The sequence below is a fragment of the Chenopodium album genome, chromosome 17 (genome assembly GCF_948465745.1).
Source record: "Chenopodium album chromosome 17, dcCheAlbu1.1, whole genome shotgun sequence".
In the NCBI taxonomy this organism is placed as follows: Eukaryota; Viridiplantae; Streptophyta; class Magnoliopsida; order Caryophyllales; family Amaranthaceae; genus Chenopodium; species Chenopodium album.
In genome coordinates this window covers 35048645-35119621 of record NC_137850.1, presented here as the reverse complement: position 1 = coordinate 35119621, position 70977 = coordinate 35048645, and the positions used below count along the sequence as shown (strand labels likewise).

At 36.1% G+C, this 70977-nt stretch overlaps 4 protein-coding genes across 5 annotated transcripts; 3 read left to right on the top strand and 1 right to left on the bottom strand.

The window, feature by feature from the left end:
- Positions 1-33207: 33207 nt before the first annotated feature.
- On the top strand, positions 33208-34991 carry LOC145587844 (GDSL esterase/lipase At5g22810-like). The gene is made up of 5 exons (XM_081644520.1): positions 33208-33451; positions 33683-33813; positions 33939-34172; positions 34309-34564; positions 34798-34991. Exons 1-5 carry the CDS (start codon positions 33208-33210, stop codon positions 34989-34991), a joined length of 1059 nt encoding a protein of 352 aa, XP_081500646.1.
- A 786-nt stretch (positions 34992-35777) lies between these two features.
- On the top strand, positions 35778-36891 carry LOC145587843 (uncharacterized). Its single transcript, XM_081644519.1, has 2 exons — positions 35778-36338; positions 36780-36891. Exons 1-2 carry the CDS (start codon positions 35922-35924, stop codon positions 36885-36887), a joined length of 525 nt encoding a protein of 174 aa, XP_081500645.1. The 5' UTR covers positions 35778-35921; the 3' UTR covers positions 36888-36891.
- A 261-nt stretch (positions 36892-37152) lies between these two features.
- LOC145587841 (uncharacterized) lies at positions 37153-50727 on the bottom strand. 2 transcript variants are annotated; one of them, XM_081644517.1, is made up of 11 exons: positions 50503-50727; positions 49378-49761; positions 48572-48637; positions 48320-48459; positions 45176-45302; positions 43243-43391; positions 42012-42147; positions 41267-41351; positions 40663-40934; positions 40391-40543; positions 37153-37486 (listed from the first exon to the last, which is right to left on the bottom strand). In XM_081644517.1, exons 1-10 carry the CDS (start codon positions 50701-50703, stop codon positions 40391-40393), a joined length of 1713 nt encoding a protein of 570 aa, XP_081500643.1. In that variant the 5' UTR covers positions 50704-50727; the 3' UTR covers positions 37153-37486. The 2 variants fall into 2 exon arrangements, with proteins under 2 accessions (XP_081500643.1, XP_081500644.1); XM_081644518.1 differs by lacking the exon at positions 37153-37486 and having other exon boundaries at positions 40289-40543.
- Positions 50728-53483: 2756 nt separating this feature from the next.
- Positions 53484-55187, top strand: LOC145588870 (uncharacterized). The gene is made up of 2 exons (XM_081645466.1): positions 53484-54416; positions 54549-55187. The coding sequence occupies exons 1-2, from the start codon at positions 53484-53486 to the stop codon at positions 55185-55187; spliced, it is 1572 nt and encodes a 523-aa protein (XP_081501592.1).
- The last annotated feature ends 15790 nt before the right edge of the window (positions 55188-70977 follow it).

Genomic DNA, 70977 nt, shown 5'->3' with positions numbered 1-70977 from the left:
GTCATAGGTCTAAAATGGGTGTTCAGAAACAAGCTTGATGAACATGGAATCATAGTAAGAAACAAGGCTAGACTGGTTGTCAAGGGTTACAATCAACAAGAAGGCATAGACTTTGATGAGACATTTGCTCCAGTTGCCAGGTTAGAAGCTATACACATTCTTATTGCTTTTGCAGCTTTTATGGAAATTAAGTTGTTTCAGATGGACGTCAAATGTGCATTTTTAAATGGTCTATTAAAAGAGGACGTCTATGTGGAACAACCTCCTGGATTTGAAGATCCAGAATTCTCAAATCATGTCTATAAACTTGATAAAGCTCTTTATGGGCTGAAACAAGCACCAAGGGCATGGTATGAGAGGTTGTCCAAGTTCCTGTTAGATAATGATTTTAAAAGAGGTAAAATAGACAAAACTTTGTTTTTGAAATCTAAAGGAACTGACATTTTAGTTGTGCAAATATATGTAGATGATATTATTTTTGGTGCAACTAACGAATCTTTTGTGAAGTATTTTGCTAACCTTATGAGTGGTGAGTTCGAGATGAGCATGATGGGTGAGCTAAACTTCTTTCTTGGATTGCAAATTAAGCAAACTGAGAAGGGAATAATGATTCACCAACAAAAGTATGTAAAGGAACTCATAAGGAAATATAAGATGGAAAGTTCCAAAACTATAAGAACACCTATGGGAACTAACATCAGACTGGATGAAGACACAGCTGGAAATTGCATAGATCAGAAGATGTATAGAGGTATGATAGGTTCCTTATTATATCTAACTGCTAGTAGACCTGATATATCGTTCAGTGTAGGCTTATGTGCGAGGTTCCAAGCTAATCCAAAGGAATCTCATCTCAAGGCAGTTAAAAGGATACTTAGGTACCTCAAAGGAACTGATGACTTATGTCTCTACTATCCAAGGAATGAATCAATTGATTTAGTTGGATACACAGATGCTGACTATGCAGGTGATTTAGTAAATAGAAAGAGCACATCAGGTATGACTCAATTTCTTAGACCATGCTTAGTTTCTTGGGGTTCCAAGAAACAGAATACAGTTGCTTTGTCCACAGCAGAAGCTGAATATGTAGCTGCTGCAGCTTGTTGTTCACAAATGCTGTGGATAAAACAACAAATATGTGATTTTGGCTTAAAATTTGAATGCGTTCCAATTTATTGTGACAATACTAGTGCTATCTGTATTTCTAAAGATCCAGTGCAACATTCTAAGGTTAAGCATATCCACATTAGACACCACTTCTTAAAAGATAATGTGGAAAAAGGCTATATTAAGTTGGAATTTTGTCCTACTGATAATCAAATTGCTGATATTCTAACTAAGCCTTTGAGCAGAGAACGCTTTGAGAACATGAGACTGGAACTTGGGATGATCAAGCTTAATTGATTGCAACTGAAGTTCCTAGATATGGCATTGTCAATTAACAAGATCAATTAGAAGAATAAAATATCTATCACAAACTTGGTGTGATAAACATAACGGGAATGTCACCGTTGGTAAACTCTTGGAGGTTAGTGCAATTAATACTTAAGAGACTGTACATAATTTTCAAGTTAATGTAGACATGTATGTGACACGTTCCAGGATGTATTATACAAAAATTCTGTTTCAAAATTTTACCAATTTAAAATTCTTTTGAAAAGATAAATTTTGAATATGATTATCCATCCAGATAAATGTGTTTTGAAATCAAAGTAAATACATAGTTCCTAAAATTTTATCCCTTCACCTCCCACGCACCGCCTCAAGCAAATCATCCTCATTATAAACACTCACCCAACCACAAACGTCAAATCACATTAATTCTCAAACTCTCTCATCCACAAAAACATTTTTTACAGCTAAACCATCTCTAACCATGGAAGACGAAACCCAAAACCCTAAGATCCAAAACGAGAATTCACCCACCAAGTCGCAAAATCTAGAAATTAACCAGCCAATTGTCATGCTACTACCCGAATCCTCTATCCCTCTTACCTCAGAAAACAAAAATACCAAGCCTAAAGAGGTTGAAGAAACTGAAGCTTCTTTAACAGCAAGCCTACCCAATATCTTGGATCGACTCAGTGCATGGAAGAAAAGAAAGTCAGAGAAGTCTCTCGAAGAGCAAATTGCAGAAGTTGAGGCCGTGGCAAAGGTGGAAGAACAAAAGGAGAAGAATGATTCTGAGGGGGAAGAAGATCAGAAAGCAATGGCGAAGCAGGCTGATAGGTATGTCGTAGGTTACAGAATAGATTTTGATTGGTGTAGAAAAGTGAACTTTCTGGAACTTCTAGATCTGATAAAATTTCAGGGGTGGGAAATTTTGTTTTCGGTTAAAGCAAAGAATTATCTGTATCCTTTAGCTATGGATGAATTTTGCAAAGCATGTGAATTTGATGAAGGGATGTGTTTTAGTAAGATTAATGGTGTAGAAATAGAATTTGATGCTGAGAGGTTAGGAACTCTGCTGAAAGTTCCATGTGAGGGGTTTGACACCTACATGAAGGGTGCAGTGTCTGTTAAGGTTGCAGGACACACTAAGACTGAAGTGATAACATACTTAGGTGGGAAAAAGGGTGTGAGTGTTATGAATCACAATGACTTATCTCCTATGCATAAGTTACTGTTCAATCTTGTGAAGAAATCCTTAGTTCCAAGAACTCAAAAGAAAAATGAACTCTGTTATTTGGATATGGCCTTAATTTTCTGCATGTCAAAGAGAATTAAAATAAATTTTCCAGCATTGATGATACAACACCTAGAGCACTGCATTGAAAAGGAAATAAAAGTAGGATATGGTGCTATCCTTGCTTCAGTTTTAGAGGAACTAGGTGTGCAACTTGTGGATTATTATGGCCGAATGAAGGAAAAAGGAGAAAATGTGATCAATGAGAGTACATTGAGGGGGCTGAGTCTTCAAGTGGTGAGGGGGAAGTGTGTCAAGTATGAGGCTCAAAAAGAAAAGATAGAGAGTCCACAGCCGAGAGAGCCTGTCAGGAAAAGCAGAAGACTCTCTGAAGGAACTCAGGCAAAATTAAGTGCAAGTGAGCCATTGGATTTGAGTGATAGGGAGGATGGAACCCAAGAGGAAATTGCTGACCTGTCCAACAGGCTTATGCAGGTGGAAGGACAGCTCTTAGAAGTCACAGGAAAGATGAAGACAATGGAGAGAAGCATTCTGAACCAAGGGAAGGAGTTTCAGAAGTCTGTCTCATCATTGGAGGCAAGGCTGAAGAAAATGGAGGAAGATAACAAAGCAACTCTTGAGCAGATACTCAAGACTCTTGAAGAATGAACAGCCTATGTCCCTTTCCTGACCAAATTCCCTGCCTATTTTGAATCCTATGCTTGAATTAAGGAACAATGTTATGTTTTTTTTAAACGGTCTTTTGAACTTGGTTTGATTTTGGAACTTGGTCTGTAATAACTTTAAATTTTCTGGATGGTTGCTATGCTTTTAAGTTTCAATCCTGGAACTTTGTCTATATATGCATGCATTGCTTGTTGAGAAAACAGGGTATTTTGTGTGAAAGTACTAGCTTAAGGGAGCTAGCCAGCGCTGCTTCCAGCTTACCACATTCGATGAATTGCCTGTGGGGCTGTGAGTAGATGAATAAAACTTTGAACAGTCACGTTTTTGATAATGCCAAAAGGGGGAAAAGCAGGAGCAAACTTGAAAGCTGAAGTTGTTCTAGTTCCAGTTGAGTAAGTAACAAAGGTTGTTCTCTTCTCTTAATTTTTACTTGCTTTCTGTTTGTTTTTCTTTCTTCTGTTTGTTTTTCATTCTTATTCATTCTGTTGGTTGTTTTTGTTAAGTCTTTTTATTTAGCTTAATATGAAGAAGAAAAAAATTGAAAAATGAAAAATTAACCTTCTATTTCTTTACTCATCATCCTCAAAAGTTTGCTCAGTTTGTCATCATCAAAAAGGGGGAAATTGTTGGCCCTTATGAGGTTTTGATGATGATGTTAAGAATTGAGCAAACTTCCTTTTAATAAGGATTCTCTAGTGTTGTGATGTTGGCAGGTTCAGTAAGCGTAGAGGGCTGAAGTAGGAACTGGGACAAAGGAACTTTAGAAGATCCATGAGGACAAGTAAAGGACAGAAGAAGAGTTCCAGCAATGGAACTTCCCGAAGTGTCTCAACAGGAACTTCAAACGGGTTGTAACGACCTGGTTCCGGTGTAATGCTGGGGCAAGCCTCATTAACCAAGGATCAATGCAAAGATCGAGATATCAACCAAAGAAGATGAACTTCATAACTTATAGTTGTGTAAAAGATAAGTTTGTTTTCGTAGGATGATGTAAACATATAAATGATAGATATGCATGGAACTTATTAGAAATCAGATAGAGCTTGGCAAACTAATTAATTCGTAAAAGGTAATTATAAGTTTTATGAAAAAGTACTTAATTGATTTTATTTTATAAAATCTGATTTAACTTGGTTTTATCTTTTTCTTAAAATTCTATCTTTTAACAAAAACGAATTTGATAAAATTTGGTTTTCTGAAAAGCAAAATTAAATCTGTTGCTTCGGTTTTTAAAGAAGATAAGATCAGATTTCTGTTAAATCTATCTTGTTTACGAAAACCCTAGTTTGAGAAGCTGAGAAACTCCTATAAATATAGAAGTATTTCAGCTTAGCAAAATGAGAGTCTAAGCGTGAAAACCACTTAGTGTTAAGAGTAAGTTTGCCAAAGGTTTAAGCTTTATCATTTTGATTTCGGGTTTCATGTGTAGCTTTCCATTTATGTGTTAGAGTGTGTCTTTGAGTTGTAATTGGTTTTGGGGTGAGATTGTGAATTCTCTTAAATTCACGCAAGTGTAAGAGTTTGAATTCTCTAAAATTCGAGTGGTAGCTGTGAGTGCACAGTGAGTGAAAGGAACCTGAGAGGTGTCTTGGGTCACCTAGGAAGTGTCCTGGGTAAAGGGAGAAAAAGGGTCCTGAGAGGTGTCTTAGGTCTGGTAGGAGGTGTCCTATCACAGAGGCAAGTGTCCGTGGTGGAACTTGCGAAGCAAAGGTCTGTGTAATAGGTTGTACTAGGAGAGTTGCCTATTATAGTGGAATTTGTTTATAAGTCCCAATAGGGCCGAGGTTTTACTTCCAGTTAGGCACTGGATGGTTTCCTCGTAAAACTTGCTGTGTGCTTTAAGTTCCTTTACGTTTTTATTGTTTATTTTCGCTTAAGTTCCACGATTGGAACCTACTGCTATTCACCCCCCCTCTCGCAGTAGTTCATCTAAACTAACAATTGGTATCAGAGCAGGTTCTCACGAAATTACAAGCAACCTTGTAGAGTAAAGTTCCTGAAGAGATGAATGCTCACGAGAAACTTGAAGAAGGGTATTCCACCCAAAGACCACCGATGTTCAATGGCAAGTTTTATTCATACTGGAAGAATAGAATGGAGATATTCATTAAAGCTGAAAATTACTAAGTATGGAGAGTCATTGAAAGTGGTGACTTCAAGGTAACAAAAACCAATGCAAACAAAGAGGTAATTCCTAAACCACTAGCTGAATTTGACAAAGAAGATTATGAAAAATATGAGTTGAATGCTCAAGCAGTGAAAATCTTGCATTGTGGACTAGGACCCCATGAGCACAATAGAATCATGGGTTGTAAGTCCGCAAAGCAGATTTGGGATTTACTACAAGTAACACATGAAGGAACGAATGAAGTTAAACGTTCCAAAATTGATTTACTAATGTCAAAATATGAAAGATTTGAAATACTACACAAAGAATCCATTCAGGATTTGTTCACTAGATTTACTAACATTGTCAATGAGTTAGAATCTTTAGGCAGGTCCATACCCATTGATGAACAGGTCAGAAAAGTCCTTAGAAGCCTCCCTCAAGATGAGAGGTGGAGATCCAAGGTTACTGCCCTACAGGAATCCAAGGATTTCACCAAGTTCAATCTGGAACAACTTAATGGATCCCTGCTCACTCATGAACTTCATCTTGGAGCAAATACTGAAAGTTCCAAAAACAAAAGCCTTGCTCTAAAGGCTTATGAATCAAGTGAGTCTGAAGATGATGACATGGAGACAGCCATGCTAGTACGAAGGTTCAGGAGGATGCTGGGAAAGAGAGGAGAGAAGAACAGGAGAGGACATCCAAGTTCCAGGGAGATCAAATGCTTCGGTTGTGGTTCCAAGGACCATCTCATCAGAGACTGTCCTCAACCTAAGGAGGATGAGAAATCGAAGTACAAAGGGAAAGAGCCAAACAAGTATTACAAATCATCGTTCTCCATAGAGGATGTCAGAAAAGCCATGATGGCTGCATGGGGAAATTCTGATTCTGAAGAGGAAGCAGAAAGAGAATCCTTAGAAGAAACAGCCAACTTGTGTCTGATGGCTAAAACTGATGATGAAGCTCGTCTGAAGAAACTTGAATCTGAGGTATGGTATGACCATCGACAACTCAAGCATTTAAATAAAGGAAATCTTATGGACATTATTCTGGAACTTCAAGATGACTGTAAAGAACTAAACAGGTCGAAGTTCCAATCTGATAAAGCACTAAAACTTCACAAAAACATAGTGAATGGGTAGATAATATGAAAACTGACATACAAACTAGATTCTTTGACTTATATGATAAAAATGTCTTTCTAAAAGAACAAGTTGAAAAACTGAAACATGATAATATTCTGTTGAATGTAGAGTTAGCTCAACTGAAACTTGGAATTAACTCTCCTGACTCTGAAGTTCCTATCGCGAGCCAGCTTCCAAATTTTGAGAAATTAAAATCAGATTTGGAAGAAGTTAAAATAAAAAATCAAACCTTGGAGGAGGAACTTGCTAGAGCCAGGAAAGGCAAAGAAGTGATTAATAATGGTATTCCATCTTGGTTAGCTAATACTCATAACAAGAATAAAGAAGGACTAGGTTATAAGAAGAAATCTAGGAGAAACAAGAAATATGTGGATCTACCTAGTCAAAAGCTATGTTACTATTGTGGTAGTACAGGACATCTTCGAGCTGCATGTCCTAAAAGAAATAAAGATACTCTTAAGAACACTAAGCATGCTGAACAGGTTTGGTTGAAGAAATCTGAATCTTCTTCCAAAACAATGGAACCCAAGGAAACCTGGGTTCCAGAAACTAACGCTTAGTTTTCATGCAGGTTCCAGTGAGGGGGAACAACACTTGGTACCTCGACAGTGGTTGTTCTAAGCATATGACTGGAGATAAATCTAAATTTCTCTCACTGGATGCTTACTATGGTGGAACTGTGACCTTTGGTGATATTAAGAAAGGTGAAATCATCGCTATAGGTAAAATAGGAAGGTCAAGTTCCCATGCTATTGAAAATGTCTTTTTAGTCGAGGGTCTTAAACACAACTTGTTAAGTATTTCTCAATTCTGTCATAAAGGTAACTCAGTTAGCTTTACTTCTAATCTTTGCAGAATCATTAACAATGACACTAACAATATTATTCTTGAAGGAACTAGAAAAGGGAACACATATATTGTGGATCTCAACGAAGTTCCAAGTAGTAGTTTGACTTGTCTTAGTGTCATTGAGAATGATCCCTTATTATGGCACAAACATTTTGGCCATGCTAGTTTTTCTTTGCTTGATAAACTTAGATCAAAAGAACTTGTGGAAGGACTTCCATCCATCAAGTTCCTAAAAGATAAAGTCTGCAGTGCATGTGTAAGAGGTAAATAGACACGAATATCTTTCAAATCTAAGAATATGGTAAGCACCACAAAACCATTGGAACTTATCCATATGGATTTGTGTGGTCCTATGAGAATACAAAGCAGGAGTGGAAAAAGGTATGTGATGGTTATTGTAGATGATTTTTCCAGATATACTTGGGTTTTCTTTCTTGTAAGCAAGGATGATACGTTTGATCACTTTGTTGCCTTTGTGAAGAAAGAACAGAGAAGAACAGGTCATCAACTGATTCACCTAAGGTCAGATCATGGAACTGAGTTCGAAAACTCAAAATTTGATGAGTTCTGTGATGAACATGGGATGGACCACAACTTCTCTGCTCCCAGGACTCCACAACAAAATGGAGTAGTTGAACGGAAAAACAGAAGCTTGGAAGACATGGCAAGAACTATGCTGATTTCCAGTGGACTGCCTAGGAACTTCTAGGCAGAAGCAGTGAACACAGCATGTTACATATTGAATAGAGTTTCTATTAGGGCAATAACCAACAAGACGCCTTATGAACTATTTAAAGGAAGAAAACCAAATATTTCTTATTTTAGATCTTTTGGTTGCAGATGCTTTGTACACAATAATGGAAAGAGAAACTTGGGAAAGTTTGATGAAAGAAGTGATGAGGCTATATTCTTAGGATATGCCTCAAATAGTAAAGCTTATAGAGTTTATAATAAAAGAACAATGTGTGTTGAAGAGTCTGTACATATAATTTTTGATGAAACTTATTTTGTGATTGATGTACAGGATGATGATGATTTCGAGATAGGGTTAGTAAGAAGACATGACCCTGATGAGGAATCAACAATATCCATGAAGCAGCAAAACAAGAATCCAGTAGCTGAAAACCAAACTGCAACTGAAACAGAAGTTCCACAAGAGGAACAACCTGAGCTTGAGAATCCAGAACCTAAGAATCAGGAACCACTGAATCAAGAGACAGGAAACAACGATGCCGAACCTGAAAAGTTGTATCCAATAAAAGACTTTACCCCCAAACGATGGAAATATCAAAAGTCTCATCCAGTGGATATGATTATGAGTGACATAACCAAAGGAACTCAGACCAGAACACAGCTAAGGAACTTCTGTGCATTTTTCTCGTTCCTATCAACTTTGGAACCAAAGAACTGTGATGAAGCCTTACAAGAAGCAGATTGGATCATAGCCATGCAAGCTGAACTAGGAGAATTCGAGAGAAACAAGGTTTGGCACCTAGTTCCTAGACCGGAACATCAGAAAGTCATAGGTCTAAAATGGGTGTTCAGAAACAAGCTTGATGAACATGGAATCATAGTAAGAAACAAGGCTAGACTGGTTGTCAAGGGTTACAATCAACAAGAAGGCATAGACTTTGATGAGACATTTGCTCCAGTTGCCAGGTTAGAAGCTATACACATTCTTATTGCTTTTGCAGCTTTTATGGAAATTAAGTTGTTTCAGATGGACGTCAAATGTGCATTTTTAAATGGTCTATTAAAAGAGGACGTCTATGTGGAACAACCTCCTGGATTTGAAGATCCAGAATTCTCAAATCATGTCTATAAACTTGATAAAGCTCTTTATGGGCTGAAACAAGCACCAAGGGCATGGTATGAGAGGTTGTCCAAGTTCCTGTTAGATAATGATTTTAAAAGAGGTAAAATAGACAAAACTTTGTTTTTGAAATCTAAAGGAACTGACATTTTAGTTGTGCAAATATATGTAGATGATATTATTTTTGGTGCAACTAACGAATCTTTTGTGAAGTATTTTGCTAACCTTATGAGTGGTGAGTTCGAGATGAGCATGATGGGTGAGCTAAACTTCTTTCTTGGATTGCAAATTAAGCAAACTGAGAAGGGAATAATGATTCACCAACAAAAGTATGTAAAGGAACTCATAAGGAAATATAAGATGGAAAGTTCCAAAACTATAAGAACACCTATGGGAACTAACATCAGACTGGATGAAGACACAGCTGGAAATTGCATAGATCAGAAGATGTATAGAGGTATGATAGGTTCCTTATTATATCTAACTGCTAGTAGACCTGATATATCGTTCAGTGTAGGCTTATGTGCGAGGTTCCAAGCTAATCCAAAGGAATCTCATCTCAAGGCAGTTAAAAGGATACTTAGGTACCTCAAAGGAACTGATGACTTATGTCTCTACTATCCAAGGAATGAATCAATTGATTTAGTTGGATACACAGATGCTGACTATGCAGGTGATTTAGTAAATAGAAAGAGCACATCAGGTATGACTCAATTTCTTAGACCATGCTTAGTTTCTTGGGGTTCCAAGAAACAGAATACAGTTGCTTTGTCCACAGCAGAAGCTGAATATGTAGCTGCTGCAGCTTGTTGTTCACAAATGCTGTGGATAAAACAACAAATATGTGATTTTGGCTTAAAATTTGAATGCGTTCCAATTTATTGTGACAATACTAGTGCTATCTGTATTTCTAAAGATCCAGTGCAACATTCTAAGGTTAAGCATATCCACATTAGACACCACTTCTTAAAAGATAATGTGGAAAAAGGCTATATTAAGTTGGAATTTTGTCCTACTGATAATCAAATTGCTGATATTCTAACTAAGCCTTTGAGCAGAGAACGCTTTGAGAACATGAGACTGGAACTTGGGATGATCAAGCTTAATTGATTGCAACTGAAGTTCCTAGATATGGCATTGTCAATTAACAAGATCAATTAGAAGAATAAAATATCTATCACAAACTTGGTGTGATAAACATAACGGGAATGTCACCGTTGGTAAACTCTTGGAGGTTAGTGCAATTAATACTTAAGAGACTGTACATAATTTTCAAGTTAATGTAGACATGTATGTGACACGTTCCAGGATGTATTATACAAAAATTCTGTTTCAAAATTTTACCAATTTAAAATTCTTTTGAAAAGATAAATTTTGAATATGATTATCCATCCAGATAAATGTGTTTTGAAATCAAAGTAAATACATAGTTCCTAAAATTTTATCCCTTCACCTCCCACGCACCGCCTCAAGCAAATCATCCTCATTATAAACACTCACCCAACCACAAACGTCAAATCACATTAATTCTCAAACTCTCTCATCCACAAAAACATTTTTTACAGCTAAACCATCTCTAACCATGGAAGACGAAACCCAAAACCCTAAGATCCAAAACGAGAATTCACCCACCAAGTCGCAAAATCTAGAAATTAACCAGCCAATTGTCATGCTACTACCCGAATCCTCTATCCCTCTTACCTCAGAAAACAAAAATACCAAGCCTAAAGAGGTTGAAGAAACTGAAGCTTCTTTAACAGCAAGCCTACCCAATATCTTGGATCGACTCAGTGCATGGAAGAAAAGAAAGTCAGAGAAGTCTCTCGAAGAGCAAATTGCAGAAGTTGAGGCCGTGGCAAAGGTGGAAGAACAAAAGGAGAAGAATGATTCTGAGGGGGAAGAAGATCAGAAAGCAATGGCGAAGCAGGCTGATAGGTATGTCGTAGGTTACAGAATAGATTTTGATTGGTGTAGAAAAGTGAACTTTCTGGAACTTCTAGATCTGATAAAATTTCAGGGGTGGGAAATTTTGTTTTCGGTTAAAGCAAAGAATTATCTGTATCCTTTAGCTATGGATGAATTTTGCAAAGCATGTGAATTTGATGAAGGGATGTGTTTCAGTAAGATTAATGGTGTAGAAATAGAATTTGATGCTGAGAGGTTAGGAACTCTGCTGAAAGTTCCATGTGAGGGGTTTGACACCTACATGAAGGGTGCAGTGTCTGTTAAGGTTGCAGGACACACTAAGACTGAAGTGATAACATACTTAGGTGGGAAAAAGGGTGTGAGTGTTATGAATCACAATGACTTATCTCCTATGCATAAGTTACTGTTCAATCTTGTGAAGAAATCCTTAGTTCCAAGAACTCAAAAGAAAAATGAACTCTGTTATTTGGATATGGCCTTAATTTTCTGCATGTCAAAGAGAATTAAAATAAATTTTCCAGCATTGATGATACAACACCTAGAGCACTGCATTGAAAAGGAAATAAAAGTAGGATATGGTGCTATCCTTGCTTCAGTTTTAGAGGAACTAGGTGTGCAACTTGTGGATTATTATGGCCGAATGAAGGAAAAAGGAGAAAATGTGATCAATGAGAGTACATTGAGGGGGCTGAGTCTTCAAGTGGTGAGGGGGAAGTGTGTCAAGTATGAGGCTCAAAAAGAAAAGATAGAGAGTCCACAGCCGAGAGAGCCTGTCAGGAAAAGCAGAAGACTCTCTGAAGGAACTCAGGCAAAATTAAGTGCAAGTGAGCCATTGGATTTGAGTGATAGGGAGGATGGAACCCAAGAGGAAATTGCTGACCTGTCCAACAGGCTTATGCAGGTGGAAGGACAGCTCTTAGAAGTCACAGGAAAGATGAAGACAATGGAGAGAAGCATTCTGAACCAAGGGAAGGAGTTTCAGAAGTCTGTCTCATCATTGGAGGCAAGGCTGAAGAAAATGGAGGAAGATAACAAAGCAACTCTTGAGCAGATACTCAAGACTCTTGAAGAATGAACAGCCTATGTCCCTTTCCTGACCAAATTCCCTGCCTATTTTGAATCCTATGCTTGAATTAAGGAACAATGTTATGTTTTTTTTAAACGGTCTTTTGAACTTGGTTTGATTTTGGAACTTGGTCTGTAATAACTTTAAATTTTCTGGATGGTTGCTATGCTTTTAAGTTTCAATCCTGGAACTTTGTCTATATATGCATGCATTGCTTGTTGAGAAAACAGGGTATTTTGTGTGAAAGTACTAGCTTAAGGGAGCTAGCCAGCGCTGCTTCCAGCTTACCACATTCGATGAATTGCCTGTGGGGCTGTGAGTAGATGAATAAAACTTTGAACAGTCACGTTTTTGATAATGCCAAAAGGGGGAAAAGCAGGAGCAAACTTGAAAGCTGAAGTTGTTCTAGTTCCAGTTGAGTAAGTAACAAAGGTTGTTCTCTTCTCTTAATTTTTACTTGCTTTCTGTTTGTTTTTCTTTCTTCTGTTTGTTTTTCATTCTTATTCATTCTGTTGGTTGTTTTTGTTAAGTCTTTTTATTTAGCTTAATATGAAAAAGAAAAAAATTGAAAAATGAAAAATTAACCTTCTATTTCTTTACTCATCATCCTCAAAAGTTTGCTCAGTTTGTCATCATCAAAAAGGGGGAAATTGTTGGCCCTTATGAGGTTTTGATGATGATGTTAAGAATTGAGCAAACTTCCTTTTAATAAGGATTCTCTAGTGTTGTGATGTTGGCAGGTTCAGTAAGCGTAGAGGGCTGAAGTAGGAACTGGGACAAAGGAACTTTAGAAGATCCATGAGGACAAGTAAAGGACAGAAGAAGAGTTCCAGCAATGGAACTTCCCGAAGTGTCTCAACAGGAACTTCAAACGGGTTGTAACGACCTGGTTCCGGTGTAATGCTGGGGCAAGCCTCATTAACCAAGGATCAATGCAAAGATCGAGATATCAACCAAAGAAGATGAACTTCATAACTTATAGTTGTGTAAAAGATAAGTTTGTTTTCGTAGGATGATGTAAACATATAAATGATAGATATGCATGGAACTTATTAGAAATCAGATAGAGCTTGGCAAACTAATTAATTCGTAAAAGGTAATTATAAGTTTTATGAAAAAGTACTTAATTGATTTTATTTTATAAAATCTGATTTAACTTGGTTTTATCTTTTTCTTAAAATTCTATCTTTTAACAAAAACGAATTTGATAAAATTTGGTTTTCTGAAAAGCAAAATTAAATCTGTTGCTTCGGTTTTTAAAGAAGATAAGATCAGATTTCTGTTAAATCTATCTTGTTTACGAAAACCCTAGTTTGAGAAGCTGAGAAACTCCTATAAATATAGAAGTATTTCAGCTTAGCAAAATGAGAGTCTAAGCGTGAAAACCACTTAGTGTTAAGAGTAAGTTTGCCAAAGGTTTAAGCTTTATCATTTTGATTTCGGGTTTCATGTGTAGCTTTCCATTTATGTGTTAGAGTGTGTCTTTGAGTTGTAATTGGTTTTGGGGTGAGATTGTGAATTCTCTTAAATTCACGCAAGTGTAAGAGTTTGAATTCTCTAAAATTCGAGTGGTAGCTGTGAGTGCACAGTGAGTGAAAGGAACCTGAGAGGTGTCTTGGGTCACCTAGGAAGTGTCCTGGGTAAAGGGAGAAAAAGGGTCCTGAGAGGTGTCTTAGGTCTGGTAGGAGGTGTCCTATCACAGAGGCAAGTGTCCGTGGTGGAACTTGCGAAGCAAAGGTCTGTGTAATAGGTTGTACTAGGAGAGTTGCCTATTATAGTGGAATTTCTTTATAAGTCCCAATAGGGCCGAGGTTTTACTTCCAGTTAGGCACTGGATGGTTTCCTCGTAAAACTTGCTGTGTGCTTTAAGTTCCTTTACGTTTTTATTGTTTATTTTCGCTTAAGTTCCACGATTGGAACCTACTGCTATTCACCCCCCCTCTCGCAGTAGTTCATCTAAACTAACACATCTCAATACACATATTAGTTAGATAATCATCATTTGTTCACAATCATCAAAACCTTACAACACTCTCCTCCCGATTCTGGGTGATCATAGGTTTGATTCTCATTACTCGTCGTAATTCAGACAAATCAATGGAGTTTCTCTTTTCAATTAAGAGAATTCAAGGGTTATTTGGGAGAACATAGGAGAGAGAAAGGCTAATAATTCGAGGGGGGGGGGGGAAATAAAGGTAGACTGTTTTGTACAAATAACATGTGATAGCACGTGAGGTCAACGCCGGAAAACAAGGTCAATGCTCCAAATCCTGCTTAAGGTGTCGCAAAAAAATTTAAAAAAATTAGATTAAAGTGTGTTCTTTAAGAAAAAAATGGGTTTTTCTACATTATAACCCTCTAACTTTCCGTTTTGTACGATTTGCCCCCCTTTTTAGAAATCCACATTGTAACCCCAAAATACATTTAGTTTCTATACGGTAACCTTGTCGTTATCCCGCCGTAAACAAATTCCGTTAGTGTGACCCACTCTCCACTTAATAATTATTTTTTATCGATTTACGTGTTAAAAATTGTTTTGTTAAAGGTTTTGGGGGCTATTTTGGCATTGAAGGTCCAAATTGAGCTCAGATTTGGCAAAAAAACGACGTAAATGTCTCGTTTTGCGTATTAAATACGTAAGCACGTAAATCGAGATATTTTTTAATACGCAAAACGAGGTAGTTATGTTATTTTTTTGCTAAATATGAGCTCAATTTGATCCTTTAAAAACCAAATAGCCCCAAAACCTTTAACAGAACCATTTTCAACACGCAAATCGATAAAAAATTATTATTAAGTGGTGGGTGGGCCCCACTAACGGAATTTGTTAACGTCATGATAACGATAAGGTTACCGTATAGACACTAAATGTATTTTGGGGTTACAATGTGGATTTCTCAAAAAGAGGGGGGACATCGTAGAAAACGAAAAGTTAGAGGATTATAATGTAGAAAAACCCAAAAAAAATTATAAGGTGATTTTTTTAAAGTGTTATAAAAGGTGATTTCAAAAAAAATTTCTTTGTTTTTGGTTTTCGTAATGTATACAAGTTCACTACGACTCTGCAACACATTATTATAGTATCTTTAAAGGTCAATACTCGTACTAGCTGCACGGGAATCTTTAGGACGAGATCGAGAAGAGGTGGATAAATGGGCACTATATACAAGTCCATAGTTTACATCTGTTTCGGTCAAGATCCGACAACCCAAATCTGAGATCCAAAAGCCCGAGTCTGAAACCCGTGAAGCTCCTATCATCCAAATGAGAACCTACATAAAGAGCAGAGATTAGCTAGCCCCGGGGTGGATCCGGGGATATATAACCACTCCGATGACAAAGTCAGAAAGTGTTTAAGAAGATAAGAAGAGAGAGAAAGTAAGAGAGAGTGAGAAAGAGAGAGAGAGAGAGTAATAAATGCTACCTTGATTATGGGATTAAACCTGACTATTTATAGCCCTTCCAAATGACAGATGACTGCATGGCATGCAAACTATCTCGCGTCAAGTGTCAAATTGCTGCTGCCACGTGCCGATCGCTGACAAGCCGATATATCTACCTTTTGCATAACTGTCGATATGTCTGATAGTTGTTGGGGATCCGTACCCGTTTAAGATATCGACCCGTTTTCCATATCTCCCCATACAACTAGCCCCCCCCAAGTGAGGACGTTAGATTGGAAATTGACGTTCTCACTTTATTTGCAACTACTATAAATTTTATATTTGTTTCTTGCACTCTGTCGAGCGCTTTTCCTTTTTTCTTGATTGTTGATATTTAGGATGACTTTTTGGAAAATTCGTTGTTACATTTTACTTTAAAACTTTTTGTGTGTATGTTTGTGGCGTGATATGTAACATCCTAGAAATTTCTTTCCTTTAAAATACCTGTTTTGCCCTATTTAAACTTTAAATAGGAATATCTAAGATATTACCGCCACCGTGAAAACGGCTAAGGCAACTATCAAAGACACACAGCGGAAGACTAATTTCAAAACCATTCAAGACAAGTCAACTTGAAAAGTCAACCAACGAAAGTAAAGTCAAACCAAAGTCAAACGAAGTAAAATAAAATCAACCTACAACTTGGAACCATTACAGGCCCTTATTAACACCAACTTTAAAACTTTGCGTTAGTCTCATGAATAATAATATCATAAATAATAAAAGCATTAAACACATCATATACTTATGGAAACTAGCATGATTCGCTCTTCACTCATGCCCATTCATGAATATGCTTCATCACCTGAAAAGCTTCTCTCTACTTGTTTCCACTACTCTCCATTAAAAATGGGTCATCATAGGGCCAAGGTAAAGACAAGGCTAACAAACACACAAAACACACAATCAGCAAAGCTGAGTACATAAGCGTAATTAACACACTAACATGCATTTACCTATCAACACACAACTTACCTTGTTGCACCTGTTTTTCAAGCATACAATACTCAACAAAACTTCTCAACTAGTCAACTACATAATTTATTTAGCGTTGATTAAGCATCGAACGGGTTTCCCCACTGACCTCCCTTAATAAAATGAGGTTACTGACACGGGAGCTAACTGGCCAACATCAATAACCACTAGTAAGTGGCGGAATTCCTGCGCATAATAATAATAAAAGGAATGTACATCGTCCTGTTCTCCAGTAGAAGTTATGATCAAATGTAAAGTCACATAACTCCCCCCATATGTTCATACTCAAGGTATATACGTTCCAAGAGTTTTGGTGCGTAATCTCTTTCACTTTACGTTATTTACATATTATTAAACTCGGTGATGACTCTCAAACCATAATCAATCAATCAACAATAATTATTCAAACAATCAAACATACCAAATTAATTCTTGAATAATTAGTGACCACATAATATTTAATGTTGAACCCTTTTTAAATCTACCTCGGTGTCAATGACACCTTAAACGCATAAAGTGCCACATATCCTATCCCTCGGTGTTAAAAACACCTTAAGTGCACTAAGGCACCAACATATAATTTATTCCTCGTGTACGTACACTTACATAGCTCTTTTCCCATGCTTAAAGCATCAATAAAAATTATATGAACCATAATAAAATCCCCTTTTAATATTCCAAACCAAATTAAACATTTAGTTTAATTAAACATGCTCTCTAACATGCCATAAATAAAAGTGTGATTCATAAGCAATATTCCAAATTATAATTTTCCATCCATTAATCCATCACAAAAAAACATGCTTCATAATTCAATCACCAATATCAATAATCCATAATTTCAAACATAAATCTTAGCATGATATAGTATTGTAATTCAATTAACCAAACCTAGCATGCTACTACATCACCCATTGATATGCCAAGTAGCGAACGTACCTTGAATACGATCTTAATATCGCCACAACTATAGAAATCACTCACTTCGAAGTCTCCTACAAATTAAAATTATAGAAGAGCATTAAAATCCTCTCTACACAAATTTCCAGCAATATATACTATTATTAAACCCCTCATAATTTAATTAAAATAAGCTGAAATTATATTTAAAACATCATACTTTAACCCCAATTAATGGGTAATTAAAATTCCTTAAAGAAACTTTATTTTTAATGCACTACCAAAAATTCCAGCATTATATTTTAATGAAAACTTGCTGTAATTAAGCCTTAAAACACTTAAATCAAAGGTTTAAACCATTATATATCATAATCCTTCAATAATTAATAATTCAAGAATCTAGGGTTTTAAAAATTAGGGCTTTTCAATTAAAAATAAAATCTGAAAATTAATTTATATGATACTCATAATCAAACATCAAAATCAAATCACAAAACTCATAATTAATAATTAGATCTAGGATTAAACTAGTTTTAAAACAAAAAGATTTAATTTTTTTTTTGTTCGAAAAGGGGGCAGCCGACAGCCACCACGGCTACTGCCAGCGCCGGTGGCTGCCTGCTGCTGGTGGCCGGCGGCCCACCAGTAGTGGTGGTGGCCGGCGGTGATGGTGAAGGCCGAAAGGGGAGTAGGGAAAAAGAAAGAAAATAAAAAGAAAAATAAGGAAAAAGGGGAGAAAAGTTTACCTTGAGTTTTCTCCATTCTGGGCAAAGTTTGATTTGCCTTTAGTGTTGAATATTTACACCCTTTCTCTGGAAACCCTTCTCCCTAAACTTTCCTTTTTAATCTTTCCTAATCTCTTCCCTAATAAAACTTTACTAAAGTAAACTTTCTTAAATTAAACCCCAACTTAAATAAAAGGTTATTTTAGATTTTAACACCACACAAAAACCCGAAAATGGTTTTTAACACCTCCAAAAAAAAAATTTATTTTAAGACCAGACAAATTTCCAAAAATTGGGTATTACCACCACTTAACTGATTCCGTTTAGGAATCCGTTAAGTGGCCCATAAAGCCACGTGTCGCGTTATTATTGGCCAAAAAAAGAAAAAAAATTAAAAAAAAGAAAAAAAATAAAAAAAAATAAAAAACCAAAAACTACCCCAGCCACCACCACAGGGCCACCACCGCGCCACCACCACCCTCCCCCCAACACACCACTCCCCTCCCCGAACCCACCACCGGTGTCGCACCAGCAGCCCCAACCCACCTGAACCCTCCCCCTCCCTTTTCTGCAACCGTGTCGCCCCCAAAAACCACCAAACCCAAAACCCTCGTTCCCCTAAACGGCCACGAATCCGGCCTTAAAAGGCCGAAATCGGCCGGTTAAGGCCACTCAGCCCCAAAACCGGCCGATTTCGGCCATTTCTGGCCGGATTCGTGGCCGTTTTGGGGAATGATGGTTTTGGGTTGGTGGTTTTTGGGGGCGACACGGTTGCGGGAAAGGGAGGGGGAGGGTTCAAGTGGGTTGGGGCTGCTGGTGCGATGCCACCGGTGGTGGATTCGGGGAGGGCAGAGGTGTGTTGGGGAGAGGGCGGTGGTGGCGCGGTGGTGGCGCTATGGTGGTGGTTGGGGTAGTTTTAGGTTTTTTATTTTTTTTTTAAAATTTTTTCTTTTTTTTAAACAAATAAAATGGTGACACGTGTCACTGTGGACCACACTTAACGGAATTTTTGGATGGAAACCATTAAGTGGTGGTAATACCCATTTTTAGTGAGTTTGTGTGGTGTTAAAATCAATTTTTTTTTTGGAGGTGTTAAAAACCATTTTCGGGTTTTTGTGTGGTGTTAAAATCTAAAATAACCTAAATAAAATAATTTATTAAATAAACTTTCCTTTTATAAAATATTTCTAAACTTATTAAAATGAATAATTAAAATACTTTAAATAAAACATTTCAATTAATTTAAATATTTCTCAAATACTTATTTTAAATAAAATACGTATAAAAATACGGGGTATTACATGATATGTCGTTTCGTTGCGAAAAAACTCCGTTTTCCCCCAAGTGACCTTGTATGCCGGTAGTAGACAAGGTCTACTTAAGAAAATAATTGGGAGCGAAAAAACTCTGTTTTCCCCCCAAACCTTGTATGCCGGTAGCAGACAAGGTCTACTTAAGAAAATAATTGGGAGCGAAAAAACTCCGTTTCCCCCCCCCCAAGTGACTGTGTATGCTGATAGCAGACAAGGTCTATTTAAGAAAATAATTGGGAGCGAAAAAACTCCGTTCCCCCCCAAGTGACCTTGTATGCCGATAGCAGACAAGGTCTAATGAAAATAATTGGGAGCGAAAAAACTCCGTTCCCCCCCCTAAGTGACATTGTATGCCGATAGCAGACAAGGTCTACTTAAGAAAATAATTGGGAGCGAAAAAACTCCGTTCCCCCCCCAAGTGACCTTGTATGCCGATAGCAGACACAGTCTACTTAGTCCGAAAGCTGGAAATTCTTTACTCATTGCGCATATACGTTTACTTTGGGCGGGAATTTTATTAAGTGTAGGGCACGAGTCACTAATCCAGCGTATGCCTTTTTTGAGTTTATTTTATTTTCTAACCGTTGGATCTCTGAACCGTCTTTCTTTTCAACTGTCTTTTCATCTTGCCTATTTTAATAAATTTTCTCCTTCTTTCTTCATTTTCGTTTATTATCATCTCTCAATTTCAATTCAATCGGTCTTTGGTGCTCTCTTTCCATTCCATTTACAGTCTGTTGTTGCTCCGTCGTATTGCAGTCGACTTCACTTCTTTGCTTTGCATCGTACTGCGGGATAAGGCACCAACGTTAATATCTTTCTTTGGTTTATCTTGAAGGTACTTACGAACCCTAACTCTAATTTTGCATGCTTTCTATTTTCGCAATTTCTGGGTTGTTTTGCTTTTGTAAATGTCTGAAAATAGCATTGAGGAAGAACAACCTAGTTTAAGTACCGTTCGGCGTCGTCTTATTAGACAGTCTTTGGGTAAAGATATCGTCAGACAACAGGGTAATTCGTCTTCTCTATCTGATAACATTGGCGACCCTTTTCAACCCTTAAGCACTGAAGAACAAAGGCATGCATATATACGTCATAAAATTATTGCTGACTGTGAAAGGGCTGTTCAACCTAATAACCCCGATATACCAGGTCATACTGAGATCCTTGATATTAAGCCTATTAACGTCCGCTATCATTTACGCAGCTTTGCAGAAAAACGTCATATTGATCAATACGGTTCTAACGTTGGTAATATAGGTATTAGCACTACCTCAATGCCGAGAGTTAAGCAGACTAGTTACCAGCCTGAGGCTGCAGCTCAAGTCGCTACTGAAATGGCAGAGTCGAGTAAAAAACCTGGGCAAGCCCAAGTTGTGAGTTCCAGTTCTTCTAAACCTGACGACATGGAAGCCCCCTTAAATCAACAGGAACAACAGGCTTCTCCCGTTCACGAGTCTGCCGTTAACTCTATCCTTGGTGACGATGATATTAATCAAGAAGATAGCGTCAATACCGAGGGTAGAGATGACATTATCGATCTAACGACAGAGATTATTAGGAAGAGAGTTTGGACGAGGGGTACAACTCTGAGACGGACAACGCAGAATACCGGCGGCCCCTCATTTTGCTAGCCGATAGCAAACTTGCAAAGGCAAAAATATGTGATAAGTTTAGGAAAATGGCGTTGGAAAAAGATTACTGTCGCCATGCTAAGCGATTCTATAAATTACCTAATGGGTATGAATTGACTCTTCCTGCCTCTGGGTCTTCGGTGTTGGACTGCCCTGCTGGTCACGTTGCTATATATGCCAAGCATTTTGATTTTAGGTTGCGATTTCCTCTCCATCCTTTTGTTGCGAAGATTTTAAAGGCCTGGAATGTATGTTTAGTTCTGCTGACCCCTCCCACTATCCGTGCCGTTATTGCTCTTGTGTGGGTTATGTTGTATAGAAATTTCCCACTAACACTTAATGCGTTTCGAAGGCTGTTATCTTTAAAGAGAGACGGCCAATCGGAAGGGTGGTGGTATTTGTACACCTCTCCACGTAAATACACAGTTCATCCCAAATTATCCAGCTGCAAAGGCTGGCAGGATAAATTTTTCTTCATGTCCGTCCCTGATGACTTTCCAATTCGAAGGACTTTTTATCGTCCTCACCCCCGATTTGACACTATTGCCGAAAGAGACCTTGGTAAACATGAACTTAGGGTTGTCAACCATTTTGACATAGAAGAGTCTGATGAAGGCAATGGTAGGACCCGTCTTACCCCTAAGGTGCGGGTGCCGAATGTGGGATACATTCTCGGCAACACTCTCTTATCCCATGTCGGACTTTGCTGGACTGACAGTTATGGTATTAACTCATCATTAATTTTTTATATATGTATATTCATGTGTCTTAGTGTGCCTTTTATTTCAGCTTGGATTATATATGTGTATTTAGCTTAAGTGATTCATATATGTGTTGTTGCTTCTTTTATTTCAGGTGTCGACAAGTTGGACAACCAAGCAACTTGGATTATTGGCTGACGAGAAAAGATTTATAAGGCGCTGCCCCAAGGCCCCCAAGCCTAGCTACGACACTCTTGCCTCCTATTGCAGTCACACTTCCCCTGTCAACCCCAAGAAAAAAGTTGAAGCAATGGCCAACGAGAATGCCAAGAAGAGGAAGCTGACATCTCTCGCCAATCGGCGCGGAGGTTCCATTGGAACCAGCAACCTGAGATAGACTGACAACCGGGCTTCAAAGAGAACTCGGGGAGCCGAGAACCCAAAGAAACCTCCATCTCCAAAACAGGCTGACGCCCAAGACAAAACGGTTGACCCTGCTACTGTGTCAACCATAAGAAAGTTACCTGAAGGAGTAACGATTCAAGACATCACTCACATATCTGAATCTCCTTCTCCTCCTCGGGCTAATGCGGCCAGTCAACCTGAGGCTTAAGTCAGGACTTCTGTTGCCGGCGGTTCTGAAGTGACCGCCCCTGGCCTCATATATCGGTCCAACCAATGGATTGAACGTCCAGAATGCAGGCTTCCTGATGAAGTTGTCAAAAGATTCTCTGTTCCTAAAGGCCATTCAGGAGATCGATGGCAACTTGAACTTGACGTTTGTCGAAACGAATCATTGTTCACCGATGACCCTACGCGAGGAGGGAACCTCGGTTATCGGCTTTTGGACAATCTGGCGCCTCCTATGGACAGGCCTGCTGGCGTTGTTGGTCCCCTTGCTGCCCAGCACATGCATGACCTGATGAAGGTATCTCTATATTGTATTGTATGCTTTTATACGCTTTCTTATTTACTTCTTTTCGTTATTACTTTTCACATGTCAATCGTAATCATTTTTACTCATTATCATCATTTTTTTAGGTCGTAATGTCCGGTACTTAGCTTGTGGAGATGTATTGGTATTATCAAGAGGAACATCATCAAGCCTCTTTCACTCAGGAAGCCTTACAGACGGCTTTGAATAATGCTGATAAGGCCATTACCAAGATTAAAGAGGTAAAGCAAAAAGATGATTTGGAGATGGCGGCCCTCAAGGATAGGGTTATCAAGCTTGAGGGGTTTGAAAAGGAAGTTCAGATTCTGAAGACCCAGCTTGCCGAGAAGAACAAAGCTGTGGAGCGTTTTCCTTCCCTTGAGAAGGAGCTTACTAATGCCAAGGATTCATCCATAACCTCGAAGATAAGATTAAAAAGATAGAGGCCGACAAACCCGACATTCGGCAAAGAGCTGTAGGCCGGTACCTAACTTCCAAAGAATTCATCACCAAGCTTCAGGACTGCTTTGATGGAGGATGGACTGCGGCTCAGAGGTGTGTTGCTCAAGCTGCCGGCTGGAAGAAAGAGGATTGGGCCAAGGTTGAGAAAGCTTTTGATGACGAAGCTCACAAGATTGCTTGTGGCTTTGAACAACAAGAATTTGCCGACGAAGATCTTCTCAATCTTGAGCCAACTGCTGATGACGGCCCCTCAGACCCCAGCATCCTAAACTCTCCTGAGGCTGAAAGTTTGCAAGCTTGAAGGGGCGGGCAGTCATCACCGACATCATCTTGTGGTTCTTGTGTAATGGGGCCTTATCTGCCATGATTCTAAACTTTAAACCTTTGTTTTTGTGTAACTATTTTTTGACAATGCTGTTTTAGCGGCATATACCCTTTTTTGTGGTGATGTTGTCGATTGTCATTTGTAATATTTATTTATCGCAAAAAATTTACTTTCTCTGCCTATTTGTCATATACTTATTTCGTTTTCGCTAAGTATTTTGCAACAATTTATGTGCTTTATCTGCAATCTAACGACATATTTAGCACATAACAACCCTAATAAGTATATCGGCTTCATAGTTACCTTATCGGCAACCATTCGTAATTACCAATTGCCAACAATCATCTTATATCGGATTACCTTTATGTCAATTTTATTTATAGGTATCCTTCTCTTGCCCCCCTAGTGCATGTATCTGTGTTGCAGATATGTGCACTAGTTATCTCAGTCATGGAGCTTCTGAAGCATTTTAATTTAAATTATTTACAGGTGTTGTTTTAGAGTGTAATGCATGGTCACTTACTGCACTACTTTCGTAGTCAGTTAAGTACCCTTCTCGGCGATCATTATCATTGCTATGCCTCAAGTCGGCATATACTATGAGTTGATTTTGCCGGTATTATATTTTGAACCAGCAACCTCGCGAGTTAATGAATACAACTGATCAGGTTGTAAGTGCATTAACTTCACGGAAGCGGTTTTAAGTTGTCCGTCCCACTTAACGACGGTCTGTTAAGTGGAGGATGCCTGTTTCATGCAAAAATAGAGGATAATTTTCCTTCATTCAGTATTGACATCATTCACATACTTACACATCAACATTAGTTACATGCTTATCAAAAGCAAATTACATTGTCTTTTCATACATAATACTTCTTAAGCACTGCTGCATTCCAGACATTCTTCAATGGTTTCCCATCCATTGTTTCTAAGTAAAACGACCCTTGCATCACCATATCTCTGATCCGATATGGTCCTTCCTAGTTTGCCGTTAATTTTCCATCTTCATTTCCCTTTCTCGTTGTCGCTGTTCTTCGCAACACTAAATCTCCTGTAGTCAGAGGACGATGACTGACTCTTTTGTTATATGCCCTTGACATTCTGTCTTTGTAAGCGGATGTTTAACTGCCGCTTTCTCTCGCAACTCTGGGAGGAAATCTAGTTGTTGCCTCAGTAGCAAATCGTTTTGTTCTTCACAATAATGCTGAATCCTGAATGTCAGCAATCCCACCTCTGCTGGTACCACTGCTTCTGTCCCAAAGACTAAGTTGAAGGGGGATTCCCCTATTGCTTCCCTGATCGTTGTCCTGTTTTCCCATAGTGTTTCAGGTATAAGATCAGCCCATAATCCCTTTGCATCCTCTATTTTCTTTTTTATTGCCGTTATAATCTACTTATTGGCTGCCTCAGCCTGGCCGTTTGATTGTGGATGACATACTGCAGCATATGCAAATTTAACCTTGTGCATGGTCAGAAGGTCTTTTACCGGCTTACAATCAAATTGAGACCCGTGATCAAAAACCATTGCCATTGGCAACCCAAACCTTGTGAAAATATTCTTCCAAATGAACTTCTTTACTTCAGATACTGATATCTTCGATACTGGTTCAGCCTCTATCCACTTTGTGAAATAATCTATGCCGACTAGGAGGAATTTTCTTCCACCTGTTGCTGATGGAAATGGCCCTACTATATCCATTCCCCATTGTGCAAAGGGAACTGGATTAAGGATCGGCATCAAATCATTTGGTGGTAGGTTGATAGATGGGGAAAACTTTTGGCATTTTTCACATTTATTCACATATTGAGAGGCATCTTCATTCATTGTCGGCCAATAATACCCCCTTCTCATCGCTTCTCGAGACAGTGCCCGGGCACCGAGGTGGTTCCCACAAGTCCCCTCATGTATCTCCTCAATGAGTCTCGCGGATTCATAATCTGTTATGCATCTTTGTAACGGCAATGAGAATCCTTTCTTGTATAACTGCCCCTGGTGCATGATGAACCACACACTATCCTTTCTCAGCTTTCTGGATTCTCCTTTATTAATTGACAGTGCCCCTTAAAGGAGATATGCCAATATCTATCGTACCATTGGCTGCCGTTATCAACACAAAGAACTTGCTCTTAAGTCTCATCTATACTTCTTTGCTTCAAGACTTCGACCATAACCGTTCTTTCCAGATCGTTGAAGCTTGAGCTGGCTAATCTTGCTAAAGCATCAGCTTGTGCATTTTGCGCTCTCGGCACCAGCTTCACCTCAAAATACTGTAACTGTGCCGTTAACTAATTGATCTTTTCGAGATACTTTATCATTGTTGATTCCCATGCTTCATACTCCTCACTAAACTGGCTGGATACTAATTGGGAATCGGTCTTTAGGATTAGACGCTTCGCTTCCGCCGCTATCGACAACTGAATACCAGCTATGGCTGCCTCATATTCAGCTTCATTGTTGGTAGCCTTGAATTTAAACTTCAGAGCATATTCGAAAGTTCCTCCATCTGGGGCTGTTATCACAATACCTGCCCCAGATCCAGTTGATGTCGCCGAACCATTTACTGACACCTTCCAAGTTTCCAACTCTTCTTCTTCATCATTATATGAAGTTTCCACAATGAAATCCGATAAGGCCTGTGCTTTAATTGACACCCTAGGCTTAAAATGCAACTCATATTCCGACAACTCCACTGCCCATTTCAACAATCGGCCTGACGTATCCATCTTTTGTAATGACTTCTCAAGTGGATGATTCGTTAGTGTCTCTAACGGATGAGCATCAAAGTAAGGCCGCAGCTTTCTGGCCGCAATCACCACTGCCAGTGCCATTTTCTCTATTACTGGATATCTGCGCTCTGCCGCATTCAAGACATGACTAACAAAGTATATCGGCATTTGTTGCTTTTTTCTCTCGACCAACAACACTGCAGCTACCGTTTTTGGTGAGGCTGAAATATATAACTGTAGTTGTTCACCTCGTTCTAGCCTTGCAACTGTCGGAAGGGATCTCAAATGATTTCTCACCACTTCCAGAGCCTCAATATGATCCTTTCCCCATTCAAAAGTCTTATTTTGCCGCAATACCACAAAAAATGGTAGTGCCTTATCAGTTGATTTGCTGATAAAGCGGGTTAGGCCTGCCATTCTGCCCGTTAGCCTTTGTACATCTCGAATAGTTTTCGGCTGCTTCATTTCGAGGATTGCATTCACTTTGTCAGGATTCGCATCAATACCTCGTTCACTTACCATAAAGCCTAAAAACTTCCCCGATCAAACCCCAAAGACGCACTTTTCTGGGTTCAACTTCATCTGATGTTGTTGTAAAGTCTCAAACGTTTCCTTCAAGTCAGCTATGTGATCCTCTTTCATCCTTCTCTTCACAATTGTATCATCCACATACATCTCTACATTTTGCCCCTTTTGCTTTTCAAAGATCTTATCAACCAACTTTTGGTAAGTTGCGCCTACATTTTTAACCCAAACGGCATAGCCTTGTAACAGTAAACCCCGTCATCCGTTATAAATGTCGTTTTTGCCCTATCTGACTTGTGAAGACTGACTTGGTGATATCCTGAAAACGCATCCAAGAAACTAAGCATTGCATGGCCTGAAGTAGAGTCTACCAGCCTATTTATCCAAGGCAACGAATAGCAATCCTTGGGACAAGCCTTGTTCAGATCTGTGAAATCCACACACATTCGCCACTTTCCTGACGGCTTTCTCACCATTACTACATTAGCCAACCCTTCTGGGTATGTGCATGGTTCTATGAACCCTGCCGCCAAGAGCTTATTGACCTCAGCTTGTATTGCTTCGATCTTCTCTGTTAAGAAATTACGCTTCTTTTGCCTTATCGGCCTGAACTTCCTATCAACGTTCAGCTTATGTTCCATTACTCCCAGATGTATCCATGGCATCTCATCCGCCGAGAAGGCAAACACATCTACATTCTCTCGCAAAAAACTAATCAGATGACATCTCATATCAACATCCATATCAGCCCCAATCTTCACTGTCCAACTCGGATCACCTGGCTGAAGTTCAACTAGCACTGTTTCTCCTCCTGGTGACGGCCTTGGTGTAGTTTTCGGCCTTGTATCAAAGTTCCCCATTGACAAGTCCCGTACCGTCGGCTCTCTTTCCCTTTTAGGATTATTTGGTATCAGAACGTCCTTCACCGGGCTCTTCAAAGCTGTTACATAACATGATTTTGCCATAACCTGACCTCCATGCACCTTCTCCACAATTCCCGAATTTGACACATAAGCAATTGTCAGGTGGTAAGTTGATACTACTGCTTGCACATCATGAATTATCGGCCTTCCGATAATAACATTGTAGGCTGACGGGACATTAAGAACCAAGAACTCTGCCATCACATCTCTCGATGCCAGCCCATCACCCAGCCGCACTAGTAAGACAATACTTCCCTCTGATCTCACCATTGATCCGCTAAATCCAATCACCGGGTAAGCTACCTGCGTCAGGTACTGCCTTCCAATCATCATTTCATTAAAGGCTTGCATGAATAGAACATTCGTCGAGCTGCCTCCATCTACCAAGACTCGTTTGATAACAGCCCCATTTATCTTCCTTATCAGTACCAAAGGGTCATCAAGAGGGAAGACAATCCCTCTTGCATCTTCCTTTGTAAATATCACATCAGGAATACATGTGGGTCGGGGACGACTATCAGCATCCAGGGCATTGATTATGTGTCGGTGCTCTGACAGGTGCTTTCTAGCCCCGCTTATCGTTCCTCCATGCACCGGTCCCCCGGTTATTACATCTATATTCTTTCCAATTGACAACGGCGGCAAGCCTCCATCACCCTGCCGAACTACTCCAGTTTGCGGCCTCTCAGGCTTTGCTTCTAACTGTTGACGCTCTATCTGTCGATATGGTGGAAGTTGATTTCCTCCCGCATTCAGTCGATACTGAGTTAAGTGTCCCTTCCTTATCAGCTCTTCAATATTATCCTTCAACTGTGTGCATTCTTCAGTATAATGGCCTACATCTCGGTGAAACATGCAATACTTCTTAACATCTCTCGGCTTTGCTTTCATTGGTATCGGTCTCGTCCACCCTTCTTTATTCTGATTCACCGAATATATTGCTGCTCTTGGCGTATTCAATGATGTATATGTACTGTACCGCATCGGTGCCTTTGCAGCCCTAACCTCCTGCCGACTTCCCCCTCCCCTCATCGGGGCCGAGGTTCTCGGCCTTCCACTTCCTGAGGATGCTCCCTCGGATGGGTATTGCACTTTGTCAGCCTGAACTCCCCTAATGCTCGTTTTCATCAGTTCTTCGCTTTTTATGTAATCATGCGCCTTGTTAAAGGCTGCTGTTAACGTTGGTAAATTATTCCTTGTAAGATAACGCTTGAACTTATCTCTTGTTGCAACTTTGGAATTGTATTTGCCTCATTATTGAATCTTCTGATGTAGTCCCTGAAAGACTCATCTGGCCTTTGTTCCACTGCCATCAATTCTCCTGAAGTCCTCTACCGCACACTATTGCTGATATATTGCCCTACAAATATCTCTGTCAGCTTCTCAAAGTTGTCTATTGTTCCATTTCCCAGATTATTGAACCAATCTGCTGCAGCCCCAGTTAAAGTGGTCGGAAAGACCTTGCACCAAACGGCATCTGAGTTGGTGTATAAGATCATGTGCCCCTCATAGGATGTTATGTATCTGCTTGGATCCCCTCTTCCGTCATACCTACATGTCGGTATTTTAATTTTCTCCATCGGCTGATCCAAGATATACTGCAAAAATGGTGACGCCCTTAACTGGACCACAGTCCGTACTACCTGCCTTTCAACCTGGGAACTTCTCTGTCGCTGACTTCTTGTACTAACGACACGGCTTGAGGATTGAGCTTCTGTCTCCCGTGGAGTTGAATGTGATCTTACCGGCGACTCCTCTCGGCGGTGCCTTGGTGAATTTGCTTCTTGATTGAACTGTCCACGAAGATTTGCAATCGGCACCCCCTTCCAGCCTGAGCTGCCTCAACCTCTTTCCTTTTCCTACTCATTGCACTCATCACCCTGGCGGCTACCTCCAAATCTTCCAGTATGAACTCAGCCATAGGGTCTGTTACTGTTCCAGCTTGCCCTTCTGGGGTTAGCGGTATATTAAATTGATTTTCTTCCTAAGTATGAGTTTCATCCTCTACCACTATTTTTGGATCTATTGTTTCATTCCCAGCCGCTATCCTTTGATTAACCACCCTACTAATTACAGGAGTTTCTTGATTTCCAGTCATGATCAATTTTTTTTGTGTGAGGTTCTTAGGCGATAGAAGTGATCACTGCCCCCTCCTTCTAGCGCCAAATTGTTTCGGTCAAGATCCGACAACCCAAATCCGAGATCCAAAAGGCCGAGTCTGAAACCCGTGAAGCTTCTATCATCCAGATGAGAACCTACACAAAGAGCAGAGATTAGCTAGCCCCGGGGTGGATCCGGGGATAACCACTCCGATGACAAAGTCAGAAAGTGTTTAAGAAGATAAGAAGAGAGAGAAAGTAAGAGAGAGAGAGAGAGAGAAAGATAGAGAGTAATAAATGCTACCTTGATTATGGGATTAAACCTGACTATTTATAGCCCTTCCAAATGACAGGTGATTGCATGGCATGCAAACTATCTCGCGCCAAGTGTCAAATTGTTGCTGCCACGTGCCGATCGCTGACAAGCCGATATGTCTGCCTTTTGCATAACTGCCGATATGTCTGATAGTTGCTGGGGATCCGTACCCGTTTAAGATATCGGCCCGTTTTCCATATCTCCCCATACAAAATCTATTACAATATATTATTACAATGGAAAACATAGCACTCTCTAGTCTCTAACTCAATCTAACTCTAGTAGTCCATCAGACAAATGTGAGTGTGATACAATCATATTGTTACAAAAATTCATTTGGTGGATTTCCATATTGATGGTCTTACGATCAAGAGGTATATGCCTGTTCTCCAAGTGAGTTTCTTGGGAAGATCTACCAAAAACCCGACTTAATTTGAGCAAAATTAAATTGACTGTAACTAAAATCAATGAATGACCATACATGATTACTAATTCTTTCTGTGTTCGAACACTTGAATAAATTTAACCAACTATGGTTAGGCGTCTACAACCAGTGTCCTGCAGGTCATTTTAAGGCACGACAATTTATAGCTGTACTCTGTACTTACAATTTCACATCAGTTACTACTAAAATACTTTCTTCGTTCATATAATTAAGTTCAGATAATAGAGAGTTTAGAGACAATGTAGCAGTAGTGCAAGCAAATTATAAAGAAACAGTTAGCGAAACTAATGTACGAATATAATGTATGCAGCAGAATTTCATAAATCAGAAACTATTAAAGCGAATTGAAGGAAGTGTTCATCGTTGAAGAGATTCTCCCAGCCTAGATGATCATTGCTTTGAGCTTCTTGTTGTGGTCCAAGTCTATGGAGGGTACCCCTGATTGTAGTATGAAGATAGCAGAGTTTTACTGTTCACTCAAGGATAGTATTCCAACGAGGGATTGTATTGTAAGGAATTAGGGAAACTTTTTGTGGGATTGAAAATAAACTCAATGAACTAAAGTAACAAGAGATTTTTGCGTAGAAATTTTTTTGGTCCTAATCAAGAAGAAAAATCACGCCCCACTCCAAATTTTAAACTCAATTCTTATTAGTTATAATAGGGCAACAACCTATTACAATCTTAGATTCAAGCTCAAGTTGTTCAATGAATTGATCTCTCAAATAGTTGAACTTTCATATCTCTCTGTTTCAAAGCCTTTCTCTAATCTTTAGAGTTCACTCAAATCCTAAACCCAATTTACAATTCAAAATTACTCTAGTACTCGTATTTAGCACAAGGACACTTTAAGACTCAAGTGGTTAGAGAGAGCGTCCTTCTTAATTCCAGGAAATTCATTATCGATTCTCATTATCCGCTCTAGTAATTTTCTAAACACCAAAAAAACACTTTAAGACTCAAGTGGAATAACTCAACATATTTTCGATAGTGCGAGTACTTATTTCTATAATATTTAAATACAAAAAAACTATATTTTTAAGGTCATTTTAATATAACTATTTTGCCGATTTGGTCTTGTACCCATAATAAAAAATTTAAACTAAAAAGCTCCCAATTCTATATTTTATTTTTTAAAAAAATGGGTATGATGCTCCTAACATATGCTAATAGAATGGTATTTTGGGTACGTAAAGTTGTCTAAGGATTGAATCAAAAAAAAAAGTTTGTCTAAGGAGCAACAACAGCTCATTCTTGTTTAATAAGTTACTTAAACTAATTAATTAAGTTGAACCTGCATACATATTTATATTCTGAAATTCATGGGGTAGATATTATTATAAGCACTAAGCTTTTTAACAAAAATGCTAAACTTTAAACATAAGTTTTCATTTCCATTTCCAATATTAATTCACACATTTTCAAAGTTCATTTTAGTACATTACACACAAAATTGGTTGGTAATTAAATCTTGCACACAATGAGGGAACCTGCAAGATTATTTGCAGTTCTTAATTTATCAATAAGGGGCCATTTTTCAACAAAACAGTAAATATTATCGGGACAAATAATGAAGCTACTAAACATTAGCTTTGGGAAAGTACTAGTATTACTTTTCGTCCTAAATATAATTATTCCGTTCTTTTTAAATTGACACATTTAGTTAATTATGTACGTATGTCAATCATAATTTCAACTAGTTACATCTTTAGTTAAAACTAATTAACGATAAACTATAATATGTATTTTTTTTATGAAAATGTACAATTGAAAAAATTTAAGTATAAATCATTATAGATAATCAAATTTTAAGTAAAATGTGAAATTTGTGTAATAAATTAAAACAAGCAATATATTTTATAATTATGTCCTAACTTCTCACTTTTTACATTTTTGTATCCCCAAACATTCATCTTTTTTGAAATATTTAGTTTGAGTTAACATATAGGATTATTAATTTTTAGGACGACATAACTAAAAAAATGTGACCTATACCTGTTGTATCATTAAAAGATGAATGGAGTAATACAATTTTTCGATTAATTATTTGGATTTATCGGGTTTTTGAAAGGCGCACACTTTTGTAAATAAAAAAAATGCATTTTAAATCGTAAATTTTTAGGCTTTTTAAGAAAAATAGGTAAGAAATTACTCTGCAAATAAATTTGGTTTTATAGAATTCACTCACCAGAAACACATTATAAATAGATTAAAAAAAAAGACTTATCTTATTATCTTACAATGACACTACTAATTGTTTGCTTGTTGTATGAAATAACGTGACAAATGACAAAAATACTAACCATATTATATATAGTCACATAGTTGAACCATCACTACGTCAATCTTTTGCTAGCAAAATCTGGAAATATACAAGTTTCTTAGACATGTACATACTAAATTACCAACCAACAATTAATAATTCTATTCCAAATGTTATTTAAATCCTCTACATATCCTCAAATACCAAATCAAACCATCAAAAAAATACTCTAATAAACAAGTTTGAAATATATTGCACCAAAAAAAAGAAAAAAAATGGGATTTTCGAGCAATTTCCTAGCCTATTGCCTTGTTATTTTTGTGTTACTAAGTATTACTGTAAATGGACAGCCTATTGTACCAGCATTGTTCATATTTGGTGATTCAGTAGTTGATGTGGGTAATAACAACGATCTTCATACGATTGTGAAGTCGAATTTTGCTCCTTATGGTAGAGATTTTTCCCATCATAAGCCTACTGGAAGATTTTGCAACGGCAAACTTGCAACTGACTTTACTGGTGTGTTATATTCATTCGTTTTCGTTCCATTTATTTTATGTTGTGAAAAGTTCATGCCTAAAAGAAGATTTTTAAATCATGTTAGAGATGTATGCCTGATAGAAGGTCTTTGGTCTCCTATAAGTTTTCGCGATGTTTTAATTTATGATAGGATGTACAACCAATGTGTATTAAAGCTTATGCTAATAAATGATAAAAACTAACATCAGTTTCTTTTGGATTTCTTTACAGCTGAAACTATAGGATTTACATCTTACCAACCAGCATACCTAAGCATAGACGCGACAGGGAAAAACCTGCTGATTGGAGCCAATTTCGCCTCTGCCTCTTCAGGGTATCATGCCAGTACACCGAAGATATATGTAAGTCTATACTTAGTACTATATTTTTGATGTCATTTGTTTATTTTTTTTACCTAAAGAAATACTAGTATATGTTTTTTGTAACAATAACAGAATCATTTGGTACATGATTTTGTTGGTTGAAGGGTACAATTTCATTGAGCGAGCAGCTGGAACACTACATGGACTACCAGAAAAAAATAGTGTCAATTGCAGGAAAAACCAACGCGACATCAATAATTACAGATGGAATTTATCTGATTAGTGCTGGAAGTAGTGATTTCCTTCAGAACTATTACATCAATCCTCTTCTCTTCAAGCTTTACTCTCCTGAGGCATTCTCTAACCTTCTTGTACAAGAATTTGCACAACTTGTTCGCGTATGTTTTCATTCATTCTAACAGTCTAATTGCACTACCTTTGTATTTCTGCTGAAGAGTAAAACAGAAGAAAAATTTTATACTGAAGAAATTAATATAAAAAACTCTATGTTTTATTTTTGCTTGTGTACTGCAGAAGCTGTATTGGCTTGGAGCAAGGAAAGTAGGAGTAACGTCGCTACCACCTCTAGGATGCTTACCGGCTGCAATCACCATATTTGGAAAGGACAGTAATGAGTGTGTAGATCACATAAACAAAGATGCGATTACTTTCAATGATATGCTTAATTCTACTGCAAAGGAGCTGCAGACCCAGCTTAAAAATCTTACTTTGGTGGTCTTTGATATTTACCAGCCCCTTTACGAGTTGGTCACTAAGCCTGAAGACAATGGTACTACTTTTAACTCTTCTATCATACTCAACAATACTATGTTGTAAACCGTGTTCTCATAAATGAAAAAATCGCGGTATTCTCTAGGACAGTGATCAGACTGATCACATTACATTCAGTAAATCCGTGATCATATTACAGTAAGACCACAGTTCTAAGTTATAATGTTATACAAATAGATTTTTTTCGAAAGCATGTAGGTATGGTCTGATGAAATTGGAAATGAAATGCAGGGTTTGTTGAGGCAAGAAAGGCATGTTGTGGAACAGGATTGCTAGAAACATCATACTTATGCAAGGCAAAGTCGCCAGGAACCTGTAAAAACGCGTCTGAGTATGTATTCTGGGATGGTTTTCATCCAACAGAAGCCACCAACAGAATTCTGTCTGATGATCTTGTTGCAGCTGCCGTTTCCCTTATCTCTTAGAATTACTTTCCAAATTGCATATCAGTTGTTTTAAGATGCGTTTTTCTATTCAATTACTATCAGAATATGTATTTTACATTTTCATATAAAAGTGTGCAAAAGTGTGAAATTGGATGCACAATAACCATATTTTATGAAGTACCTTGATTCTTGATCATATATGATCATATTTTGTCTTTGTTAAACTCGGTGTAAGTTGTTTGAAAAAGGTTTAGTTTGATAATTGATTTTTATATATTGAGCAGTACTCTAGGCCCTGAATTGTTCTCAAATTGCCAAGGATATAGAGCACATTTTCAAGCCTAAATTCCTATTTTGTTTGAATTGTACAATGAGATCCTGAAAGAGATCAAATGTGAGAAAGAGTAATTTTTTTAATAATTAAGTTGGGACTTTGAAAGAAAGAGAAACGATAAAATATTTTTAGTGGAATTTTTAGATAAGAGATAAAATATGGTGTTGAGTATTGTACAAATTAGGTTAAAGTCTATAAAATCTAATTACTGGACAAATCTAATGTCATTTCATTTGATACTCTTCTATCTTACATTTAGTGTACATAGGTCAAATTATGATCAAATTTGAAAGTCAAATCAGATTAGATCAGAAAAATTCAAATCAAATCAGATCAGATCATGTGAACTGAACATAACCTAAAGATTATTTGATCTATCTAATTATTTCTAAAATACTACTTATTAAGCAAATATGTTGAATATCCTGAATTGAGATTAATAGATACTCAGAATAATTTTCTGAAGGAAAATAGATAGAATAATTTAATTGCTCATTTTTTAAAAAAAAAAAACAAAAAAAATTGGCGCCAACGCTAAATTACCAGTCCGCCAGATTCATTCAAAAATTTCAAACGAGTTTTACATTCCAAACTGAATTTGAGAGAGAGAAACATAGAGAGAGAAGAGGCAGAAGATGGATTACACACTAGCAGCACTAAAGCTAATGTGCGCACAATTGAAGCAAGCAAAACAGACTCCTTCACAGTCTTCCTTCACTTTTGGTGGCATCCTCTTCCAACGCGCTTGGGTCCAGGGCCTTCTCGTCTCCGTTCCCGACCCCGATAACGACGATAGCCGCTCTCACTTTCTTCTTGATGACGGTACCAGCGTTATTGAATTGTTTCTCTCTGAGAGCTTCCTCAAACAAAATAATTGGGTTACTGGTACCTTGCTATTATTTTGTTATTTTCTGTTTTTATTTGTCAATTTTACCTCTTTTCTTGAATTTGCTTTTGTATTTGTTTTCTTTTTTTGTTTCGATGATCAAGGGATGTATGTGATGGTAGTCGGATCTTACCATGTTCCTGCCGGCAAACACCCAATGATTAAGGTACTATATTCACCTTATTTGTGAATCGCACACCATATGTTTGTTTTAATTCCTTCATCAATTTTCTCACCGTATCACTCTTTAAAAGTAAAATCTTAATCAACTTTTCGCGAATTCCAAATTAATATTCCATCTCGCAAAATTCTTCCTGTTTGGACGGTTATTGTCTCAAAAGGTCAAAACAAGAAATTTTAGAATAGGAAGTGCTAAATTGGTGTGGCATTGAACTCAAATTCTTAATAGTGACCCTCAATCAAATGGGGCTATTATTTCGAGATAGAGTGGCAATGCAACAGGGGTGGCAGCACGGGGTAAGGTATTCGCGCTGCCACCACAAACATGACTTATTCCTGGGTTAACAGTCTGACAAACAGGTTGATAATTTGTGAAATAAACCCTTTCTTCATTCATGTATTAGGTTCTTTCATATTCTATTTGCAGGTTCACAAGATAGTTGATCTTTCAGCAAATCCTAATAGAGAGGCGATGTGGTATCTTGAAGTCATTGAAGCCTACAGATTGTTCTACCAACCTCTTATTGAAGATTGAATGCAAGATTAACTTTACAAGCGCAGAATATCAGCCATTAGAGTCGATGTTTCTGTAATTTTCCTGGTTAACAAAATGTAACTCTGTAATGACAATTGCCCCTCTTTGCTTCATCCCTTTTGCTTACTCAAGTGCTCGCTGCCATAGTAGTATGCTCTACTTTTAATTTAGTGGATTGTCAAAAACACCTGCTGTATACTACTGATATTTGGTACAGTCAGGTCTGTGAAAAAGAAGCTAAAACAATTAGATTTGTGAAGGTCATTATACTTTGCATGAATTACATTGCTCTGTTCCTTTTAAATCCTAGCCACAATATCATTTTACATTGTTTCTCTTTCGTAATGTTCCACACCACATATTGAAGCTTAAACAACCCTTCAATTGCTGGAAAACTTTGCTGCAAAATTTAAAAGTTTGTTCCTAGTATACAAGCTCCTATTGCTAGCAAAATTTTCAGACTTAATGTTTCCATTACCCTGACTAAACTATTCTTGAGGTTTGCAATCTCTTGATGAAAAATTGAAGCTGAAGATGAGTTCCTCAATTATGCAATTGCAAAAAGCCACAAATTTCCAGAAGATTAGTACAACCATATCCTGCAAAGAATTATGATCTGTAAATTCAATATCATATCAACAAGAAAATCCAAAGAAAATTAAATTAAGATGGGAAAATATACAACACATCTGTGATAGCAGAAACTTAACTAAAAGCATTTCACAGCAAGATGTCTAATTCAGTGTTAAGACTGAACATGCATCATGAAACCCTTACTAACAGTCTAGTTAGTCCAAGCTCAAAAGTAGCTCCAAGAATAAGACTATGAAAGCAAGGGACATAAGCCGTTTTAATTTGATTTACATAACTCAAAAACATGACATTTGAGCTCTTGATGTTTTCCATAATTCGAGAGCCATGTTTGGCAAACAAACCAGATAGCATGTCAGACATACTTAACTTAATTTTTAACTTTTAAGGTGGCCAGGTTATAATTGTCAGAATGGCTGAAAACTATTATGCCACATAAGTGATTGCACTAAAGCGAATTTTAGGAACATCACTCCTAAAGGAATTTCATTATAGTGAATCAAAATTTTACAGTTTGCATGCCAATCACATTGCATTAAGTAGGCACATTACAGTAGAAACTATCATATCAAGGATGGTTAAGCATAAGTTTAAGACTATAAAACTGAAAGACTATACAAACTAAAAGTATGCATACATGAGAGTGAAACCATAAAAACAACATCTAGGCAAAATCGAATACCCCATTTTGAGGTTCTAACCTTCTAGGTAATGTAAATCAAAGGGATGTGGGTGCTTTAGATAAAGATCAGTCACTCTGAGAAGCATTGGGAGGTTATTATATTTTATTAGGGTTCTTGTAATAATTAATATTTCTAAGTTGATTATGGTTCTATAGATGACAGAAACGTCATTTTGTATTCACTTAAGGCCTTCATTCTGTTGCTAGCAAATCTATAATTATCAAGCTTTGAATCCCTGATTATTAATTTTCATGAAGAGGTTCAAAAGGTACATCTCTATGGGTAAAGTTTCCAAACCTTCCTTTGAACTGTTGGAGATAAGACAGCTTAATTAAGATACGAAGCCTTCTAGGTTCCTTTATTTGGTTTCTCTATTTGTGGATGAATATGAGGCACCTTACACTTCTTTCCAAGAGAGCAGAGTGCTCATAGAGATGGAAGTTAAAAATTCCTTACCTAAGGATATACAAATTGAAGATGCTAATTGGGCTCCTCCATTTTGTTCCTCGTGTAACATTCAACAGCCTCTAACTCAGATGATGATAAATTGATATTAGAGGGTAGAAATATGTTTCTAGGAGAACTGCGAATGGGATGAAAGTCATTAAAAGCCAATTCTAATTCCCAAAAGCTTAATTATTACTTGGCATATGCTGCATCAAAGGTTGCTTACTGCTGATAAGCTTACAAAAATGGTACTTGTGATCCTATTTGAAGAATGTGCACACTTCTATGAAGTTGATCAGGAATCTACTACTCATCTCTACTTCAACTGTTATAGTATCTCAGTTGTTAAATTGTAACAGGACTATATCTCAAATTAAAGATGAAATTAAAATAGCTGCTAAGTAAAGCAAAGAGACTACTGCTTTTGGCTTCAGGGATACCAAAAATGGTTTCAATGCCATAATAAACCTCGGAAAGCTATTAACTAGTGCATTGTACAGACGTTTCTCGCGGAAAGAACATACAAATATAGTGAAAAGAACATACTATTAAATTATAATGAACATATACCTAAATTAAAAAGAACATATTTGCACCAAAAAAGAGTGAAAAGAACATATGTTCATGTTCTTTGATTGTCAATGTAATGTACTTTTATTTGTGATATAATGTTCGTTGCTTATTGCGAAATGTTCTTTGAATTTTGTCAATTATGGTGGGTATATATAAATAATGTTCATTACATAATATTATCATGTTCTTTATTAATATTACATATGTTCTTTAGATAAAAAAAAAATAAATAAATAAAAAAAAACATAAAATTAGATGTTCTTTACAAAACAGCTATATGTTCTTTACAAAATAGTTGTATGTTCTTTACAATGTTCTTTTAGCGTTTTTTGTTTGTACCAAGCATGGTATCACCGCCTGTACCTTAAAAGTTTCAGCTATCAAAAAAGAAATCTTCTTTTGAATGAAACTTGAAGGTGTCCTGATAAGCTAAGATCTGCCTTACTGATTTGATATTCTTGACAGAATTTTAGCACTAAACTGATGGTTTATCTGTCACTTTGTTAAGATTTGTGGCTAGTTTGCTACTGTTGTTCGTTTTTAGGTTTGCTGTCAAGTTAGATTCAGGTGTTTTGCTTGATTTGGTAGGATGTATATTAATCTTTTACATATGAAGGGTAACTTATTCAACCATCCCGTAAGCTGGGTTGGTAGTTTTATTATTGATGCAAAATAGTGTGATTACTTTTAGGCTTTGAATTATGTTTCTGGTGAATTTTCAAGTCTGTATAAGAAATTCTGGTTATGGTTATCAATAAAAAAAATTTCTAACGAGTTAAGCAAATTTTATGGCACCTTGATGTTGTGGCTAGTCTCCAAGAGGTCTGACTTGTAACAATTTCCAAGGCCATTTCTAAAGTATTTTGTTCAGCAAGTTCACTGCATTCAACGTAATGAGGAGTCTTTCATTTCAGCAAGTTTGAACTAGTTAATCAAAATGCCATTTATGTAGGAAGGAGATCACGATTTCTTTCTCGCAATAAAGAAACTAATAAGTTGACATTCCAAACGAAATTAAGTTTCAGAAACAAAAGACATAAGCAGAAGAAACAAGACGGTCATCAAATAAGTATTATTGAAACGGAGAAAAGGGGGGGAGGGGGGGGAGCTTTTGTCAACGGTTCACCTCATATAAAGTGAAAAATATACACATTTCCAGGGAAGAATGCCTATAATGGAGCATCACGTGCAAAATGAATTGGTGCTTACCTAACTTGCATGCTTGAGACAACAGTCTAGTAATTTCTGTACATCTCTTTCATCGGGACAACTTTTCTCTAAGTTGTCTGCGTCATCGTGCGCTACAGATTCCTCATCCTTCACCCGATTCCAGTGAACCAAAAAATTAACAATGCATTTAATCTTTTCCGTTAAAGAAAATAAGAGTTATAAGACAGTAACAATGCACTTAGAAAACGGTTTGGTATTTAACAAATAAAGAGCACCATATTATGCAATGAAATAAAGGTACCAAAGGATACAGCCGCAGTTCTAGAGTCAAACTTTGCTTCTGATGTAGTATGAGCATCACAATTTGGGAATTCATCCTGCTTGCTCTCAAGGAGGGTATCTTCTATCATATCTGATTTGTCCACAAACATCAATACAAATTGACTTAACCTTGAAGGTCTCATCTCTGCTTCTTGAACGCGAGCCAGAAGTCTGGCCACAACACTCCATAATGCATTTCTTGCCTCAAAATCATCTGAAGTAAAAGGAAATAAATCGAGGAGAGACTGCAACAAAAGGAAATCTGCATGAACAGAGCATTTAGTATGTCAAATGAGCCATAAACAATGGTCAAGTTGTCTAAAGAAAATACTTCCAAGTAAAAGCCGCCATTTTAACGTCTCTTACATGATTTTTGTTGAACAAACCCAAGAATAGAATAGGAAATTTAGAATCATGAGTTTGGTCCTCTGAAGTTTGGCAAAACCATTAAGCTACAATCACAGATTAGAAAATTTGATTGTTTTTTTTTTTAACTTTTATAGAAAGAGTGAGGGAGAGGGGGGACATAGGGGCCCAATACAAAGTAATAAAAGTAGATAACACAAGAAAAAGTAATAAGAATGATGTATTCACCTTCTGACAATTTGAAAGCCAGATCAGGAGCATCAGTTAATATGTTTGCTAGCAAAACTGCTGCAGTTACACAGGAGCTGGAGATCTGCAAAATAAGTCAAGTGTAGACCAATTAAGCCTGAACTTGAAAGCAAGATGGAAAACCTGGCAGCTTCATAAAATAATTACTGAGGTCAACACTACGTGACATTACAATCAAATCCATGAACAATCGTAACAATAATAGGCCAATAGCTGAATGATTTTGTCTTTAAAAGCCAGTGTCTTAGCCTCTTAGGCAAGACTAAACAGGGCAATGTGCGCTCAGAGCCATTTTTAAGCAAGTACAGAATAACACCTACTCACTTGACAAGATTTCTTGACTATCTTAGGTTCCAGGGGGAGGGTACTTCAATATTAAAGAATGTGTTTAAGTTAATGGTCGGAGGTGACTTGGCTAATATATAAATTACAATCAACTTCTCTTGTCAATTCTTCTAGGGAGCTCATTATCCAAGCCTCATTTTTTAATATAAACAGAAGATGTGAGACCAGTCACTTAGTAATAGCAGCTTTCTACGCCCAACTCAAGACGAGGGAAACTAGTGTGATTCCGGCATCCTTTATGCTAACATCAGCAAGAATAACACAAATTTGTATTTTAAGACACTGGATATACCAAAGAATAATTAAGGCTAAACTTTCTGAAGATCAAACTAAATTGAATACTAAGAGAGTACAGATAGTTTTTAGGGATAGGAACCACCTCAGTCTTTTCAGGGATTTTGATCAACTTTATAGCCATCTGAACAACTTCCTTATTTGAACATATCCGTTCTGAATAATCATCAGTGACGGAAAGAACTTCAACTGCGCGAAGAATTGAATCAAGTGCAGGATACCTAAGAATAAAACAGAAAGAAAAACCATAATTCACTCATTACTAGCAAGATTCCTAGGCTTTGAAAGTTTATTTGGAGTAAATTAAGAGAAAAGTGTCTTAAGAAAGTCTGTTCAAACACAAGTACGTCATTCTGCACATGAAAGCTAGCTCATCATCATAACACATGCATGGACAGAAGTCACAGAACAGTATATATATTTTTCTAATCCATTAGATATTAATGACAGTGAGGACTAAGTTTTGGTTATCAAAATAAGGCTCCGTTCAATTCGACTTATTTTGACTGAAATACCTTTTTTGTACATGAAACTGTCTGAAAAACTGAATTTTGTTTGAAACTGTCAGGGAAAAAAAAAAACAAATTTTGTTTTATCTGAACTTTTTTTGACTGAATTTAACTTATTCCGGAATCTTTTTTGAAAATTGAGAGGCACCAGAAGCATCAAGTTTGAAACCAGACAGTGACTATTACGAAAACAGGATTTCAGATATTAGCTGCTAATGCATGATGGATTATACAAAAGAATTCAGATCTGCAAATTCTAAAGCCAAGTATGCTGAAGTTGTACATCTCTATCCAATTGCTACTTGTATCTCCTATTTGGACAAACAACCCAAAGTCCCAAAGCATTTGAACCTAGAAACATTTAAATTAATTGTGCCACAGCTGAACGTATCCATCTAATTGCTAATTAATCTCCTGCGCAATAAGCACATCCCAAAAATGGTGTGTTTTACGAAAAAATCACACTTCTGAAAGTTGATCTATGTTAAATACACATATCCTATCAGGATAAAACAAGAATACATTTAGTGTAAGGTAAATTATAAGTACAAGAACCAGAAAGGTAATATAGTCCTTGACATCTCTCCATAGAGCTATAGAAACAATAATCAAATTACAAACAGGTTGTACAGATCCAAGTTAACTCAGTTTGCAAGGAATCCAAAGAACATTACAAAGTAAGGTAAAGGTAAAAAGGTATAACATACATCAACATAAAGCATAAAATGCTAGAAGCACTCGGGCAATTAAATCTACCAACATTAATAATTCTCATGCAGTGGATTGACCCCAACTCAGAACGTTTACCTTTCAGGTATTCTGTCACTTGTTAATTTTCCCATTTCAAAAGACAGGAGATTCACCAAAAGGTCTGGCAGCCCCAAGTTCATGAGAGTTGGAAGAAGAATAGGCGCCACTTCTTGATTTTCCATAATTGCTAGAAATAACCCCACACTCTGTTCAAGGCAGTGGAAAAAAATAAACTCATTACTCATCATACTATTAAGATAATTTTATTATTGTTAATAATCACAAGATAACTATAATGGAAATAATACATTCTCTCTTATCACAAGAATATTAACAGTCACAGGATATGCATTAATGCTAGGTAAACTCAATAGAGAGATAAAAAGAGTTGCAATCATCCAAAAGTCCAACAAATGGCATCCAGTTCACTTGCTTCAGATAATATCTTGCCAAAACCTCTCAGAATGATTCCTTACTACAGATCTTATACTGAATGTCTTTCCAAGTTACAGTGACCATACTTTGTAGAGGAAAGTGACTATTGACTCTGCCTTCCATATGAAAGTTAGCATATCCAGATATCAAATGGATGGTCAACAGCACACACAATGAAAAAGAGGCAGGAGAGTACTTTGTTTTGGATTATTCCAGAAAAAAGAAAACAACTTCTTGCCAATGGCAGTATTTCTGTGCAATATAAACTAATAAACATAAGCTCATTTTACACCAACTATATGATCACTAGCACACTAAAAGTAGATGCATAGATACAGATGCTTGGAAGTTGGAAAGGATCGAAAGCAAATTAGCAAAGGCAACAAGATGGAAAATAGGCTGCAATTGTCAGAAAAGTGAAACAAGTAGAGGAGCAATGAAAAATAACATTGGTGTATTCAGAGAAGAAGACAGTTCACAATTTGCAAAAAGGTATTCACCCTGCCTGCTTATTTGACAGAATGCAGGTTAATTAATTCCTCTCCTGTTTCTTTTATTTAAATTCTAAGGATTGACATTAAACTTAATCCATCAGGCAGTTGGTCTATTCTAAGCCTCCCTTCTCCTGGTATCCTTTCTGTGAATGGATGGGTGCTAGTTCCCCCAGCTAAAAAAATTTAACTATCGTTTAAATTATTCTACCAGAGTATGTTTTAATTATTCTATCAAATTAGTCCCTCCAAACGTTGAGGAATTTGTAAGGGAATCAATTGCTCAAGTCCTCAAAAGATGATCTCACAGATATAACAATTTCCAGCAAAGTCTATGATAACAAGCTAGCACAACACAAATACAATCTCTATAGACATGATTCTTCAACACAGAAAAACAACCGGCCAGTCCCTGCTCTCCTCACCAATCACCCCATTACTCCAAAAAAGAAATAAAATGATATATAAGAAATCCAAGAGCACATTCCTTTAGCAAACAAAAATTACGACGACAGAAATCAAATAGATTGCCACAAACAGAATCCTTCGTAACAGATTAAGACTGCTTGTCAACTCACTAGAGAAGTAAAAGCTACAATGCTTCTATCAGCTCCCCACACTAGCAGTGAAATGACTCTTTTGATACCTTTTTCCCAATTTGAGGAATTTTTTTCTAAATTACAAAAAAAAAGTTGCATCAGATCCAGGAGCTCTTGAAGAAGTAAATGGTAAAAGATTCATGTCAACCACGCCTATAATTCTAACTGGAAGCGTAAAAGTACACCAGAGACCTACTCTCTTCAAAATCCCAGTTTTTCTAGCTTTTGGCATGACCATGTGGCCATGCCACGTCTTATTTCGCTCTTAAAAAAAATAAAAAATCGTTGACAAACTTTTTTCATTTTCTGTCTATTCATTCTTGATGTGTAACAGATGTACAGATGTTAAACTTACAAAATACCAATATTGTTTCTTACAGTTGAGAGCCTGAGTCGCCTGACACTAAAAAGGGAGGAGAGGGGGGGTGAGGGGAGGATAGCAAAGATGAAGAAGAAACCAGTCACCTTCTCAATGAGGACTGGATTTAAGGTATTCTCCACAATCCAAAGGATACGGCTCAAGATGTGGTCCGATTGCAGTGCTCTGGCCCACACAACACGTTGGCAACCTTGAAGACCCAAAGTTAGCAACCTACAATAATATATTGTAAATACATGAAGTGACGGAGAATCCAAAATGCTTATACTGCATTATACTAAGGGCTAAGCTATGAAAGAAACCTTATTAATTGCAAAACCGCAACCCATGAGGCCATGAGTAAGAAGAACCAATTTCATAGTATCATGCTAAAACTGTCTTACATTATATAAACATTCATATATGCCTAGCATAATTCAACCATCCCTAGGAAAAGACGTGGAAAATTAAGGTTTCTTGGAAACATAAAATGCTTCTTTGGAACTTAGTTCATCAAAACTTGGCTTTGCTCTAAAAAACCCTAATTCAACCCAATATGTGTCAGATGTCATACGAATCATAGAAACCATTTTCACCTTTTCAGAATGCACCGGATTTTATGAAATATGCTATTTCAAATATTTTCTCCTACTGATTTTAATCTTCTCATCTACATGGATTGCTTTTAATATACAACAAACACAATATTGGCTTCGACTGCTCTGTGTTGAAATATGACACCTTTATTTTTTAAACATCCAGGAACAAAGCCATTTTTTGAGAGACAAATGATCCATTTCAACCTCTACTCAATATTTCCAAGAAGAATTTATAGCTACTGGCAGCTCTTAGCAGATCAACAAGGAAGCAGCACGCCAGCAACATTCTCTTAACTAAAACCAGATCTTGGGATCCTCCCCGAAAGAGATACATGAAAGTAAATTCAGATGGATCACGATTGGCTTCAGATAATGCTGGAGGATGTGGTGTGCTACCCAATGAAAATGTTGTTTGGCAAATTGGAAACTCTCTACCATTATAAGCCTTGCTGCAGCTGATATTATCTCGATCAGGAAAGGACTGATCATGGTAAAAGACAATAACACTACATCATCACTCATCTAAAAGTTGTTACCAATTCTTACGCTCTGAAGTCTTAAAATCGTTATTCACTAACACATTACTGTTGCAAGGTCAGTTATACCAGCTAGGCTGCATTTCAAAATATTCACTTTCAGAGTTTCAGCAGTTCCCCACAAACAGCCTCAAATTTTAGTAGCACTTTTATTACACCATGTCTCGAAGGAGAAGAGAATGAGAATATCAATTTCTCCACCATCAACCCTTGTCTCAGCCATTTTACTTTAGACACCCACCACAATGAAATCAAAAAAGAAGATAGTGAACAACTTTCTAGAAGCTCCACTAGCAAGAATAGATAAATCAGCTCTTAAAAACTAACTTTAAATATGCCTCCATCAAGTCAAAGCCCTTGCTCTTAGAAAACTTATAAAAGAAACTTAACATAAGCCTTCTCGAAATTAACCTAGAAGCACACATTTACAACTTTGTCTTTTCAACCATTCCAATTACAATGGTAGATTCAGAGCAGCAATCAAATGTTGTCTACCCTGCATAAAAGGTGCTACAAAAAGGAGCAATAGTTTATGATCAGACCTGCTGATCCCTCTCAGAGAAAACTTAAGTCAAATCTCATAAAGATCAGTAACTTTAACTTAGAACAACGGTCCTATGGGATAAGGGTAAATAAAACTTTGAATTTGTACTGGAATCAATCACAGGAAGGTCATTTCAAACCTCACATTTCCTGGTACGCAGCTATCCTGTTCTAGACTTTCAATTTCTTTCACTAAAGTTCAGTTTTTACACAAAAAACTAAAGAAAGTATCCACATGGAACTCTGCACACCACTCTTTCTCCACAACTCACTAACCATCCTGTAAATATTGAGATGGGAAAGCCATAAATTCTGAAGGGAAACAGATTGCTAGATTAGGATTTTATCGGACAAAATAAGAAAGTAAAGAACACAGAAAATGATCAGAACAAGGTCCAAAAAGCAACTCCAAGACACGGTCCAGAAGATACTTGCTATCCCACTCTAGTAGTGAAAAGAAAGTGGTAAAGTCTAGATGAATCATTCCAATCCCCGCCCACAAATCACCAAATCGATACAGCATAGAGGTCCCCAGTCACTATAGTTACTTTTCCATATAGTATGTCAAAGTCTTGAATTTACTTATTCTGTAATGGACTCGTGTATTGGGCCTCACAAGCCACCAATCCGGTTCCAACGCCAAAGGAGCAAAAAGGGAAGCATACAAAAGGGACCAGCAACCACATCAAAAGGAAGGGAAGACCAGCTAGCACTAGGCAACAAAGAGAGCTGATTGAAGGGGAAGAAAGTGCAACAAGTAGTGGAAAGACTGGAAACAAGGTGAAGGCAAGGCAAGGTAGAAAGAGACAATATTAATTAATGACATTTAGTCCTTTTTACAGTCTTAGGTTGTATATATAAAGAATGTATGGGAAGTAGGAGCATTATGTGAATTGTGAGGAACTATGTTGAGAGAGTAGTAACCTAAAGTTACTAAGAGAGTAATAGCCTCAGGCTATCAAGAGAGGCTTTCGAGAGGCTTGTTCTCTCCCTTTGGATTTCTGCCTTTGAATTTCAAAGAAAGAAGATTAACACGCTTGTTCTCTCCCTTTGAAGATTAAGAGAGGCTTGTTCTCTCCCTAACCAACATTCGAGAGGTTGGAGCTCTCCAAAATGTCTCCACTCTTCACAATATTCAGCATAACCTCCTATCCCTTATTCATAGAGCAAACTCACTGCTAGCTTCCACTCCAAGCTAATCTTAACAAGCTTTTTAAGCGCTACCCATAATGCCCCTCACCTTATGTTGATTCATTCAAGCTCACTTTGCACACAAATCCTTTAGGATAATTTGTTATGCATGTACCCAACAGGTGAATTAATGAAGCAGATTTGAAAGTTAAATTCCAAAAAGTGATTTGCATATTTAAATTACAATTTTACACAAATTTAAAATTTCAAAATATAATTTACAGTTTGTACGCTGAGAGTCACATACAAGGCAACAAACTCAATAGCCCAAATTTCTCCCAAGAGCAGCAAGAACGATTGTTTAAAGTTATATTTCCTTATATTGATTAGGAGAGTGCAGGGAATGATGCAAGGTAGAAATATGCTTTGATTTTGACATTACCGACAGACTTCACAGAGGCAAGGAGCATCATCTGAGAACACTTGGTCTACAATTGTCTCCAACAATTTATTATTGGAGGTTATCTGGTCCATAAGTGCTTCATGGCAGGCAATGTTGCCTATAATTCCAAGGTCAATCTCCTGCAGAATAAATTGTAGCCACCTGAATTTGTTTGTTGTGACAAACATTTGCTGATACATCACAATTGTAAATCCAAGATAAATTACAAAAGCCAACATAAGAAACACTTACAGTAATACGGACAGAGTCAGAAGTCACAAGATTGGCCAAAAGGACTTCCAGCACAAAGTTCTGAACCTGAAGAAAACTTGTAGTCAGCTATTTCTTCTTTGTATCATCAACATGACAACATAACTTCTAGGTGGCATATGATTGCTACTTGCTTGTCACTTACCCGTTAAAACATGTACCTACGATCCTACGGAGAAGTTTGTGAAACTAGTGCGCTCTATACTCGCTAATGCTAGGAAATTATTGCCAATCAAACATAGTTACATTACTTACATAGGACATTAGTTTTCCCTAGAATTCTTCACATTTTTCACAGTGAGCCAAGTACTATCCCTCGTCCATTAAAGAATACTTTTAACCAGACTCTCCCATACACATCGATAGATCTTTCACTAAATATTCCGTTTGTCCCTTGATATTTGCCCCATTTTTCTTTTTTTAGTTTATCCCTTTAAGTTTTCCCCTTACTACAATGGTCAATGGGGATCACATCTTTACTCTCATACCCACTTCATTTGGTCCGACCACTATCGCTCAACCCCCAAACAAAAATTATAAAAGAGACTTCTCAATAGGGCAAGCAAAAGGGAATAGAGGGAGTATGTATCAGAAAAACACTCTAATCTCAAACCCCTTGAGGCCTTGACACTTCTACATCTTATAAGCTCCACTACCAATTATTTCCCATACATGATCCACTTTCGACAGATTTGTAAGGAGAAAAAAAAAAAAAAAAAAAAAAAAAAAAAAAAAAAAAAACTTTAACCTGCAGCATGCAAATATAGTAAAAGAATAAAATCGAATACCATAAATTCTGCATGTTCCTTACTAGCAGCAAGATCCCACAAAACACAACCACTTTCTTCCCAAGCCTTTTCTCTAGCTGTCTTTTCACGAGGCTTGATGTCATTATCATCAGTCCCTGCTGATTTTGAAGGTTGTTCAAGATCAACAGGTTCAGAATTTACAGTCTCTATACTCTCTACATGACCATTTAAGTTGTTCAGACCACAATCTATCTTTGGAGAGGATGCACCATTTGCCCTTTGATCAGTATCTGATCTTTGAGTGGAGCTACTCCATTCAACAAGTCCTTGAAGGTCATCACCTTGTCTTTCATCAACAGGCAAAAGCTTGCGTATCAAGGAAATTATATATCTAGGATCAATGGTCGTCGAGATGTCAAATATCTGGTCAAATTCACACGAGTATTAGGGTAACAAGAACCTCTACAAGTTAACAAACACTAGACAACAAGGAAACCTAAGGAGTACAGTAACCATTACTAAACTACTCATATGAAGCAGCATATGCAAACAATGAAAAAGCATTGATAATACAACTTCTAGGCTCTATAACACAAGTAATTACTACATTAGGGAAAATGATATATTGATATATAACATGAAAATCAAGGCATGAAAGTATGAAACGCGATGCCTTCTTCATTTTTCTTAGGGGAACGCAATGCTTTCAAGACTACACTAATCAAGAGCATAATTAAAACGCAGATTATTATCATAACTTTCATCTCCATATCTTGGAGTACTTTTTTGGCAGGAGCTTTCTCATACAATTACCAGATTACTCCGAGTATCCGAAAAGCAAGCAACTCAGCAATCACATAGCCAAAACGACCATATTTTAAGGAATAACAAACAAGATCATGAAGTATTCCAATCTCCAAGTGTTAATAACTGTGGAAAATTACAAACGTGACAAAAGTTCCACAATGTTGACATGTTCAGTTTCAAATTATTTCAAGTATAAATTGCATGAAATGACAAAAATTAAGCAATAAATTGAATGAAGCGAAACAATAATCCAAACTGCAAAATTCAATTATGAAGCTTAATTTAACAGCAGCAATCAAATTAGGAATAGCTAAAACCCTAATTGAAAAGAGAGAAAATAGGGAAGAGAACTTCAACCTCGTCGGGAGGAGCAGAAGGATGATGAGTAGGGCCATTATCATCATTAGGTTGAAGTTGAAGGCCTTCGTCTACATGTTCTTCTTCTGCTTCGTCAACTTCAACTCCATTTTCATGGCGGTGTTGCTGCCATTGAAGAGAGTTTGGTGTATGAGATGCTTCCAAGAGTGATTCCGGCGCCATTTCTCTGTCTTCTGCCATTCCCAGAGGTGGAAATTTTGTTGTAAGCTTAAGTAGTTTTTAGTGCAATACACATATTTATAAAGATTTATTAATAATAATAATCAATGGAAATAAAGTTATTTGAAATTAAACGAGTAACAATTTTATTTTCAAATTTAAATTTATTAATTTAATGTATATCATTTAAATTCTTATGTGTTGTATATTATATATATAAATAAAATTTATTAAAATAATTTTTTAATAAAATTTGGAGGGAAATTTTTTTACAAAATTGTGATAAGTGTCCCTTTTGGTGATTATTTTGGTATATAGTATAGATAACTGAACTGACTGAGAGTTGAACTGAACTGAACTGAATAGAGTTGAAATGAATATTTTATGAGAGAAGGAAATTAGGAGCTGAACTGATTGGAGCTGAACTAAACTAAACTAATTAGAGCTGAACTGAATTGAAATTAAGTTAAACTGAACTAAACAGATTGAAGCTGAACTGAGCTGAAATTAAGCTGAAGTGAACAGCACCCACATTGGTGGGGTAGCTCACTACTTTCTCTCCCCTACTTTTCCCCCTCCACATCATATTCCACTCTCTTGATCACTCCCTTATTTTTTTTACAATGGTGACTTGGTGAGTAATCTCACCACTCTCTCTCCTACTTTTATCAATACTCAACCATGTTTTTTCTCTCCTACCAATAAAGTTCATGTTTAATTATTCTTTCAATAAATATATTAGTCGAACTAATGACATCTTTAAAGATCTTGAATTTGTCAATAATTTAGTTTATGTTATAATTATTTGGGATTTTGGGGAGTATAAATTATTTCCTTGATTATTAGGACTAATATTATTAGGATCCATAATTAGGACTAATATTATTTTTTTGGGTTTAGACAATATACAACTTAGCTTTTGTGGGTTAGTAGAGGGATGGTAAATATATTAGGATCCATAATTAGGACTAATATTATTTTTTGGAAAAATTAACAAAAATAATCCGAACTATTGACTATCTTCTCATTTTAATCCGAACTACTCTTTAACTTAGAATAAACCAAAGTATAGGGGATATTTGTTCATATTAGTTTAGGTAAGTAAGCAACCTGCTAAACAGGTTAATTATATGTTTGGGACCCACTTTTAATTTTTTAATTGCATTTACTTCTTTCCTCACCTATCACCACCCAAACTATAGTGCAGTACCAATCGTGGTTTTCCTCCATGAAAGTTCCTTCATCAAAGATCAATTTCACATGTATGACCTTTTATGTTCAAATTATGTAATCAAATTTTAAATTTCAATTTTTTTTTCTCTCCTTGATATCTAATTATGTATTTCCTTGCTTCTAACATTCCATTAAAATTTCAATTGCAGTTGATGTTATTGGAGCTTAGTTGCGAAATACATAATTTGACATTCACTGAGCTTATTAGAGGCGAGACGAAACGAGAACTGACGAACATTGGTTTGTAGACATGGTAAGTTAATGCAATTTTCAATATTTATCGTATTTCAAATTTTTCAATTATTTGAAACTGCAATTTGGGGATGAAATTTTTTGCCTCGTAACCTCTAATTACATGTCAATTTGTGAAATTGTGTTGCTAAATTGCATTGCTTTTTTATTTATTTTTTGTTTTTGAAAGTATCTAAATTGTGTTTCTTAAAATTTCTAAAATATCTGTTAAATTGCGTTTCTAAATCATGTATGTTGTTAAAATTAGGGATTTGCTACCTTAAAATTCTGGCATGGTGGTATGTTTAAGAGGCTTCCTTCTGGGCTAAAGTATGTTGGTGGAGTGGACAGATCATTTGATGTAGATGTTGATGAGCTATGTTGGTTTTCTTTGGAGGAGTTGGCTAAAAAATGTGGTAATTATTCAGTGATTGATGAGATATATTACCTTGAGCCTAATGCAGAGAACTTTGAGAATGGGTTGAAGAGGGTTTATAGTGACAATGAGGTTAGGACTTTGTCTTCCATTGTTTTAAAATGTAGGTGTGTGGACTGTTTTGTTGTTTGTATTGCTCATGTAACAAAGTTGAGTGGTGATGTAGAAAAGGCATGTGTAGGGGATGTTGTTACCAAAACAAGAAAAAAGTTGTCTCCTAGGAAAAAGAAAAGTGCCACTAAAAAACAACCAGGGCACCAGTTTGGGACTCTAAATAAACAATGCAAAAAAGCAGATAATGGGTCTTTGGTAGTTGGATATGAACCCCCTTTATTAGTTACATCTGAAGCCCAAATTGAATTTAATATACAGGGCTTTGAGCTTCCCCCCTACCCATCCCAACAAACTCCTATTAGAGCTTCATTACTCACAAAAGAACCCTATCCCCCACAACAGTTGCTGCCCTCACAACCTGAAAAATCTCAAACTCAATTCACAAACTCCAAAAAACCTGAAACTTTTGATGAATGGTTGAACACATTGGATGATCATCCTAGTCCTATAATAGTTTATGAAACATATGCTGATATAGCTGCTTGGAATGCTGAAAATGAGGGAGGTGACAATGAGTTTCGATTAGATCAACCTGTTAACCAAGACCAAGATGAGGTTGACATTGAAGAGGAGGTGGTTGATGAAGAATTTATAGTTTGCTCTGACGGGGATACTGATGATGATGATGAGTAAAAAGATTCTAGAAAGAAGATAGAGGCTTGGAATGCTAAGGCCTTGTCTATAGCTAGGGAGTTACAAAAAAAGGTTATCGACGATGGACTTTCAGGTCAAAACAAGCCTTCTATTGTAGAAGAAGTTGTTGACCCTAAAGGGTTTGTTAGTGGCTATGCATGAGAGCAGTGGTGATGAGTTGCAATCTGCAGATGAAGCTGATGAACATTGCATAAGGACTCGGAAGGAAAAAAAGAAATCAATTGTAGTTAACGCTCAAACCGATTTCTCAAAACTCAGGTGGTATGTTGGTATCAAATTTCCTAACAGACAAGAATTTAGGGAATGTGTAGTTAGATATGCAGTTGCTCAAGGGAGAAATCTTACTTGGGTAGTCAGTGACAAAAGCAGAAATCAAAGACTTGGAGTTAAATGCAATGTTGGTTGCCCTTTTAGGCTTTATTGCAGTTGGGACAACGAAATGAAGTCATTGGTTGTGGAATCAGTGAAGGACCAACACACTTGTTATAGTAATATGGAGGCCAATCGACAGTTAAAGTCTACCTGGATAGCAAAACAACTTCTGGAATTATTTAAATCGAGGCCACATTGGCCTGCAAAGGAAATTGTAGAAACCATTAGGATTGATTACAAAGTTTTAGTGAAAGTTCCATTTTCTTACAAGGTGAAGTACTATGCTCATAAGCTACTTCACGGATCAATGAAAGAACATTATGCCAAGCTAGGTGGGTATTTAGCAGCTCTGAAACAATCAAGCCCCATCAGCTACTTCAAGCTTAAGACAATCAAAACCACAGATCCACCCATATTCCAAAGGGTATTTTTCTGTTTTGATGGTGTTAGGCAAGGTTGGATCAATGGTTGTAGGAAAGTGCTCTGTATAGATGGATGTTTCTTAAAAACCTTTTTGGGGGGCATGCTCTTGAGTGCAGTGGGTAGGGACGGAAATGAGCAAATGTACCCTCTTGCTTGGGCAGTGGTGGACAGTGAAACAAAGGATTCTTGGACTTGGTTTCTCAAACATTTGAAGAAGGCAATTGGAGAAGCAAATGGTGATGGCTGGACAATTATTTCAGATGAGCATCAGGTTTTCACACATCACACTTTTTTTTTCTTCTTTCTGTTTGTTTTTTTTTTTAATTCTTACAATCATTATATATTTATACTTTCATTTGTTTTCAAACAATAATTTATGCATTGTAAGTTGTTTTCTATGAAGGGTATATTGACCACAGTTGCTAATGAATTGCCTAAAGCCGAGCATAGACATTGTAGTCGACATATTTTTGCAAAATGGCACAAGGAATTTGGTGGTGATGAAATGAAAGCAATGTTCTGGAAAGCCGCAAAGGCATACAATGAAGCAGATTACAAAGATGCTTTAGAGGATATGGAGGAGGTCAACCCCGGTGCTGTAATTGCATTCAACAAACACAATCCCAACTTATTTTGCAGGGCATTTGTGAAGACTACAACAAAGTGTGATGTAATTTTAAGTAACATGGCTGAAACTTGGAATAGGTACATCATACATGCACGAAATAAACATCTCACAGACATGCTTGAAGATATAAGGGCAGCTCTCATGCAAAGAATGGTGTTAAAAAGAAATGCTCTGGAAAAATGGACTAATAAAATCTGTCCAAGAGTTACAGATAATATGGAGAAAGAGAAAGCTGAAGCTGCCTACTGTTGTGCACTACCTTCTAACATACATCAGTTCCAAGTGAACCATAGGCTGGACTCCATGGCAGTTGATTTACAAGCTAGAAGTTGCATGTGCCAAAAATGGAATTTGACTGGAATTCCATGTTATCATGCCATAAGTTGTATTTTTCTTATGCATCAAAATGTTTAAGATTGGGTTGATGATTGGTATAGCAAGGAAACCTATCTAAAAATTTATAGTGGTTCAATTAATCCATGTCTTGGAGAGAGACACCGACCTACCGTTGTTGCTCCACTTGATCCACCACCATTAGAATAGGACCAGGGAGGCCCAGGAAAAACAGAAGGAAGCATCCTATGGAGGACCCTAAGAAAAAGGGAAAGCTAATAAAGCATGGAATAGAGATGCAATGTAGTGTTTGCAAGTCAAAAAATCACAATAAAAGTAAGTGTCCTGACAAAGACAACATTCAATCTTTGGAGCCTGTTGCTAAGAGAGGAAGGGGGAGGCCAAAAAAGGATGCTAACATCAGGGTGGTTTCAACTGAACCAACACACCACATTGCCACTGCAGAGCCTTCGAAAATTGGCAGAGGAGGAAGAGTGATTATTAGAGGGGGGAGGGGCAGTAGAGGTGGTGGAAGAAGTGGTGTTGTACGTGGTGGAAGAGGTGGTAGCAGGGGTGGAGCTAGAAGTGGTGGAAGGGGTGGTGGAAGGAGAGGTGGAAGAACTAATATGCCTACTGGGAGTGGAGTATTATTCAATGCTGATGGTAGTGTGCAATCTTTACATTAATAATACTTGGGTTATGTAATTTTGATCTTTGTATGTGATCATTTTGACTGGAATTGTTGGATCATTTTATAAGATCACATTTCTTTTGTTATGAATTTTGATATGTAAGGTTAGTTTTTATGCCCTTCTGTAACTTGCAATTTTGGAATGATGAAATTATCAAGGCATAATACAATGTTATGAAAATTTCAGAAGTATAACGTAATTCTTGTTCATTTCAATTCAAATGAGTTACTGCTCGTTCCCCCCCTGCTTCTTAGTATGTACATGGTTTATTTTTGGAAAGAGGAATCAAAAAATGAAATTAAGAGTAAATGCAATTAAAAAATTAAAACTGGGCCCCAAACATATAATTTAACCTGTTTAGAAGGTTGCTTACTTACCTAAACTAATATGAGCAACTACCCCCCTATACTTTGGTTTATTCTAAGTTAAAGAGTAGTTCGGATTAAAATGAGAAGATGGTCAATAGTTCGGATTATTTTTGTTAATTTTTTATTATTTTGGGTTTAGACAATATACAACTTAGCTTTGTGGGTTTGTAGATGGATGGTAAAAAATTTATGTGTGAAAAACATTGGCAATATTGGTCTCTTTTTATAGGCAAAAATATAAAAATGTTAGGAGATTAAAAGAAAGGAAAGGAGAGGAGAGAATAGATCAATATTCTTATTCAATAATCTGTGGGAGTATACATATATTTATACAAGTGATACAACTAGGGTTTGCTTGGGGAACAATAGTATCTAGAATATTCCAGAATAATCTTAAGGATATAATGGGCATCCACTAATACATATATTATATAACACCCCCCCTTGGATGACCATTATCAAATAGGGTGTCTCGTTAAAACCTTACTAGGGAAAACCCGATGGGATAAAAACCTAGTGAAGGAAAAAAAGTACATTACTTTTGTAATACGCCTTGACATGCTGCCTCGTTAAAAACCTTACCAGAAAAATCCAATTTGGGATAAAACCATGGTTAAGGGAAAAAGAATGCAGCGCGTATTTTCTCCCCTAATGAATGCAGAACTTGAAATCTTTCGATTTAATGAATGCAATGCCTTGGTAACTTCACACTTGTAGCTGAATAACATTCCTTGATAGTTGGTCCACTCTGATCAAACTTGAATCTTCAAATCTTCATTGTAAAGCATCATCAAAATTATGCCTACTTCGGTAGGCCGTACAGTAGCTATTGATAATCAAATACTGATAATATTTTATGGCAACTTGTGATATCTTGATATTATTATTTAAGTATATGAATTAGTAATAATATAACATAAGTAATTATTATATACTTTACTCATGGTTCTTCTAGACTATAAGAAAATTATTCTTACTATAATACATCTCAGTACTATTCTTCTTTAGACATTTTTCATTTTAGATGAGAGTTTTCCAATGATACAAAAATCGATTAACTCTCACTTGGTTAAACTTCAGGTTGAAATCTTAATAACTTAGTCACCAATACTCTCCATGAGTTTGATAACAATATCAACATTGTCATTTTTCAGAATATAGAATTTGAAAGGCTAGATTTTTTAATACGTTGTATGTAAGTTCTTTGGGAACCTTTTTATGCATCATTCATAACATGTTATTGGATTGTCATCATATAAACTTTTATCACAATTATAAGTCCATCGGAGTATATATAAATATTTTCTTGTAAGCTTTCATCATAATTATAAACTCGTCATACCACAAGCATTCACATATAACACAATTGTTGTATAGAACAATGCATGCAATATAAGATGTAGAATTTATGATAAAATATTAAACAAAATACATATGTGATGAGTAATGCATCAAACTACATCCTATATATACAATGAGTAATGCATCAAACTACATCCTATATATACAATGAGTAATGCATCAAACTAAACACAAATGTTTAAAAAAGTCCGGTGTACACTATTTATTGTATGGCAATATGAAAGAGGAAAGTTATCCCTCCTTCATACGTGCGGAAATTTTTCTCTCTCCTCGACATTCTTTCTCATCCTTTCCGTTTTTTCGGCGATTCAAGCTAAGCTTTCTCTCTCGTAATTTGCGATCTTCCTTCATTCTTTATCCAGGTATGCAGAAGAAATATCAGTTGGACGTGCGATGGTCGAATCAATGTGCTCAAGGACGTTAAAAGCATGACAATGGACTTCAAACAATTTACCCAAATTGGAGTATTGAACTTTTTTCCGATCAAGAATTAGAGGAATCGCGTTCTTGATGTTATTAACAGAGAGGGCTGGATGAAATTCTGTCGAAGGTGGAGGAGGTGGTGGTGGTGGAGTGTCAGAGTCCTTAGTCATGGCTGGAGGTAGTTCTTGCGCACTTATTAATCAAATACGAAGTATATGACAACAAGGAAAGCACTACTACAGTAATTGGAACAATTATAAAGAAAGCACTGTTGGTGTAAATCAATTACTATTGGAGCAATTGCTAATAAATGGTGAGGAAGAATTAAGAGCACGAATCACTTTTTGTGAAAAAAGGGTCACTTTTGTGAAAAAAAAGGTCACTTTTGTGAAAAAAAAGGGTTACTTTTGTGAAAAAAAAGGGGTCATTTTTGTGAAAAAAAGGGTCACTTTTGTGAAAAAAGGGGTCACTTTTGTGAAAAAAAATGGTCACTTTTTGTGAAAATATGGGTCACTTTTGTAAAAAAAAAAAGGGTCACTTTTGTAAGAAAAATGGTCACTTTTCGCAAAATGTTCGATGTACAATAAAATTATTGTAAACCGGGGGCATGCAAAAGTTTTTGCAAACTAAAAATCAAACATGGATATAAAAGACTCAAAATATAAACACTATGCAGTGTGGATTTCAGAAATCCATTTTCAAATTGGACTACTAGTCCATGATAAACTTTTGATTTATTATCTTAGTTTCATGTCGACATCAAAATGGACATATATTTTCTGATCCCTTATTCACAAGTCCATTCCTTCTGCATATGCATATTATATGTCGGTTCCATCATATACCGGTATTATATAATTCCTCAAGATATAATTTTAATTTGCATGTTATTTTGACAATGATATCTGAATACATTTCTCATTGATACCATCATAATTTTTCTTACATTATAGGCCATCTATTATAATAATTCAGATATCTATACCACCTATCAAGGGAGTTTCTCACACTATGGTATTAATATACTATTATTATACTTTAAAAGTATCAACTTCACTATCTTGCCATATATCACATGTTTATATTGGAACCGATCATACAAACTACAATTCAGGTGTAGTGGTTTAAAGAAAAATTGGCAAGATCTATCTTAAAGTATGCACATAATATCATTATCACTATAATCGAAATATATCTCTCTCTATGCCTCTAGATGGGTCATAACGATATACAAATCAAATCATAGATGTGCAACATATGTTGATACAAAAGTTGACATGTAACTTACAAAGTATCATTATTAGAGGGATCAACTAATTATAATTTTATAATTTTGCCAACTTACTTCAATCTTCCCCCTAAGTTGGTAAAATATCTCAAATATTGGGGCAATTCTTCACCAGCTTAGAATATAATTTCATGTGCAACAAATTTCATCTCGTAGGATAATCATATATATTCAACAAATTTCTATCTCTTCTGGAGAATAATGAAATTTTGTTCTCTTCTAGAGATCAATATTAATAGGGGGTAATAAATTGTGCAGTTGTCTATTTTCGTATTCTATTTCTTATGTGCTGACATACAATAGCCCCAATCAAGAGAATTGTAATACAAATATAAACTTTCTTGTAATTTCTCTAGGTGGTGATCTTCGGGATCACTGAAAACATTGATAGTAGGATACTAGTTACTTAAAATTTCTACATATAACTTGTACGTGGTGAGCTTCTGGTCACCTAATATTTGAATATATAAATTATTCTAGTGAAGTTCAGGTTACCAATTATTCTTTCGTATATATAAAAATCAAAATCTATTAACTCTTGAAATTTTCATCAACACAAATTATTATAGCTCAATCTCAACGTTATGTCTTGACATTCAATTCATTTCATATATATATCTAACATTGAGAGAGTGTCAGCACATTATCAAATGAAAATTCAGGTTTTCATAACAGGTAATTATTAAACCCGGATGACCTAATTTAATTATCACATCCAATCACTTCTCTAAATTTGAACTCTGGTCAGTTTTCCAACACTAGTGATCACTTCTCTAAATTTGAACTCTGGTCAGTTTTCCAACACTAGTGATCACTTTATTAAACTTACTTTATGCATGGCCATGAATATGATGTGGTATTTGAATACCAACATGTGTTTCTTTATACCATTGGCAAGACAATCAACTAATATTTTATCCAATAATTACTTATACCCTGCTGGAGTTTTGACTATAATCTTGATACATGTTAATCTTGTTGGACATTTCATACTTTTTAGAGTCTATTATATCATCATAGAACATATAAATTTTACTAAAAATGATTTCTTTTAGAACTTAATTATCCTTAGAACCTATTGATCTATCACGCTTCAAGCGCAGGTTCATTAGCAATTGATATTGTTCTTATGGGACATCAATTTTAATTGGAGCATTTACAATTAGTATATGATCAATGACATTTATTTATATCCATTTTCAGGATGGTATTAACATGTGGCCACTTCTATTAAACAAATAATTGATATTTAAGTCAATGTATGTACCAAACTGACCAATATAATAGAATAAATACAATCTCCCCCTAATCCTTGTATATGGGACATGAAGTAAATCCAACAATCTTTAAATCTCATCCACCTTTTAAGGCATAAATTCTTTAACAAAAAAATGCATGTATCAAGCATAATAAAATTATTCTTATAAACTCTTACTCGTAACTCTTGCCCAATTATATTAATTTCTTATAAGTATGGGTATAATAAATACATTTTTACAAGTAAGTTCCCACAATGTCATTTATCTCTTGCTGAAATAAATATTGTGCAATCATGTTTAGTTACTTTCAATAATCCAACTTCAAGTAGGTACATTTGTACACAATACTATTATTGAATTTAATCACACATGAATCAATATATTCATACTAAAATCGTGATAATTGTACAAATCATATGATCATTTTAATAAAGTCAATTAAGATGCATATGTACATGAACAATATCTAGAACTTATCGTCCTTATATGAAAAGGAGTATGAATTAGTGTATTAGTACTTTAGTAGTACACTACTTGTCTTAATATTTCATAAAAAATCATTAGCATTAGTAAAGGACATAATCATGACAAAGTAATATGTATCAATGAAACTCCTTTCACATATAAATAGCACAAAAAATGATTGTTGTCAAATTCATCTTTAAACAAGTGCTAGCTAGCATGAATTAAGGTCCAACAAACATTCATGTGGCCAATAAAACATGACATCATATATATATATACATATATATATATACATATATATATATACTAGTTGTGGCACCGCGCGCTTCGCGCGCGGTCCCCCAATGGCGGTGATTATTATTGTTAAGTAATTATCCGGTAGTTTTGTTACACGGTAGTTATGTTTGCGTAGTGTTTGAATGTCGTAATAATCCGAAATATTAGAGGCAATTTAAAGGAAAATTATTGCATTTTAGGTTAGTATATGAGAAAGCTGTAAGTTAAATTATATCATTAGATAGATGTAATTTAAACTATAATGATTATGTCAAATATAAACTGAAGTTTGAGCTTCATTGCAATTGCATAATTATATTTAGATGTTTCTAGGATTTAAGATTTCATGTGCTGCAAAAAAATTTTTTTGACAACTCATGGGCTGCAATATTGAAGGTGGGTTGATGGTTGTAATGTGAAGCCCTTTATGTATTGCTGAAAATGAATGATAGACAGAGTTTGTATTTTGTAAGATATTACATTACATTAACAGAAGTTGTAATTTTTTTTTTTACGAGGAATTAGCAAAGTAGTTTTGAGTTAGATCTAATTTGACCATGCCATTTTATGTTATTTTCTTTTTAATATATTGAACTATTTTAAGGTTCAATTTCCTAAATTGTACGAAGTTAATACTTTGACATGTCTAGATAAAGATTATAGTAGATAAAAAAATATATCCATAATCTCTTCAATAAATATCCTTTAAAAATATCTAACAAATAAAAGCACAACTTCTTCAATAAGATTAAATCATTATTCATATTGCCACTACTTTCCAAAAATGATTATAGAATAGAATATTAAAAATTTAAAATAAAAAATGAACTTCGATGAAATGATGAATTAGTAGGATATTCACCACCTAATCAGATAGAGGTCAATTTAAGATTTTACTATTGATAGGTGAGTTTACACTTGTTTGGTATTACCGTTAAACAAAAAAGAAAAAGAATTGAAAAAATAAATAATAACTTTGCTAATATAACTTTGTTGATATATAACTTTGGTAATTGTAGCAAATTTTAGCCCCCAAAAAGCATAGGCATTAGAATACATATGAAAAAACATTTGTCATCAATCCCTTACATTTTTCTAGTGACAAGAATATCTATAATAAAGCAATTTTGATTTACCATAATTTATAGATCTTATATATATCATGATTTATAAATAAACATTACATCAGTACAAGTTTTTTTGAATAACATAGAACACTAACCTTCATAGTGTTTTCCAGGAACATGAACTATTATTGTTCATGTTCCTAAAAAACTCCTCAAAAGATTTAACTCAACAGCATTGCAACCCTATTTACAATAGATTTCCTACGTGCATCTAAACTTATTTAACGCAATACTGGAGCAATACTAAAGAAACAAAGGGGCTTTGAACAAAATACGTAGTCTGAACCACGCTCGTTCAATACATCAAAATATTATGTTTTGTGATTACTCCCATGCTTAATAGATGTCACTGATGTAATTACGATGCAAGCAAAAGATTTTTAAATAGAGGAGGTGACTATAGCACACCTTATAAGTGATTTATAGTAATTGGTTCACTTAGCTATATTATGTGCATTGTTGAAAGACATACTGCTAGTTTCCTTTGGCGAGAGAGTCAGTTGAGGCCTCCGTGACATGATCATCCATTCCTGGTGCAGCTGTGTTCGCATCATTGGTCGGTGTATCAGATTTCCCAGTAGTGGATGTTGCCACAGTAGTTGGTTCTCTGTTGGCGGAGTCATGATCTGCAATTTCATCAGAAGGTGATGTTGTGAAACGGAGCTTCTTTCGAGCAACAGTTTTTACACGAATCGAGCCAGTTCGCTTATCTTCTTTCTGTGCTGGAGTGTCTGGAGATTGTTTGTTTCCACTCATGCGTGTGCGACATAGTTGGGCCCATTCATCAGGTGAAATCTTTTGAGATTTCACGGTAACAGGTGTTTCAGCAGGGGAATGTTTCTGGGGTTTGACTGTCAAGTTGTTGTCAGCTGCAGAACTGAAGTCTTTAGGAGTTGCATTCTTGGGACTCTGAGTGATTTTTTCATGGCCTTCATCAGCTATAACAATTCCTGAAAATTGGCATATAGGTGTATTAATGTTCACGAATGCACTATTCATTATTTAGAAGGCTTGTTTATTATAAATATGTGTTAGAATTCTTACCCTTATGGGACAATGGGAATTTAAGGGTAGTTGTTTCAGAAAGTTTCCCTTTCCCTTTGTCTTTGGCTTTTGAATCTGGTGTACCTTCACCTGTAGCTGTAGCATCTTGATCCATACCAACTGAAGCACTTCCACGAGATTTGTTTGATGTATAATCCACATTCATATTTAAATCTGAGAATTCAATTTCATCGTCTCTTGCAACAGTTGACTTTGTTAAATCCTTTTTAGATGCATCTTCAGCAGTCTCGATTGTTTTGAGCGACCATTCTAAAACACTGCTTGAACCTAGTGAATTAGATGGACCAAGTTTGAAAAAAGTTGTCTTCTTCCTGAGTCTTTCTTCAATTGCTTGGAAGGCAACTACATCGCCCTACACAATATATTTGTAATTAGCATACGTATTAATAGTTTTAATGGAAATTGAGCACTAACAAGGATATATATATATTATTAAAAATACTCATTATAAATACAATGTTTGCAATTTCTTTTACGTTAAGTGTTTATTTAAAGAATTATTATGCAAAGGAGTCATACAAGATCTTTCATAGTTTTGATTTCAGCTGCGGTCATGCCAAACAATTTCTCTGTGTCATTGTTGAATGATGTCAATGCTATTGAACCTGTCACATCAGCTGCCTCGAATTTAAAAGCAACCCTGTACATAAAAAAAAAGAGCAAAATGTTTAATGGTAGGCTAATTGCATTTTTCACTTTATATAGACTAATAAGTTAATCTTTTTGTAGATCAAATAAAAAGTTATTGTTCAAATCAAATAACAGGACTCTAAAAGAAAGGATGAAGCAATAATTTGTATCCCATCTCTAATAACTATACTGAATAAAGTTAAACACAAATTACTAAGTAATAAGTTTCAGAGAAGCATAAGACATCTAAATTTGGAGTTTAGAATCTCTCCGCCCAACAAAGGTGTACAGCTGAAATCAAATCATGGTGCAAGGCTTGTTCTTGTTGTTTATCACATTAACTGTTGAAGATAAAAGCAGCTATAAGTCCCACTAAGTTCTAGTGACTTAGAAAAACTGAACAGGGCGTTTTTATGTATAGTGCAGTCATAAAATAAGGGGATAAAAAGGAATAGCTCTATTAGTAATTGAGCTGCCACCTTTACCTTCAACTAATATCTTAATCAGAATTATCTTAGACAGATCACAACAAAAGGCAAAACTATAAGATGCTTCCAACTTGTAAATTAAGAATCATATTTCAACTATTTTAGAATCTAGAATTCAACTACTTATGTAATCTGAATAAGTAAATAACATGTGGTATGGTGGATATGATTTGCACAAACAATAATTTACTACAGAAACCCATTAGTCAACAGAAAACCTATCAAAACTTTCATCACCAGTTCACTATTTTAAGACCTACAGCGAACTACAAATTTGTGGTGAAAATTGGATTTAAATAAACCTTGGAGTTGAGATACAATCCTTGTTATCACAAACGATGCATGTGAATTGCCTTCCTTCAGGAACACTGCATCTTTTTCCACAACCAGAACAACCTATGTAAACAAATACATCATCCAAAGTAGCATTTGGAATGATAGCCTGAATCCAGTGACGTATTTTATAAAGAAAACAACTACTTAAATTTACATATCTGAAATAGATCAACAAGAACAAATAAAGAATAGTTAGATTTCTTACCTTGTGATTTTTTATCAACACAATATGTTTTTGCTTAGATTTGTTTGAGAAACTTTGAATGAGTACTTATTGTTATAGTAGGGTTTTGTTGAGTAAAAGAGTGTAAGTAAGTGGTAAAGGATTTGATTTCCTTATATAGTGTACAAAATAATATAGGTCCATGAAAAAAAAAATCTTAACTTTATGAATAGTAGTAAATTATTTTAATAATTATTACATGGTAAAGATTGAATTGAGGATGAAATTATTAAATTAAATTATTATGTGGTGAAGATTATTTTGAAAAGAACGTTAATGTTGTTACAGCTTGTCAAAAAAAAAAAAAAATTGTGGTAACATTTTTTTTTTCAAAATAAACGATTAATATAAAAATTGGATTAAGTACATTATCATTAACTTTTCAATATTTTTTCATAAATTGGTGATTTGCTAGAAATAAATTTATTGTTGATAAAGGTATTTTTTTTAACTTGGTATTCTGATATTAAGTCTTCTGTTGAAAAGAGATAGCAATGATATGGAATTTTAGAGTAATATGTTAACCAATAATGTTTCCATAATAGTACAAGAGGCCATACTTTTTCTACTTTAAGTTTTTCTAGTTTGACAAGCAAAGTATGATATAAGTCCACTAATGTTTGCTGTTTTTTTTTTTGGTAGTACATTATCTACTCAATTTCTTTAACTCTACATACAATGAGATTACTTCTAAAGTGTCAGTTTGTTTTTAAGTATTTTGAGTAAAGGAAAACAGTCAAAAATAGTTGTCTTGCTGCAGAAGGAAAGAAAGATAAATATTTATCTTTTTCTTGTTAAAAAAATAGTATTTTATCTCTTTTCATCTTTTTTTTGTGGTTTTTAAAAATAAAGAAATAATTCTTTTATTCTGTACAACAATAACTGAAGAGGATTGACATTTTTTTTTATGTTCTAATTTTGTTGCAATGTTTTACGTAGAATTCAAGGGTAGCAATTTTTTCTATTTACTTTTTTTTTTAAAATAAGGTACAGAGTAAATATTTTGGTTGACTAAAAAAATAAAAGATAAATGACATATTCCTTCTTTTTCTCCAAAAATATTGTAACATTTACAAATATATATGTAAAATAACAAAAATTTTGAAGGAATCAAATGACAATATACATATTAATAATAATTATCCATTGAACTAAATTGTTACTAACCTTATTCTACATGTAAATGTTAAATTTGAAACCGAATATATCAAAATGAAGTCCAAATTATTTATTGTTTACTATAGCATGAAACTAATAATGTATAATTGATGTCAAACAATAATCTTAATTATACTTATTGTAAAAGTAATAAATGTAGATGGAGATAGTACCTATTAAACTGAGACTTTATCCTTGTTGCTTTATTTTTTATCTACTGAATTGGAAAACCTGTAGAAAGAAATCCATAAACCTTTTAATTAGTTCAACTTATATTATAAAGTTCATATGTTTAAATTTTAGATGTCAAATTTTAATGTGAAAAATATAACTTTAAAAGACTTAAGAAGATATACTTACAAAATTGGAGGCAATGATGTCTATATAAGAATATCAGCTTACTGTGTGATTATCAAAAATTATGTAATAATATGATATTTGTTGCAAATTATTTTCTTTAATACTGATCACTTATATAACAAAGTTCAAAAGCTAATATTGTACCTAGAACATAAAACAAGATGTTAATGTTATGTGCTAAATTACTTTTGAGTACTTTAGAATATCGTAAGATACTACATTTTTAACTGAGTTCATATGATACCCTTCTGGTGGTTTTGTGGTATATACCACAACATTTTCAGCCTTTTTAGCTCGAGATAGTGCCACATACAACTGACCATGTGAAAAGCATGGTCGGGGAAGATATATTGATACTCGATTCAATGTTTTCCCTTGTGACTTATTAATTGTCATGGCAAAACATAGTTTAATAGGAAATTGCTTTCTTTCAAAAGCAAAAGGATAGCCGCTATTTGCCGGAGGTCGCAAATTTGCTCGATGCACAAAAACAGGTGTACCCTTGTATTGTCCAACAGAAATCTCACAGACAATAACGTTGGGTAGAAAGGTCTTACAAATTAATCTCGTACCATTACAGAGTCCTTCAGAAGGCAATATATTTCGTAGCAAAATTACTGGACAATTCTTCTTAAGGACGAGCTCATGGGGACTCATTCCTCCTGGACAAAGTTTATTTATAAACTCTGTCGTATAGATGTTGCATGTATCATTGAGCATTACATCAAAACTTTTGTAAGTTACTGATTCTCCCGGAAATTGGTCTATTAAGACTGTATTCACCAAATCAACATCGTCATTCATAGGTGTTAAGATTGCCCTGAAGGAGTTATGTCTTCGATAAGTGCAATTACTAGATATATCAAGGATCACTATTATGGAGATAATAAGTTCGTTCTTTTGGGTCGTCATTATTTGGTGCTAGATATGACAAATGATCTTTGGGCTAGTTAAATAGTCCAAAGCCCAATAGAATGGATCCTATAAGGTCACACAACAAGGGTATTGGGTTAAGCAAGTTAGAGGCCCATTATTGGGCCTCATGAGCACTTAATCAATCATGAATAGGAAAGAGTTAGACTAGTTAGATTGGGAATAGGATTTGGGCTTAAGACATGGACTCTTATTTTGGATGGGATCTATAAATAAGATCCATGTCTAGGGTTGCTGCTAGATAACAATTAACAGTTAATTGTGCATCAAGCAACCAATCCCAAAATCCCTAATCTCTCTCTAATCTCACGGCTCTCTCTCTCCCTCACCGAAGCTCACGGCCGGCCACTTCTTGGTGGCGCGTGTGGTGGTTCTTGGTGGTTCGTGGTTGGTTCGTTGCGCGTTCTTCTCCATAGAAGGTCAATTGAAGGGTTCAATTGCAACTAACTAGCATTAGTGGAGGTTTTAATCTGTGCCCGTGGACCGAGTAGAGGAATCACGTTTGGGGTTCTTTATCTCCCTTGTTCTTGTTCGTGTTCGATCACTTGTGGAATCACGCTTCAAAGGTATTAATTCTAATTCTTTATGTGTTATGCATGATCTTGGGTTTTAGGTGCTTCATGAATATGATTCATGTATTTTTCCGCATATTGTACCTATAAGTTCCTACATGCCCTACCTGCAAAGATTTCTGATGTTATTGTTCCCTTCTCAACTTCTGGAAATGTTGCATTTATAATCTTCGAAACGGGATCTTCTTCCATAACCAAGTGTCGAACCATTCCATCGGGTAGTTTGACATAATCGCTCTCACTTTTTTGTAATTCACCATTTCCAAGAGACAACAAGAATGAACTAAATGCTGGATCTTCACGAGCTCTCTGATTTTCTATTAGTTTAAATCTCGTCAGAGCTGTCCAGATGTATGAAGCCACTATGCTTGCTTCAACAGCTTGTCTCTGTGATTTGTGAGGTACAACTGGTAGAACTTGTCTAAAATCTCCGCCGAGAATAACAAGCTTGCCACCAAAAAGTGTCGTATTTTCACATAAATCTTGGAGTAGCAAATCAAGAGCATGTAAATTTGCCTTGTTGGCCATAGAAGCTTCATCCCAGATAATCAGAGCTGTCTCTCTTATCAAATATGCCAAACTGCCTTGTTTAGACACATCACATGTCAAAGAGTTCTCATGGTCAACAGGTATTTTGAATCTTGAATGAGCTGTTCTCCCTGAAGGAAGATTTGATGCTTCAATTCTGGATGTTGCAGTTGGGAGTACAATTTTATTCATCATTCGAACTTCTGCATATAGGCAATTGTATAAAACTGTCTTCCCAGTTCCACCTGGTCCATCAATAAAAAAAGCACCTCATTTCCCTTCATGTACGTGTTTCATTATACACTAGAACGCTTCGAATTGAGCTGTGTTCAAACGTTCTTTTGAATTTACGAATTCTTCAGGAATGGTTGTATCTAGAGCATCTGCTATATCTCTTGTTTTTCTGAATTCATCAGCAATGGTAGAGCTTAGATGATCTAGGCCAAAACTTTTGAGTGATTTACCTATTGATTCGAGATGTTGTTCTAGCACACTAACAGTTAGCTGCTTGATTTTATCAATGTCACCCTTAAATTTGTGACTGAAATCTTCTGACAGTGATGTGTAATACTTATTCCATAAAACAGATGGATCACTTGGTTGACAGAAGATCAGAATTGTTGCAAAAAGCCTGCGGAAAGCATTTGGTAATTGCACTTCAGAAGCTTCAGCTAAGCATATAGATGTAGCATCATCATCCTCTAAAAGACCAAGTCGTTGAGCAGTTTCTTGGAATGTGGCACAGGCATAATTTCCAACTGTGCGTAGGTCTAAAAAAGACCCTGCATTTCTAACATTGAGAAGCTAGTCGAAGAAAAAACGTTCACCTTCAGCAGGTAGGACAAACGCCATTCGCCCAACAACAGTGAGTTTTTTTTTCCTCCGAATCCATGTTTTTGTACGTGCATCCCATCTGTAGTGCTCTGGGAATTCACCGTATAAAAGGCCAGTGCCACCCCTTTTTTTTGCATTCATTGCAAAATATTCTGTTAACAGAGTTTGTGAACGTTTACGATCTCTCACAACTGAATTAAGATTTTCATGTGGTCTTATAGCAATGGACTGCATATTCGGTAAGTGTACAGGCAGTGGCATGACAGGAGGATAGATTTCGTACAAATCGAACCCAAAAATCCGCCATGCTGCTTCACATGGGGATACCCACCTGCAAATTTTTTACATTTCAATGTCACTGATATTTTTGAAATTATGAAGATAGAACAAAATTATGTAAATTGAATAGTTATTACCAACCTGCCAAATTGAAATTGTTCAATTTCATCGACTTTGTTATCAGTCGTGGCAGATATCTTGTATGAGATTCGATCATGCCCTTTATAAACGTACTTGTACAGATACTTCACTGTTTTGATAGTTGAGCATACCTCAACATTTATGTGACAGTCAAACATGAGTAGTAAATACGGATTGTAAGGTACCACCCATCTATTGTCTAACTCTGCAGTTCTAATTTTCACCTGTTTGTCTTCTCCTATATATAGGATATCCATCTTTGTTGTTTGATGTCTCTGCCACATATTCTTTTGGGTACCCATTTTTACACGCTAGTTTGTTCCCATTCATTTGCATGCAAGGGCATTTTGGATTTAGCTTGCCACACGGTCCATGCATCATATGAGTCAAGACAAGTTTACGAAGCAAAGGATTATCAAATGAGGGTATTTCAGCCGAAACAAATTTATCATAGTCTGCCGGCCCTCTTATCTTGAAGTTAGATTTCAGTATTATCAAGAAATGTGCATGTGGCAAACCTCTTTTTTGGAAATCAACAACATAAATCATTGCTGCCACCTCACCCAACACTTTTTTCTTCATAATCTGCTTCTTAAGCGCTAATAGTTTGGCACGGAATATCCGGGCTACTATGTCTGGTCTATCCTGCGCTTTTTCTCCAGGTTGTAGTTCAGCCTTTATTTCTGACCAATTTGCATTGCATGTCATGGTAATGAAAAGATCCGGCTTCCCATATCTCTGAACTAATGCCATAGCATTCATATATCTGCGTCTAAGATCTCTAGGACAACCGGTGAACGATGGAGGTAAAATAACAAGATGTCCAATCTTTGAAGCATCCGTTTCTCCACTTGTTACACTATCAAGAATACCTTGATAAAGATCAGCTCTTATTGTATCTTGATTGTTTCTAAGGAAATCAAGCCTTGTGTTTTCTATCTTGACATACATGTCCACAATAAATTGCTGGAAGCATCTACCTGCTCTTAGAAGCATATTGTGTGGTCGAATTTGCAATTTGTAAGCATAATATTCTCGTGGAGAGATATATCTATCAGCTCTTG

Coding starts and splice junctions, on each gene's coding strand:
- LOC145587843 (XM_081644519.1), top strand. CDS start 35,922: ATGGATTACACACTAGCAGCACTAAAGCTAATGTGCGCACAATTGAAG. Junction 36,339..36,779: donor GCAAACACCCAATGATTAAG/GTACTATATTCA, acceptor TTCTATTTGCAG/GTTCACAAGATAGTTGATCT.
- LOC145588870 (XM_081645466.1), top strand. CDS start 53,484: ATGCATGAGAGCAGTGGTGATGAGTTGCAATCTGCAGATGAAGCTGAT. Junction 54,417..54,548: donor TTATTTCAGATGAGCATCAG/GTTTTCACACAT, acceptor TTTTCTATGAAG/GGTATATTGACCACAGTTGC.
- LOC145587844 (XM_081644520.1), top strand. CDS start 33,208: ATGGGATTTTCGAGCAATTTCCTAGCCTATTGCCTTGTTATTTTTGTG. Junction 33,814..33,938: donor CCAGTACACCGAAGATATAT/GTAAGTCTATAC, acceptor TGTTGGTTGAAG/GGTACAATTTCATTGAGCGA. Junction 34,173..34,308: donor AATTTGCACAACTTGTTCGC/GTATGTTTTCAT, acceptor TGTGTACTGCAG/AAGCTGTATTGGCTTGGAGC.
- LOC145587841 (XM_081644517.1), bottom strand. CDS start 50,703: ATGGCAGAAGACAGAGAAATGGCGCCGGAATCACTCTTGGAAGCATCT. Junction 49,762..50,502: donor CTTCTGCTCCTCCCGACGAG/GTTGAAGTTCTC, acceptor GAATTTGACCAG/ATATTTGACATCTCGACGAC. Junction 48,638..49,377: donor AGGAACATGCAGAATTTATG/GTATTCGATTTT, acceptor AGTTTTCTTCAG/GTTCAGAACTTTGTGCTGGA.